The sequence below is a fragment of the Colossoma macropomum genome, unplaced genomic scaffold (genome assembly GCF_904425465.1).
Source record: "Colossoma macropomum unplaced genomic scaffold, Colossoma_macropomum, whole genome shotgun sequence".
NCBI lineage: Eukaryota > Metazoa > Chordata > Actinopteri > Characiformes > Serrasalmidae > Colossoma > Colossoma macropomum.
In genome coordinates this window covers 22017188-22089276 of record NW_023494791.1, presented here as the reverse complement: position 1 = coordinate 22089276, position 72089 = coordinate 22017188, and the positions used below count along the sequence as shown (strand labels likewise).

General features: G+C 38.0%; 1 protein-coding gene and 1 long non-coding RNA gene across 2 annotated transcripts; one reads left to right on the top strand and one right to left on the bottom strand.

The window, feature by feature from the left end:
* The first annotated feature begins 33805 nt into the window (after positions 1 to 33805).
* On the top strand, positions 33806 to 62117 carry oprm1 (opioid receptor, mu 1). Its single transcript, XM_036574422.1, has 3 exons — positions 33806 to 34062; positions 57735 to 58105; positions 60418 to 62117. Exons 1-3 carry the CDS (start codon positions 33806 to 33808, stop codon positions 60954 to 60956), a joined length of 1167 nt encoding a protein of 388 aa, XP_036430315.1. The 3' UTR covers positions 60957 to 62117.
* Positions 62118 to 67847: 5730 nt separating this feature from the next.
* Positions 67848 to 69225, bottom strand: LOC118809951. The gene is made up of 2 exons (XR_005007389.1): positions 68908 to 69225; positions 67848 to 68377 (listed from the first exon to the last, which is right to left on the bottom strand). It is a non-coding gene; the product is annotated as an uncharacterized LOC118809951 (long non-coding RNA).
* Positions 69226 to 72089: the final 2864 nt, after the last annotated feature.

Genomic DNA, 72089 nt, shown 5'->3' with positions numbered 1-72089 from the left:
TTTTACAAATTTTGCTGATTTTTGAATTGAAAAGAAGTAAAGACAACCTCTGCAGCAAACTATTTTAAAAGTATTTTTTGCAAAGATTAATGCACAGGGTATGCACTGTATATTTGATTAACTTTAATAATTAGTAGTAATGGTGGCACGTGCAAACGTTTGGAAAGCTTTCAACTCATTAGGCCTTAACTAACTTGTTAGAACTAACTAAGCAGGTCAGAAATTGTAATTAGGAATTGTCAGCTAATGACAGCTCCAGAGCATAATAGATTCTCTGTGCTAACACTTAACAACATTTGGCTGTAAGATGTTGGCTGAGGATCTGAAAATGAAGCTAATTGATGTCTACAAAGCAGGAGAAGGCAATAAAAAGATATCAAAGTGTTTCCAGCTCACCATTTCCACTGCCCAAAATGTCTTTAAGAAATGGTACTAAAGGGGAGCAGTGAAAGTCAAGATATAGCTGCACATACGCTGATCAGAAAGACAAAGCAAAACCCCCATATGACAGCAAAGGACATGCAGGAAGGTTTAGCTGACACAGAAGTGGTAGTGCACTGTTTTACTGTGCAGTGTTGCTTGCACAAACATGAGCTGTGTGTTAGAGTTATCAGACGGAAACCTTACCTGCAACCTCATCACAAAAGTCAGTATCTAATGTATACAACACAACTTCTAATGTAAGCCAGGGGTGTTTTGGAAACAAGTACTGTGGACTGATGAAGTAAAAATGGAACTCTTTGGTGACACTCACAAAAGCTATGTTTGAAGCAAAAAAGAGCAGCATTTGATGAAAAGAACACTTTGCTGACTGTTAAGCATGAGGTGGAACTATTATGCTTTGGAGTTGTATGGTAGACAGTGGCACAGGAAACATTGCACGGTTAGACGGAAGAATATTTTCCACCATATATCTGCAAATTCTGGAGGCAAATCTGAGCATTTTTAAGCTCATCAAATAGCACATGTCAGTGCATTAACATTTGCAGAAAAATGTTATTTTTAAACAGAGTTTGCTGCAGAAATTGTGTTTACTTTTTGCTTCAAAAATCAACTTGTCTAGGAGTGCCCAAACCTTTGCATACAACTGTATGAGATTGAGGATGTGAAGTTCGGCCCAGCATGTGGATCCTTGCGTTTTTAGAGGTTAACTTAGAAGTTAACAACAAGCAGTTCAGTTGTGGTTTCTGACAGAACAGCGCTTTCAAAGTTTTACAACTCACACTCCCTCATCTGCAGGATCCACAGTGCTGCTGGACATAAAGAGCTGCTCCTGTGATCACAGCTGCCAATGAAAACAAATCCAGAGACTGATCCTTCACCACTCTCTGTACACACTACAAATTGCTTGTGCTGTTGCGTACGACACTGAGCATCAGCCACATGATCGTTTCAAATCCAAAGAGGTGATAAATGGATGTGTTTAAGAGAGGTTATGCGCTGGACGGCTCCTCAGAGCCGCCTCGTCTCCTCTGTAACAAATCAATGTCCCATGCACAAGCAAAAGCCATCCTCTCTCTGGAGATCCGCGAGGAGGAGAGTGTCACAGAGCAGACCAGATGGAGCCAATGGAAAATAAAGCAGTTTATGTTGCAGCAAATCACAAAAGCATCCTGCACTTCTCTTTCTTCTTTAATCTCTTCCCAGTAGTTTGGGAAGACACTAGAGTTGTTCCTAACAAACGCAGCATGCCAAGGTCAGAGTTTAAACAGAAACCTATTGCAATAAACCAAGCATGACCCAAGGTAATTATTTCATGTTTGCCATAACAAACCCAGCTTAAATCATAAAGTCATCTCTGGCCTCCGGTCTGAAGCACTGTACGGTGAGGATGGTGAAATATCTGCCTTATGTATGAAATCCTGACTCTCTGAAGATCCTTATGAGACTCAGCTCATTACAGGGAAATAATTGCTCCAAATAATTTACTGAAATTAATTTTAAGCAAGGCTTTAGGCTTCAGTGATTGTCTAAGTAAGAAGAGCCCTTCCAAGTCTACTTATTTTTTTTATTTAAGTTAATCCTTGTTTGAACAGGGAGCTCCACTGAGACTAGACTCTCATTTTCAAAAACTATAAAAAGACGTAGAAAAGCACCAAATAATGAATTCAGACAACAGGCAGATGAATATTCAAATAAAACAAAACAATAAACAGCTTAGACAAAACAGAGCAGCACTTAGAAATGTCCCTTAGGTTAATAGATGCTGCAGAATCGGCAGACAACTGTTGTCTATAAACCCCTTTTTTTCTTTGCCAAATTCAGAAGAGAAAAACACTCAAATGTACATTATTTTCCACATGAATGGCCACTTACAGACGAAGCAGAAAACATTGATTATCACGTAACAGTGGATGTCAAGATCTGGGATATATAAGACAGTAAGCAAACAGTCTGTTTTCATTTTCAACATGTAGGATCTGGGAGAAATGGGCAGGCTTGAAGACTCGAGCAACTTTGATGAATTATTGTGGCCAGACAACTGGAATGGAGCATCTCCAGAACAGCAAGGCTTGTGGGGTTCTCCTGGGCAGCAGTGGTGGGTACTCTCAGACACTCTCAGACAACTGGCAACAGTGTGTTGGGTGCCCAAGGTTCATTGATGCGCAAGGGGAATGAAGGCGATCTCGTCTGGTCTGAACTGACAGAAGGGCTACTGATGGTTACAAAAAGAATGTTTTACCGCACACTGATGCATATGGGACTGTGTAGCTGCAGACCAGTCAGAGTGTCCATGCTCTGTTCCTCATCAAAAGTGCCTATGATGTGCACAAGAGCATTGGAACTGGATCTTAGAGCAATCGAAGAAGGTTGCCTGAATTGATAATCCGTTTACATCAGGGCAGCTGTATACTTGTGTGCCGTTTACCTGGGGAATGATGACACCAGGATGCACTGTGGGAAGAAGACAAGCCAGTGGAGGGAGTGTGATGCTCCAGGCAATGCTCTGCTGGGAAACCCTGGGTCCGGGCATTCATGTGGACATCAGTTTGACACATGCTGCATATCTAAACATCATTGTGGACGTTACATCCCTTGATGGCCATAGTGTTCCCCGATGACAGTGGCCTCTGTCAGCAGTGCACACTGCACACATTGTTTGGGAATGGTTTGAGGAACACGCTGTAGAGTTCAAGGTGTTGTTCTCTCCCACAACATATCAGGTAAGTGGTCATGATGTTTTGGCTCATCGGTGTATATCACATCAACACAGTTTTATCTTTCGGTTTACTTACTTTTGGCAATAGCTGTGTTGTAATATATTTTATTTGTGTGGAACTGATATACATAAAGGTAATTCTAGGTCATTTCAATGTTGTTGGATTTCCTTCATTTCAAAGAAATCTGGTTTTAGCACAAAGAGGAAATTGAATGGAATGGAATTTCAGCCACCACTGCTGTGCAAAATTATGAAACACCTTGACTGGCAGTGCTACAAAACCTCTCTCACAGAGCCCATTTCATGCAAATGACAGCATGTGGGGTGGCACACTCAGGTGTTCAAACTGTATACAACATCTGCCACGCTGTTTTCCTGTGTAGTAACGCTCTTCTTAGGAGCCCTGAAATGCACTCAGAGTTGACTCCTAAAGGTCAATAACAATCATTTCAACATCATTTATTTTCAGTGTGTCAGTGACATATTCGTTGACAGCAGGGGGGGGAAACAGGCCGGAACACATCTGAACCCTGTTCTGGGGGTAAGCATCAGGACGAAACGCAGTGTATTGTGAATGCACCTTAAGTTCAAACTACAGCCGTTCAGCCAAATAGACCCTTTTCATAAGAAATGGAAATAAGTAAATGCCGGGTGAAACAAATTCCACTGTTGCCTTACAGATGATTATTAACTAGATTAGTATTAGTATTAGAAATACTAGCATTCACATCACTTCAGCTCATTATAGAAAGGTATGTCATGTTATCTTTGTCATAGATGCCATCGAGGATGTGTCCAGAATTGTTGGAGAACACCAAATACACAACAGTGTGGGTCCAAGCTAAATAAAGGATATACGTTCTTTATGGAAGAATTCCCTCACATCTATCAGTGATAACATGGCGGATAGGTGAAAATAACTGACTAAAAAGCTAGATTAGCCATCTTAGCTGGAGATGTTCAAACAATGATCTAGTTGGAAAAAAGGTAAACATGCACACATATTGGTAAGGGGAGCGTGCCATGTCGTCATGGTCCACAGCGCTACTGTAGACGTTCTCCACAACCATGGGCTCCAGTGCTTGCTCTCTTCAATTCAGACAGCTTTTGAGGGGCAATATGAAAACAACAGCACCAACTTTTAAGCACAAACTGCCTTCAGTGTGAAATGCTGACACAAAGGTATTTTCCCTTCTGTATGATAAATGTTATTCCTTTGTTCCTCCTAATTGCAAAAACCCACTTTTTTCTTCTTTTTCAGCTGAGAAGCCATAGAAACTAAGATAAAGTCGTTTTGGCCTTGAACGTTTTTGAACACTTGGTTACACTGCAAAAGCTCTTATTTTTGGCCATTGTTGTTATTGCTGTTGTTTTAGAGGAAGCTTAACCCAGCAATGAGTACTTCCAGCAGAATAAACCCAGAAATGCATAATGGGCCTGTGGGAAATCACGGTGCTGCAGCAGGGTCTGCCCACCTAGTCTAAATGGTAATGCAAGGTAACATATGTGGTGTGTTTAGGATGTGAAAGTAGCCAAGAGTTGGTAGCTTCACAATCCGTAAGGAAAGTTAGCCTCGCTTTCTAATTTCCTCAAAACTTGACAGCATTCGCGTGGATGTCTAAGTTAGCGTACATGGTCTAACTGACATTTTTGTGATTCATGTGTTTTTGTTGAAAATTTCTATCAGTGCGCTCACACACTTTAAATGTCCATGATAAATTAGCATGTTAGCCAAAGCCACTCAAGTAGAAGGTAATAACTGATATTGAGCTAACTGGCCTGTCACTGTCAGTCATCATTACAAGCTATTTAGGTATCTAAATATATAGAGTCTGTGATATTATCTATGGCAAATGAAACTGGATGTTTTTAACAGTCTTGATCGCGTCATGAATCAGGTAGTTTAGTGTTTGGATGTGAGAGTTGTTGTTTTGACAAGAAATTGACATTTTGCTGGTTCTTTGTAGACTCTTTGTATTATTAAAAAGCTTTTTTGGTGTTATATGTCACTAATTAACGGTGGTGAAGATATGTGTTTTCATGTGGTGCTGTTAGTTTTATTTTTAGAAAATATCTAGTCCTCTTAGTTTATGAACCAATTCAGTGATGATTTTAAATGTTCGAAGAGACAGATTTTGTTTCCTTTTCCTGACTGTTCTTTTCCTGCTCTCTATAGAAATGGCAACATCTGCGTTGAAGAAAAATAAAAAAGGTTTAAGGACTGAAGTTTAAGTTGTGATTAAGCTGTTTTGTTGGGATGAATTCCTGGTGTTCAATCAAAGCATTAATGATTATAAGGTCTGTAATGAAAATGTCTAAGCTGGATAAAGAGCATAATTAATTAGCAAAAATCAGATGAAAAACACTGTTGTTGGCAATATGTAGAATTTTAGAGTTTTGTTCTTTTTAGCTTTAACAACAAAGGTCAGAGACCCCTGAAGTAAGACTGTAATGTTTTTTTTAAAGTACAGATTACTGAATTACTGATTACCTGTTAAAAATGTGATCTGTAATGTAATCCAATGGATTTCCATATCACAGCAACATAATCTGATTACTTTCTGCTTCTTTTGGACTACATGTTGAAACAGTTTTATCAAGACCAATTTAAATGACAGTTTGCTGCTGCTAATGATTGGAATATGTTAGAAAACATGAATACATTTATCTCAATTACTGCTCTATTACTGATAAATTTATCTCAATTACTCTTTCGTTTTCGTTATTTGGCTCTTGTGCTGTTACTTCTCTTGGCTAGGCTTATTTTTTTTCCTTCCTTTCCTTTTCTACAAGTGTCTTTTGGCTGTTGCTGGGCTGTCATTGTAAATAATAGTGGGTTCTTACAACCCCATTTCCAAAAAAGTTGGGACGCTGTGAAAAATATAAAAAAAAAACAAAATATAATGATGTGCAAATCATTTAAACCTTAAAATTAATTGAAAATGCTTCAAAGACTGAGAATGTTCAACTGAGAAATTTTATTGTTTTTGGAAAAATATATGCCCATTTTGAATTTGATGCCAACAACACGTTCCAAAAAAGTTGGGACGGGGGCAGCAAAAGGCTGGTAAAGTTGTGTAATGCTTAAAAAACACCTGGTGGTTAATTGGCAACACGTCAGTAACATGATTGGGTATAAAAAAGCATCCCAGAGAGTCTTTCAGAAGTAAAGAAGAGGAGGAATTCACCACTCTGTGAAAGACTGCATGATCAAATACTACAACAATTCAAGAATAACATTTCTCAACATAAAATAGCAAAGAACTTTTGCTTTTCATCATCTACGGCACATAATAACAGTAAAGATTCAGACAATCTGGAGAAATCTCTGTATGCAAGGGACAAGGCCAAAAACCAGTATTTGCTGGCTATGATCTTGTGGCCCTCTGCATTAAAAACAGGTGGCACTGCATTAAAAACATGATTCTGTAGTGGAAATCACTGCATGGGCTCAGAAACATCTCAGAAATACACTGTCTATGAACACAGTTCGTTGCTGCATCCACAAATGCTAATTAAAACTCTTAAATGCAAAGAAGGAACCATATATAAACAGGATCCAGGAATGCTGCCACCTTCTCTGAGCCTGAGCTCATTTAAAATGGACTGAGGGGAAGTGGAAAAGTTTTCTGTGGTCTGATGAATCAACATTTGAAATTCTTTTTGAAAATCATGGACACTGTGTCCTCCGGGCTAAAGACCACTCAGCTTGTTATCAGTGCACAGTTCAAAAGCCAGTATTCATGATGGTACAGGGGTGCATTAGTGAACATGACATGGGTAATGTGCACATCTGTGGAGGCACCATTAATGCTGAATGATATATTCATGTTTTGGCAACATATGCTGCCATCCAGACAACGTCTTTTTCAGGGAAGGCCTTGATTATTTCAGCAAGACAATGTCAAACTACATTCTGCATGTATTACAACAGCATGGCTCCATATTAAAAGAGTCCGGGTGCTAAAATATTTGGCGTATTATAAAATTAAATATATGACAAAGCAGACCCCAAGCTGTTGAGCAGCTAAAATGTTAAGCAAAAATGGGAAAACATTTTACTTTCAAACCACAGCAATCAGTCTCCTCAGTTCCCAAATGCTTACAGAGTGTTGTTAAAAGAAGAGGTGATGAAACACAGTGGTAAACATGCCCCGTCCCAACTTTTTTGGAACGTGTCGTTGGCATCAAATTCAAAATGGGCATATATTTTTCAAAAAACAATAACATTTTTATACTATTTTTAATGAAATATGGGGTTTGCACATTACTGAATTTTGTTTTTATTAACATTTTGCACAGCATCCCAAGTTAGCATTATTGTAATGGTGATGGTCAGATAAACAAAGGATGCTTACAAAGTGAAGGTTAAGGGTTGTGAAGATGACCACAGGAAAGCTAATCACCAGGAGTGCTATGTAAGAGAGCTTGTAATGTAATCTCAATGAGCGGTGTCAGGCAAGCCAAGATTCTTTGGAGGGAACACAACTACAGTGGGGTGCATGGGGTTCCTTGCATAGGAAGCAGCATGAGTACAGACGAGACTGCTCACTGCCTTAAGATCCACACATCTCTCCTTTACCAGTATTAAATAGGATGCTATGGTATCACAAGTCACTAATAATAATAATAATAATAATAATAACAATTTTGATTTATATAGCACTTTTCATGACAGTGGCAGTTTAGAGTGCTTTACAGATGGGTGGTAAAGTTTAACTGTAATAGAAGAACTTAGGAATATTAATTTAAAATCATAAGAAAATGAGACAGATCAAATTAAAAAGATAAATATCAAGAGACATAGAGTTTTGATTAAATGCTAAGTTAAAGGGATACGTTTTTAATTGTTTATTAAAAGTGTGCAGTGAACTTGACTGTCTAATATAAAGTGCAATTGAGTTCCACAGTTTAGAAGAAAGAGGCCTCTCAACTGAAGGAGGTTTTCTGTATTTTACTCTAAGATCTAAGATCATGTGCTGGAACATAAACAGATAGACACTCTGTGATGTAAGCGGGTGCTTTAAGGTCATTTAGAGCCTTAAAACTAGTAGAAGAACTTGATATGAGTGATATGAGGTCTCTGTTCTGTTTTTGTTAGAATCTGTGCTGCTGCATTTTGTACAGGTTGCAGAGGCTGTATTGTTTTCTTAGAAAGCCCAGTAAGAAGAGAATTGCGGTAATCAATTCTGCTTCTAACAAATGCGTGAAAAAGTTTCTCTGCGAGAGAAATTTCCCTCTGAGATAGAAAAGGCCGAACTTTAGCAATATTTTTCGAATAATAAAAGCTACTTTAGTGACTGAGCTCAGAGTCTAAGATCACACCCAGGTTTCATACTTCAGGTTTGGTATATGAAGCTAAAGAGCTGAGCTTATTATAAAGCAGCTTTCTCTGAGTTTTAGTACCAATGACCACTATTTAATTTTTTTGTGATTTAGTTGTAGAAACTTTTATGCCATCCAGTGATAAATATCTGGCACACAGCTGGAGATTGTGTGTCATCAGCATAGCTATGAACATTGATGTTTCCTAATGACATCACCTACAGGTAACATACATACAAGGAAAAAAGCAAGGCCCTAAAGCTGAACCTTGAGGGACACCACAAGGAATGTTAACATGTTTTAATGAATAATTTCCCAGTGAAACCATGATCTATCTATTAATTAAATGTGATTTCAACCATTCTAAAACTGTACGAGAGACTGACCCAGTATTCAAGACAGTGGATTAGAATCTTGTGATCAGTGGTATAAAAAGCAGCACTAAGATCCAATAACACCAGGATAGAAGGATTTTGTGCATCAGCGCTGTGTCTGAGGTCATTGACAACATGAACCAATGCTGTCTCTGTACTATGGTTGGAACAAAACTCTGACTGAAACTTCTAATGCAACCTGTTTGATATTAAATATGCATTTCATTTTTTGAAAACATCTTTTTCTACAAATTTACTTACAAAAGAAGGTTAAAAGTTGTTCTAATATCATTTATTATGGAAGGATCAGTGCTACTCTCAGTGCTATTTAGCTACCAAGGCAGTTTTAAAAGCAGCCGTTGACAGAGAACAGTTTACAGTAGTTAAAACATCACTTTGAACATAATTAAAAAACATCTTAAGGAGAGAAATATGAACAGGGTCAATATAACATGTGGACAAACTTAGTTTGTTTATAACATTTGAAAGCTCCTGTTAAATGGTAACAGAAGGATGTCGTCGCTGACGTAGGTGGCTTATCAGGAACATTATAGGAGCTTGTTTCAGCAGGCTGAGCTATGCTCTATCTTATCAAGGCTTTTATTTTGAAAATGAATTGCAAAATGTTCACAAACTTTAGAATATAAATCACCATGAGACACACCAGAGGAAAAGTTAGAGTTAACTAGTCTTTCGATTTTGGAAAAAAATATTATTATTTTTGAATTTTTTATTTACACTAGAGAGGCATGACTGTCCCTGTCTGTATATTTTAATAGCATTATTGTAGGTGAATATCTGCTCTTTAAGAATATCATAATGTACCTGCAGTTTAGTTTTCCTCCATAAGCGCTCTGATTTGTGACAATTTCTCTTAAGCCGTATTCATCCATGGATTTTTATGAGTACGCAAAGTTTTCTTCCATTTGACTGGAGTGACAATGTTAAAAGTTTCCCTTAATCTAGCATTTGCATCAGAGACCAGATCATTACAGGAGGCAGTCAGAGGTGCATTCGATGAACTATTGTAAATGTTTTTCAAACTTCTTAACTGTTTCTGAGTCAATGTATAGTAACTTTCAGGCCCTTTCATCCTTACTTCTATACTGATTTGAAAGAAAATACAGAAATGATCTGATATAAAAACATCAAAGAAGAGGGACCCGTTTGTGTTTAAAACTTTAGTAATCACTAGATTTTAGTAATCATTTTTACTGTTTAAATTGCATCCACTATGTTTACAGTGACAAATTATTATTACAGCCCTCAAAACTTGTGGCATAGCGATATCTCAGTTCAACAAACTTACATCACTGATTGTTAGGAGTCCACTCTGGCTACGTAATAGGTACATGGTCAAGTACATAAAACAGTGTTATATACTTTGTTTGTGCAACCTAACCAAACAATTACGGAGGTACTGTCAGCTGACCTTGGGGGGAAATAAAACAGTACCACAATGACAAAGTGGGCTCTATTTTAGATATTCTACAGAGGAAACACACTACACTGAAAACCACTTAGTCTTTTGAGTTGGAAATCTCAAGGGTGTCTTCAACTCTCTGTGAGTTCCAGAACAGACATGGAACAATGAAGGACCCCTCAAGTAAACATTCGCCATTATCTAACACTGTATTCTCACATAAAGTGTCTGTAGACTATTCCACTGAAAGTGTGGAATAAAATACATTACAAATCTGTTTATTTGAAACACAAGGCATTACTGTAGCCTGAACTGAAAGAACCTTTAGCTATGTTTAAAAGGATCATGTTGTGGAAAATAGAATTTTCCTCACATTTATGAAATAATAAAGTTTGAGAATAATAGAGTAATATATAAGCATTCACTCTCCAGTCTATACAGTCCATATGCGGAAACTAAGCTGCAAAAATCTGCGATTTACTTTTACAGATGTCACAAAAACCAGTGCATTTACATACATCCAACTATATAGCCTGTAGCAGTTTAGCTCCACCCACTCACCATGGAGCTATAAAGAGTGTTTCAGCACAGACTGCTATTTAAATGATGAGCAACATACGGTAGCCACTCAGAACAGGGTCAAAACCACACAAATTTGATAAATGGATCTCAAAGGGAAAAACTGAAATACAAGGAAAGGTGGGAAATGGGCCCTTTAAGCCTTTACAAACTTAAGTTTAGAAATTCATGCATTTGTTCAATGGATTTGATGTTTTCATTGTACTTCATTACTGGACTTAAATGCCATTTTGAAAAATTCATGCTTTACTCAATAGTATTGAAATTGAATGCTTGCATTTTTTACTCACATTTTGAAGAGAAACATACTTCTTACTTCTTACATTTTCATTTGGATGAAGTTACAGATCTCAAAATTTATGAGATACTTCTTACTTTATTATTTTACTTCTGATTTTATTTCTCTTGCTAATTAGCAGAGTCCCAGTTTCTATTTTTCATTAAAATGTCAAACCAATTTTATATGTTTAATAAAACTCCCCACAACTATGCTTATTTGTCTCAGTGTAAGCATCGGTACTGCTCATTAGTCACTGCACCACACACCACCACACTTTTAGTTGTATCTGTTAAAAAAAGTTACATTTATGTTTAAAGGGAAATTCCACCAATTTTTAAAAATGTTTACATGATTCATCAAACCAGCCTGAATGACTCTGCTTTTATATTAATGATTTAATTACACATACAATTAAAAAAAATTGGAGTTCCCCTTTAAAACAGACGTCTGGTTCCTATCACCACTGCTGGGAACAATTCTGAGTCTGTAATTTTCTCAAGAATAGTGCTTTAAAGTCAAACTACTCTGGATGACTGTTTACATGTGAATGATTTAATTATGAATACATTTTGATAAACTGGTGGCGTCCCCTTTAATTGCAGATACATTTTGAATTTCACTTGAATATATTTTGACTCCACAGTTCTGCTCTGAGTAAGAATTTTGATACAGTACCCATACTTTCCGTTGAGTACAGTTACTTTTTCTACTCCTGGATGTTTAGCTCCTGTGAAATAATGGCTCAAAAGATTTGCCGCAAAACATTGCCAATAAAACAAGAACTCTTTTTCCAACAATATCGCTCCTGCATTCAAACATCTCCCTTTGCAGTATGTTATAGGATGAAGCACTTTCCTCGGAAATAGATCAAACCTGGTCTTAGACTAATAGAGAATTCTGTCTTAGTCTACTCAGGCTGCACAGTCCGCTCTGTGTCCGGGAAAGAAGCCCAAAATTTTTCACTTTAAATAATGTGTCTTTTAGATAAACAGTGGCCTTTTTAAAAAGAATGGTTATGTCTCCCCAAGGGTATAAGCACTGCTTAAAATCGAAGCAAACCATCTGCGTATAAAAAATCATGGAACACAAATCTGTTCTGATGGATGGTGGCAGGAAAAAAAAATGTCCTGTCTTTTGTCATGACCAATTTAATGGCTTCTTTTTTGTTTTAGGGGTGAAAAGGTTATAGACACTGTCTACAGAAACGAGGAAAAGGTCCACAGCACCATGCTCTGTGGCCAAGCTTTTGAATATTCATGGCAGAATGAGAGCTTGACCAGCAGTCACCATCTTTACAATGTTTACAATTACTGCACACTGTCTAGACATGGAACCGCATGTGTTGAAAGATCACATTTTCCTTTGTCTATTGCAGCCATTTGTCATGCTAAATCTAAAGGGCAGCATAAAAGAGCCTCTGAATCCTTCTCCCAAGTACTGGATAAAAAATGACCATGCTGAAATATGTTTCAAGAAGAAAGGAATCATAGATGACGTAGCTTCCAGTACCAATTCACTATAAGACAAACATCATGTGGCAACTTCAAAAGCCCAGAAACACATATTCAACTTGTACTTACTGAGACTTAAAACATTTGTGTTGTGTTGTGTTGAGTCTAGAGATCACAGTGGAAGTGGAGATGACGCTTATTATGTGGTCAGCACTGGGTGATTTGAAGAGAAACTTCAAACATTGAGTGTTTACCAAATTAATTAGGTAAACAATGAGGCATTGATAGAGTATTACCAGAAAGCCATTATACATGTAGGCTAGTAAGGCTATGCTTCCTTCGTAGCATTTATAAATGCATTCAAGACATCCCAACACATTCTGCATCCCTGTTTCATACATCATAGTCAGAGGTTAACACCCTAAATGGCCAGCGCCTGTGGGTGGGCCCAAAATTTTATTACATACTTCTGTGAATAGCTCAGCCAGTTTGCCCTGAAGTCGCTGTAGTTACTGAATAATAAGCCTTAGTATGTGACAAGCCTGGGATTTTAAGGGGTTAAACTGGGGTTTTGGGGGCAGGGAGCCAACCCTGCTGAAAAAGGACCATTAGAAACCATTGGCGTAATGATTTTCAATAGACACCACTAGTTTCCTGTGGAACACCTTTAGATCTCATTAGGAAACCATCAAATGCATTTAGAATCAGCCACTGGTCACATCTTAAACCACATGTGTCAGGCTCCAGTTCTTGTGCGCCAAAACACAGCAGACTTTAGCACATTGAACACTACCTCATTGAAAACCTGATTTAGCTCATCAGCTAATTAGCAAGACCGTCATGAACAGAATTCAGAGCATTAGATGAGGGTAAACACTACTTTCCACAGCACTTTGGCCTGGAAGGTCATCAGTTTGACATGCCTGTCTTAAACCATTAGGAGTTCTTTACATTGTGATTGCAACCCATTAAAAAAGCCAAAACACATAAAAACAATCAGAAACTAACAGAAACACTTAATTGTTTCTATGCTTTTTTCAGCAGGGAATATTTCTTTCTATGGGTGTCATGTCAACAATGCAGGAACATTCATTCATTCATTCTTTCTTTCATTCATTCATTCATTCATTCATTCATTCATTCATCATCTAAATCACTTGTCCTCTTGGGTTGTAGGGGGTGCTGGAGCCTATCCCAGTGCTCATCGAGCAGAAGGCAGGAAACACCCTGGACAGCTTGCCAGTCCATCACAGGACAATGTGGGGACAACATTTATCAACTTATGTTGTTCTCAGCACTGATATCATTAAAAAATGTGATGAACCCTAATATCCTGTCTGTTACTGTCTTAAGTCAATTAAACTTCTTGTTTTTGTTTTCCTAGTTTGTCAGTTTTGGTATCAAAATGATATAAAAAATATCTTCTCATTCTCTTCTGACAAAGATGAAAATTATGCTAAGGCCAAATAAACAATGGTGCCCCCCATCTGACATCAACCCCGACTGCTGACTGCTGGTAGAGGCAATACAGTTTATCCACAAATCTTATGAAATGGTTCCCCTCTATCAAGTATTCATATAACCATTTTAACTCTGTTGAACTGACAGAGCTGATCAGCAACATTAATCTACAAACACTGTTAGCCACTTAGCTAAATTGTACACTGGAAAAACACTAGTGCAATACTAGTGTATATTGTTTATATGTGTATATATTTAGAGTATCATATATATATATATATATATATATTGTATTTAAATTCTAAAATTTTCACTCACCTTGCATCTGTGTAAATGTGATGTGACAGTAAACGTGATGTGATTTGATTTGATTTGAAATGTGAATGGGAGATTTAGAGGTTGGCAAATCAGTAGGTTAAACATAATATGCAAGACTGTCAAATTTGAAAGTGAAAACCCATTTCCATATAACAGGGCTACTGTAAGAGCCAATGTTTGATTTAGCTTCCTCAGTTGTGACAATTATATTTGGCTATGCAAAATCGGCTAGTTAGCAATGTGGCAGAGTGTTTTGGAATTACTTTAAATTTTTTAGGATAAATAATGGAAAATAATCTAGGCCACTTAAAGGCTGAGGCATAACGAACAAATTTATTTAGCAAGTTAAAACATCTTGAAACAGCAGGAACGATTTATTATGTACTTAAATGATTGTGAAAATCAGTAGAATGATTTGAGGATCACATGACAGTTGTCCCTGTTCTGATGAACAGCCAAGAACAGCTAAATTCCATGCTGGTTTATGCTGGTTGTTTTATTGCTGATGGTCACTTAGAAGGGTCATGCTGGTTGACCAGCATACCAGCATCCAAAACACTACATATGGTTTCTGTTGTAGAATTGATGAAAAACTGTGACCACTTAGGGTAGTATTTTCAGGGGTGGGCTGTTTAAATTGTATATAATTGTAAACAAATATATATTTAGCTGTATAAGAAAGCCACATAGCTGTTACTGCTATGTTACTGCTGTTGTAGCTGCATAATTGCAAGAACTGTCTTCAAATCATCATTACAGTGGAGAGAATGGACTACTCAAATGATAGGAATGACTCATTGGATGAGGAGGACATTATGTTAAAAGCTAAAGTTAGCAAGGAAGCTACCTAGTTTGGCTCTTTTTCTCTAACTAAAGGGTAAAAATTTGTCTCTGGCATCCATTTTGTGCTGCATAAAGACAGAATTGACAAACACTGCAAAATTATATTCATTTAATGCTAGCTTTGTTGCATTTGTTAGCCCTATAGCTCAGTGGCTAGGCTTTCCCAATGTTGTGAAATGTATGCTGGGTACTGTAGAGAGAGAACATTGATGAATAAAAAACATTAAAATAATGTAAAATCATAATTTCTGTCAAACCAGTGAGGCTGAGCAGTGCAATGCTGAGCTACAGAAAACTGCAACAAAATGACAAATAACACATTTAACACTAGTTTTTGTTTGGGTGCCTCTTTAAATCTGCAGTGGCAAAAAAGCGAATGAGAAGGTGGGTGTGAATGTGTAACTGTTTGGAGACCATCTGTCAGCGCTGTTTATCACACTGAATAGTTCAACAGGTTTCTTGAAGATTATTGAAAACAATTTTCATTTCCATCAAATTACAAAACCGGAGCTCATCTCCGTTTGCCGAAGGTACTGTTGCTCTCTGGTGTTCTCTGGCTCAGTTTAACTAGCAGAAAATATGCTTTCAAAAGAGCTTGAAAGTAGAATTTTAAGTCTTCAACAAAGAAAATATAATTTCTTTGAATAGTTTTCTTCCCTGCAGTGCTCTGCTGGTTCCCTTAAAACCTCACTGATGATTTATAGTGTTCTCGCTGCCACATTTTCACAATACAGTTGTTCTAACAGTCAAAAGACACAACAAGAAAAGGAGTTTTTATATGTACAAAAGAGTTCTTCTGCACATCAGAGATGACTACATGGCATCAAGCAGAGCTACAGCATTGTCTTTGCACTGTTCTGCAGGCAGATTTCGGGGATGGAGCACAAAAATCTGTGCAGTGAACTGTGTATGAGACAATGTTCCACAGTTTGACTCTGATTCACTGGAGATGATTACACATTTCAAAAGCCCCCAACCCCCCACCCCCAACAGCTGGTATGCAGAGAGAGTGGATAAGATGTGCCTCCATGGCAACAACCCTCCAGATAATGAAGAAAGTGCAGCAGAGCAGCTCTCTGGATTTTGGTCCTCTTGCTCTTAAAAGATATTAATTGCTGAAGTGTTCGAAAAAGCATTCTTTTATTAATATTGAGAGTCTGAGCATGAATTAGAGCAGAGTAGATTAGGATTTTACCTATTCTCAGCCATTACACGATCCATTAGCAGAGAGCTTTCTGACCAGTTACATGGTCCTGTGTCTGAAGCCTAATAGTTTTAGTCAGTTCTGACTCAGAGATGCAGTCCGGATTTTGATCAAATCTTCTCCATTTTAAGGTCCGATCTCATCAATGTACTCCTGATTGGAAATTGATGTTGTGCTCTGTCTAATTATGGTCTTGTTTTTTGGAGAAACGAGCTACTTTGCAATTTTTGGCTTTGTTTATGCATTCACTAATGGAACCCTCTGATTGAAAAGAGGTGATTTGAACAGAACTCGAACCCTGATAGTCCTCCTCAGGGTTGGGAAAAGAAGCAGTGGTGAAATGCAACCCTAACGTCTTTTGTACTTAACAGCCCACTTGAAAAGATTTTCTCTGTTAGCTTTGTTGAAACTCTAATGAAACAAATCTGTACTATGCTATAATAAAGGAGCACTTCATGAGAATGCATGTCTATCATGCACCCATCCTTACTTCCTTCTGGTTTAGCCCATCAGCGCTTGACTTTACTGGCCTACTAACTACCAACTTCACTGTGGCACCTCATCATCACCTTTACTGGAGAACAAAGTGTGAAAGCTAAAATGTGCCACTTCCAGACCACCATCTTTTCTTATGTAATGGCTCAACAAGATGTGGGGATGGAGGAGAAGAAGGCCAAGGCTGTCTCACTGCAGCTAGAACCTCAAACCATAAAAAAGCTACAGCAATTGCTGCGGTCTGCAAACATTCATTGCATTTATGCAAGCTTTCAGTTGTGTGACGGCACCTCTTGTGTAAGAGTAGCTTACACACAACAATTCAAATGTTTAAACATAAAACATACAATTACACCTTCCATATTGACACAGTGGGGGAATTATGTATTCAACTTTATGGACTGGAATGATAAGATTTCTTCTATGAGCTGAATAGTTTTATTTAGTTAATACCAATGTGTCCTCACACAGGAGCTCCTCACAAGATTTCTGACCAGGCAGTCAGAAAGTTAGTCAGAAGAGTAGCCCAAGAGCCAAGGACCACTCAAAAAGAGCTCCAGAAAGACCTGGAAGCACCAGGTACAGTCATCACAGAGAAGACAGTAGGCGATGCACTTCACTGCCACAGTCTCCATGCTCAATCATCCCGGAAGACTCCATTACTGAAGAAAGGCAAGTTGAAGCTTGTTTGAAGTACATTTGAGAAAGCCTGTACATGGCCACATGGATAGCGAAGTGGAGGTGGAAGCATCATGGGATGGGGCTGTTTCTCTTTGCATGGTACAAGCAGAATCCAAATTATGGAAGGGAAGATGAATGGAGCCATATACAGAGAAGAATCTGTTACCACCCACCAGGATGATGCTGATGAGACATGGGTAGATCTTCCAGCAGGACAATGTTCCAAAGCATACTGCAAAGGAAACTCTCAACTGGTTCTATAGGAAGATACTAAAGGTGTTGAAGTGGTCCAGTCAATCACGAGATTTAAACCCAATAGTAAATTTGTTGAAGTCATGCCCATCAGTGCTTGGCTTTACTGGCCTACAAACCACTGGCTTCAGTGTGGCAATTCACCACTTTCTCCTGTACTTACTGTCCATCACCTGGAGAACAGAGTGTGAAAGCTGAAATGTGTCACTTCCAGACCACCATCTCTTGTCTCGTGTGACCCAACAAGAAGTGGGAATGGAGGAGAAGAAGGTCAAGGCTGTCGCACTGCATCTAGAACTGAAACCATGAAAAAGCTACAGCAATTGCTGGGTCTGCAAACATTTGCTGCATTCATGCAAGCTTTCAGTTGTGTGACAGCGCCTCTTACTTATGTAATGCTTTATCATTTTAATTATAGTAATCACATTACAGTTACTGACTTAATAAGAATCACACTACTTGCATTACTCATACATCTTTAAGAGAGCAAAATTAATAATGTGTGATGCCTTTAATCATAAATTATACATATATATATATATATATATATATACACATATATATATATATATATATATATATACACACATATATATATATATATATATATATATATATATATATATATATATATATATATATATATATTGTCCGTGCCTGTCCTTGTATGTAATTAGTGAGTCAGCTGACTGCGGGACTCTGTGAATGATTGCAGTGCATTGTGAGTGTGTTAAGCGCTGTAAACTCAGTGAGCGTTCTGTCAATACATCTAATCCTGGCAGTAGTGCAAATATCCTCTGATCAGTGGGAGTAGGGGGAGGGGGCAATGTTAAAAGAGTGGCTTACACACAGCAAATCAAATGTTTATACGTAAAACATACAATTGCTCTAAGCATTCTGTTGATGCGTTGAGTGTTCTGTAATCAAAAGCAAGCAAATACAATAGGCAATGCATTCCACTGCCACGGTCTCCATTTGCTGTTATCCCAGAAGGCAGGGCAAGACAAGACAAGGCAATTTATTTATGTAGCACCTTTTATACACTGCGGTCAATCAAAGTGCTTTACAAATGAGAAAATACAGAGAAAAAGTAAATGAAAGCACAAATTAAAAACATGATTAAAACAATAGATTAAAAGAAAAAATCATTACATTAAAAATTAAATTGGAAATTAAATTAGGATAGTTCAAAAAATAAGTAAAAGTTAGATTAGGACAAAAAAGTGCCGTTACAGAAGAAAAGGGGCTGGATATGCTAACCGTGTTTAAACTGAGCTGAAAACTGCTCAAATAAGAAAGTTTTGAGCCTGGATTTAACAGTGTCCAGTATCAGGGCTCTTCTTATGCTGTTTGTCAACTGGTTCCATTTAAGAGCAGCAAAGTAGTTAAACACTGCTTCTCCATATCTAGTCTTCACCTTCGGCAGGACTAACTGACTAGTTCCTAATGATCTGAGAGTTCTGCTGAGCTCATAATGCTGCAACATATATATAAATATAAATATGCTGGCCCTGCACCATTGAGCGATTTAAAGACCAGTAATAGTATCTTAAAGTCTATTCTGTAACAGACTGGTAGCCAGTGCAAGGATTCAAGAAGAGGGGTGATGTGTTCCCTTCTTTTACTCCTAGTGAGAACTCCAGCAGCTGCATTCTGAATCACCTGAAGCTGTTTGATTGTCTTTTTTGGGAGTCCAGTTAGGGGACCATTACAATGATCAATGCTGCTAGAAATAAAGGCATGGATGAGTGTCTCCAGGTCTGGTTTAGTCAGAAAATGTCTGATCTTGTTGATGTTCTTAAGGTGATAAAAAGCTGATTTAGTAATTGCTTTGACATGACTGCCAAGTCCATTAGTACACCAAGGTTACTAGTTTTTAGATTTTAGGGCTCTTAATCCAGACAGGCAGCTAGTCTGTGCCTCTCATTGCTATTCCCTAATAAAGTAATCTCTGTTTTATGTTTGTTCAACTGCAAAAAGTCTTGTCCCATCCTGTTAGTGATGCACTCAAGGCACTTACAAGGGAACCATAGTTGTTTGGGGAGAGGGCCAAGTAGATCTGAGTATCATCTGCATAGCTGTGATAAGATATCCCCTAGTCTTGTAGTATTTGGCCAAGGGGCAGCATGAATAAAGTAAATTAGAGTGGCCCAAGAATTGAACCTTGGTGGACACCACAGGTCACTAGCACTCTCTCAGAAACATTATATTCAATTTCCACAAAGTAGACTCCATTATGGAAGAAAAGGCATGTTGAAGCTCATTTGAAGTACATTTGAAGAAGCCTGTAGATTAAGGGGAGAATATTGTGAACAGATGAGACAAAGAAACGTTTCAGCAACAATACGTACCATGTTTGGAGGAGAAATGACTCTGCATATGACCTTAAAATACTAGACCTACAGAGATGTGGATTTGGAAGCATCATGGTATGAGGCTGTTTCTCTTCTCATGATACCAGCAGAATCCATATTATGTAAGGGAAGATGAATGGAGCCATGTACCAAGACGAGCCTGTTACCATCCACCAGGATGATGAGCATGAGACATGGGTGGATCTTCCAGCAGGACAATGATCCAAAATATACTACAAAAGAGACTCTGTACTGGTTTCATAGGAAGAAAGTAAAGGTGTTGGAATGGCCCACTCAATCACAAAAAAGGATCCCCAGAATTCTAAATCACTGTGGTGGTATCAGCACACTTCCGTTGAAGTGTTCACTTAGGTTTTGTAAACATCATTTTTATGCATCTAATCATCCAGCAATGTGATGCAGTATACTGTTAGGAAGCTTGAATTCTCAGGATGTCACAGTGACATCACGTTCCAAAACACGTGGTCTTCATAACACGGCAAGAGTTGGAGAACAGTTTAAAGATCTATGAGTCAAGCGGAAAATAAACTCCTCTATTCTAGCCTCTGTTACTCCATGTCAGTAATTCATACAGTTGGGGAAAAAAAACTTGAGAGTGTTACCTTTCAAAGTCCAAGATCATGACTGTAGCTCAAAGAATGTGGGAACAGTGCTCCTTTTACATTGGTTATGCCATTTCAGGCAAAAATAGGCTGATAGTTGTCAAGTTAAAGACTGTCTGAGTAGAAGTGGGTCAAAATCCCATCTGAACGCTGTGAGAGATTTGTTTCTTCATACAGGAAGCGTCTTAAGACGCATAGCAAACAAAGACTTCTCCGCCAAGTATTAAATAAAATTCAGTTAGTGTGTTCAGTGCTTTTTTCCTGTGTCAGTCCACTTTATTGTGCATCACTTTTTTATGGGCTGGAATTTTTTCAACACTTCTTTCAACAGCCATTCCGCAACCCTCAAAATTGTCTTGCATAAAGCAGAGAGGTCATGCCCCACCCTCCTCTCCACCCCTGAATTTGCACCAATTAATCATATTAATGTGAAATTGGTGGATAACAATGGATAAAGAAAGAGAGTAACACAGAAGTAAAGAAGTGACTAATGAGATAACTTTTTTCAGGAGGTAATAGGTAATGCAATCTCATTACAGTTTCAGAGAAGTAATTAGTAACTCGCAATAGATTACTTTTTTGTGCAACTAGCGCAACACTGCTTGTAAGACTTGCAAGGATTAGGCTGATTCAGTATTTGACCTCATCACTTTGGCTAAACATCCCGACTCTGCAGTTTTCAGTAAAGATAGACACTTTTAAGGTAGGTATGGGGCAGCAGTCCTCTTTCAAAGGAGTGGTAATCCTCCTTTTCCCTGTCATATTCTCTAAGAAGCTACATTGAATACAGTTATACTGTAGGCAATAGAGGAGCTGATACTTGAGGAGCGGAGACATGGTTGAAGGGAGCGTATGAGTCATTCTGCTGACAGACGACCATAACCTGGAATACGTTAGTAAATCAAAAGCAAATCTAATCGAAGGTGATTTGATTTCCCCCTCGCATCAGCCACATTCTACATCAAAGCCAATATCCTTTCCTGGATACACAATGCTAAAAGAACCTCAGGGCAATTCAAGACCATTGTTTCTTTTATTGTGGCACCTATCTTGTGGGATCTACCTGGCTTAGGAGAAGCATCTAACATCTGCTTCAGGTCCTTCTTAGACTTGGGTGCCTGGATCTTACTTGCACAACACAAACACTCTCAGAGAAATCTAGAGATTCAGCTTGGCTCAAAATCTCCACAGGTTTGTTACATCTTGTTCTGTCTTTGTCACTTCTGTGGGTAGATGGAGAAGATAGGTGAAAGAAGTAAGTAGGTTTTCCAAGAGGGCTGGGAAAGTGAGTGTGGCCCTATTCCTTCCCCTATGTCTGGATCTCCCTTCACCACTCACCACCAGCCAGACACAATTTCAGTGGGTCCTGGAATAACATCAGCCCTTGTTTCTAGCCAGACAGAGGTGACTGGTTACTCTGCGCCTAGCATATTTGGGAGGCAGCCCATGTCCATCTTTATAGAGCCATCTACCAACCAAAGTGTTGGCTAATTATCATTGTACAGGTATGGCACATCTCCATTTGGCTTGTCAGAAACACATCGTCTACTTCGTAGGGCCTTTCAAGTTCCCCCATATGCTTAAATGGGTTTCATTCAAAATTTCTCTCCCTTGCACCTTTCATGTGTTACCATTCCTTTACGTGTCCACAGCTGGCACGGTGTCAGGGGGTCATTTAGTGGAGCGGGGCAGCATTTTAGACCGTGCCATCAATGTATGGAGGTAGCATGAGGGGAAAGTGTGTGATAGAGGGGGCTTGAGTTCTGGGCAGCATCTGCTTGAAGCTAGAAGGCCAGACCAACCTTACACACCTCCTTTTTTGGATGATGGTAGGGCTGACAGGTAGAACTGAAGAACAGGAGGGAATGGGGTGGTGATGGATATTGCGCCTGAAAGCTTAACAAAAACAGATGGTAAAGATGGGAATTTATAGGGTGTTGGACTGGAAGGAGGAGAGGTTTCAGGCATGGTCCTCCCCTGAAACATCAATCATTCTGTAACTCCATTTTGTTGTGGGAAGATAAGTCTTCAGATTTCCGAAATGAGTAGGCCTAAATCTGGCTCTAGATCTACGATACATCCGCCATCCTTCTTTTTTTGACACCCCTGCCCCCCCTTTTCCGGCCCCTCCATGGTTTTCAGATTTCCCACTCATGATTTTGTTCTGCCTCCAGCTCTGCTCCACCCTTAGGCCAGCAGTTTCTACTCCTGATACTGTGCCAGTGATGCCCCACTGTTCTCCCTTTCCTACTTTTGCTGAGGCCTGAGAAGCCACATTGCCAATGAAGTAAATTACTCAGTGCATGCAACCCCCTCAAGTATTTTTAACATTTACAGCATCTAATTTTCCCACCACATACATAAGCATATCTAATGCATGCTAGTCCACGAAAGCTGATTGTTTTTTAAGCATTTTGTGGTACAAAATGCTAAAGCGGCCTCTTATAGGACTTCCTCAAGGAGACAGGATAAGTAATCATATGCATTTGAAAATGTACTCTGAATAATGTGCTCTATTGTGTTTGTTTCATGGGCGTTTTAACAAATAATTTCTAATTGACAGGATTGTAACGTATGAGCTTTGCCACTCTAGACCTTGCAGGATGTGCTTGTCACCATGGCAACAGCCAGACTCTTCTGCTGCTCAAAGACAGCAGAGCTTTTCTGTTCCTGCTCATGCCCCTACGTCCCAGGCTTATACAGTATCTCTGCAAATGCAGTAGAACTGAAAATGGTTTCAGTTACACCATGTGAAGATCTCATTTCTCATAACTACTGAAGGTCTCATTCTGCACATATAGATTTAGGTATACAAAAATAATATGAAAACCAAAATCTTTTTTTTTACTGAGTAAACAATATATAGACATGAATATAGGCATATTAATTGTAGCTGTTTGTTGCAGTAATATTTTATTAATTTGTAGAAATATGCCACTAATAATATGTCATATCTTACTAAGACCTATGTTGTTTAGTGCATCTTTAATTTATGTTGGGTGTGTGTTACTGTTGGCACCTTCTAACTATGTAAACAACCTTAAACAGGAAGTGAAAAAAAATTGTCTATTTATGAGGACAGCAAGCTTATTTTCTTGTAATATTTTAACCCTTTACTGCATGAAGTAAGTAATACATATGATAATACACATTATTTACAAGTGAAAAACTGCTAAAATGTCTCATTATTAATTGGTTAAAATGGCATAATTAATAAACATTTTTAAGAAATGATTTTTGGCATGTACTTTTTTTTTGTTGCCATATGGCAACAGCATGCAGCAATGGAACTGTAATGTGCTGTGGATACAGTGAGTACACACCTGTATAGTATCTCTAAAATTTTGGAAAATTTTTGATTATTTTAGTTCAGCACAACTAAATTAGTTATTTTTATAAAAAAAACAAAAACAAAATGATTTAAGGAAAGTAATATAAACAACTGGCTAAACTGTAATGAAATATCTTGCATTAAAAGGAACTACAACAAATGTCAGAGCACCTTTCACTCGAGGGGTTTCATTTGTTTTTCTAAGATTTTATATGTCCACCTTTGCTGTTTAAGCCTCCTGGTCATAGATGATACTAATGTATCATCAACAAATCTAGTCTGCCATTTTCCACAGAGGTAATGCACTCCTCTACTTTCCTCTTCAAGATTCCCCAAAGGTGTTTTATAAGATTCAGTTCGAATACTTGACTAGCTGATGGTTTTCATTTTCTACTTCTTTTGCTGCATGTTTAGGATCATTATCATGTTGGAACATTCCTTTCTACAGTGAGAACTTTTTTTTTCATTCATTATTTTTGTGTACACAGTAGTGTTCATGATGCCATCTATGAAAGTCACTTTTTCTACACCTGTTGAATTCATACAGCCCCATATTAGTACACTACTTCTGCCCTGTTCCACAGTTTGCACTACTGAGGTCATTGTGATAGTCTTGGTCAGGTCCACACCAAACATGCTAAACCCATCTGATCCATCAAGTTAATCTTAGTATTCACTCATTCATTCTGCCAGTATCCATTAGGCTTCTTTTCTTGTTCTTGGGTACATTTTTGCCTTGATTTGTGAGTAATGGTTTTCTTCTTGGATGCTGTCCATAGAGGTTGATTTCATGTCTGGTGCACTGTCTGGACACTTACTGAGAGGCCAGTTACTGAAGATAAATCTTGTGCTAAGCTGTAAACAATGGCCTATCTGTTTTCAGTACAGGATTGCATAAATGGCCGACTGTGCATCTATCGAGAATGGCCACTGCGCCTTTGCTTACTGGTACAGTGACTCTTCCAGTACTTCCTAATAACTGCTACAACTGTGGGACTTATGTTTTGTAACCTTTCCCACCTTTGTACAGTTTTTCTTCTTATTTTCTTACTTTTTGCACAATTCCGTGTCATGTGAAGCCATGAAAGATTTACACCACACCCATAAGAGATTAAATTTAGAACATTCTGGTTTCATTGTTCATTGTTTTTGTCTAGCCATTTTTTTGTCTAGGAATTTGCATCATTATTACTCACTTTTGGTTCACTGACTTTCTGTAATGGATACTGTAATTTCAATATAGTCTGTCTATCCTGATTGTGTATGAATGTACATAGTGATATTGGTGATATTGAACAGGGGTGCACTCACTTTTGTTTTATAATGTAGCTATATTCATCACCCAGGCATGAAAAAAGTACAGTCATGTAAGCATGAACGTTTAAGAATGAAAGAAATATGACAATAATTGTATTTATAAAATTATCACTTTAGAATGCAGACAATGATGTGAAATTATCAGTATCTAGCAATGTGTTCATTTACTCCTGTAATGTGCACGGCAGATTGTTCCATTGTCACATGCTGTTGTCATATGGCAACAATTATATTATTGTTTTATATAAAATCCATAGAATCTAATCTTGTTTTATTTATGAAATAGAAACTGTTACCTCTGACAGATTGTGTTTAATTGTCAGCGTCAGCTTAGTAAATAACTGGCTCATTATATTGATTTATCTGTCTTTGTAAGCTTCAGCTGGAACTTCACCAAATGTTTTGATAATGACAGTTTTAGCTAGTTTGAGCATAAATGGAAAACACTAGTCAGTACATGACTAGCAAACACAACTTTGAATGTTTAAAATCATATTTTTCATTAGAACAGAAAAAAGTATAAATAAAATTTACGTAAAATATGTGTTTCAGTAGTGACAATTCTTAATGTCACAACCATTTTTCAGACTTCGGGACACATTTACTTCAAAACAGTGGGATCTAGCTGCTCACCATGTGGTCAGGGATGCAGTCTAACTTCCTGCTCTAAAAGGCAGAGGCGTGGCTAAAATAAGGCTCTGCTTATAGACTAAAACTCTTTGTGTTTCAGTAGTGAAAATGAAAATGTGGGACTGCATATTTGACTTTGAAGTTTGACTTTGAAGTTTACAAAAAAATAAACTTATGGTAAATCACAATTTTGATTGAAAAAATACAAAAAAAAGTATCATTTTTAGAAGTTGAATTTTAGAGGTTAGGGTTCGGGACAGACACCTCCCAAAAGAAAGTACCCTATAAATGATGAATGTATATATTTAGCTTATGATTATCTCAGTTAATACCTTGGGTTTAAATAGATCATAACATAATTCTTGTAAATATCTGAGGTCTGAATATGTAAATGTTTTTTTGAAAGCCCCTGTCAACATGGTTTTAAATGTTTAATTTTTTGCTTTTATAATAAAGATATGCCATGGGAAAAGTGCTATCCGATGCTATATTTGAGAAATGGTGGCAGTGGCAGTGGTGAGCAGTTCAGTCCCACACGTTTGAACAAGAGGCCCCCTTGCAGTAAGACAGACCACTCCACTCTTCTCAGCTGGTCTCTGAATGGTGAGTAAAATGGTGTGTAATGGTCATTTTGGAGATCTAATTATATTTTGCAGATAATGTTAGAGATCTCAGGCTTTCTCAGGATCTTATGTTGGGAAGATCACAGACATGATCTATCATGTCTGATATTTGAATGCTCTGCACTAATGTCATATTCATAACCTATAGCTAGCTTGCTAACTGCTGGACCGTGCTCCTGAAAATGAGGTCAAAAGCTCAGGTTATTGTTGTCACAGCCATTTTTGTGCACACAGTGGAGAAATTTCCACTGCCTTATTGTGTGCCATGCCTGGTATATACAACTGCAGGGAAATACTGTGAGCCTTGATGTCAGGGTGTTACAAAGCTACAAAGTAATACAAAGCTGACATATGATTTTATGCCTACTGTTAAGGTGCACCGCTATATATCGCGGTCTCCTAAATTGAAAAGTGGGAAGCAGTGAAAGTGGGAAGCAGTGTCTAGCTTCGATTTAAACAACAGTGTAATAAACCTACATAACAAACACAGTTGACAAGTTTAGAAAAGTTTAAATAATGTACTTGCTCAAAGTTTTGGCTGAGACTCAGAGCTGCAGGAGAGCAGTCACTTTATGTGACTGAGGAACGTGAGTATCTGACATAGACATCTGGAAAACAATATGCTTGGCTTAGTCAGTTCTGTTTCAATCAATGGTTTCCCATCAATTGTTTGTACATCAGAGTAAAAAAAACAGTCACAAAAATGCTTTAATGATCCATCACTATGGGGAAAATCAAAGAGCAAACATTTCACACATACATATATATATTCAAAAGATGGATGACACTGACATAAAACACACTTCAGATTCAGGAAAGAAAAGGTGGACTATAAAGAAAAGCAGCAAGGCCATCTTAATCTCCTGAACTGAGACCTATTGTAGAGGCTGGTCCCAGTGAATCATTAAATAATGACTTGTGGTGGAAATATATGTCCTTTTTAATGAATGTAGTCACTTTGTTCAATACTTACATGTTTCTTCTGTTTTGATTCTGGAGTCCATTTTATGCACTGTATATTAGACAGTGCACTGTAGTCTCAGTGTCTGTGCATGAATGTGAGAATTACAATGAAATAACATAGCTTTATTTATTTATTACATTGCTTCGGCGTGCAATCTTGACAGAAATCTCCACAATAGCTGCACCGCTGAGAATGTCACTGGAACATGACTCATTGCAATGAAATGTAGTATCCTGATCCTTATCTGATCTGCATATAGCTATGGGAGCATGGACATTCACTTGGCTTATTTTACAAATATTTGCACATGTTCACAGAAATGTCAATGGAAATCTTCCTTTAGATATTCATGAAATGGTTGTGCATTGCGGCACATTCACAGGTTTCATGACTTGTAAATGACTTTGTCCCAAGGACCGGCATGCCGGGATAACACTAAACATATTTTCCAAAGTAATTCAATCCATTTAACATTTCCCAAAGAAAATAATGACATGGGGCCTTGCATTACCATGATTACAATCAATTACTATTGGATTAACAGTGACTGTGCAGCTAATACCTGACACTCGACACTGATAACGGAATTATAAGATGTCATTCAACATCAAAAGCTTCAGAAAATATGCAGCCAAAAGTGGTTTTGTATGGGCAGAAGTGAAGGAACCTTGTTTATTCATCTGTATGTTTTTTGTTATTGTTGTTATTATTATTCACTGAGCTGACTAATTACAAATCAGAAGGCATTTCATTTTTGAAACAAATATAATTATCTTCGTATTGCATCAGAGCTGTGGAACAATGCTTTGAAGAATATATAAAATCCAAGCAGACAAATGAATTAACATACAAATTGATTTGTAATTATCACTCTGACGTTGCGCTATCACATCGCTTCCGACAGTGAGAAGTTGAAGGAAGGCGAGTCCGAGCTCGAGCAGTCAAGCAGTAAAAAGCTCTGACAGCTGAAACGTAAACCAATCCCTCTCATTTTCAACACAGTGACCGTGAGCGCAAAAACGAGGCTGGATGTGTAAAATTACCCTCATGAAAAAACAAGGACGCTCAGTGTGGTGGATGCAAAGGCCCACCCTTTCCACAGCAGCCCTGGTGCTCTGCCAGTTCATTTCCACCTCCTAGCTCAAGGACACACATTTGGGTTGAATACTGAGAAGCGCTTGAGTCAAACATTTCTGTAAGAGGTAATTTAAGCCTGTCGATTATAACGTGCAGAGGCTGTTCTGGTTTTAACAACAGCGATCTAATGGAGGTGGTTACTGGCCATTTCGCACATTTAATTACGTACCTTACTTTCTCCTGGTCCCGAAAGTGAAATTTTATGTTTTGGCTCTTCTTGAGATTCATAAACAAGAAAGATAGTGAGCCAAGTTCAAACTATTACCTACAAGTTCAAGTGCACAGCTAATAACCCATCTGGATTATATTTTAAAGCATGAAAAGGAAGAGTAAACAGCAAGAGATAAAACAGTTCACAACAAAAAATCTCTCTCTTATTAAAGCCCATTGCAACCATTCTTCATTTCCAGTATCCTAAAACAGCTAGTAGTCCACTAGATCTTTTTTTCTGTCGGTTTTAAATTCGCAAATTATTTGTTGAAACTCAGGTAGGGTTAGGATTAGCACCAGGGTTAGGTCTAGGACCATGGTGAGGGTTCATTTTATTTTGATGATGATTGTTATCGAGATACAGTCACAATATACTTTTCTGAGCATATCGTGGCTATCGTCCGTACGTAAAGAAGGCTTTCTAACTACATGTTTCAGGACATAGTGAGCATATTTGGGCTTGTGGAAAAATTACTCCCCCCCTCAAGACAATCAATTACATCTGGAAAACAACATGCTTGGCTTAGCCAGTTCTGTTTCACAGAACCAATGTTTGTACATCAGTGGCTTCCCATCAATGATTTGTACATCTGTGACAATAAAAATGAGAAAACAGTCAATGAAAATACTTTAATGATCCATCTCTATGGGGAAGATCGAAGAGCTGACAACAGCTATTGTTCATCTTCACAAATCATATAATGGACACTAGGGGTAAAACGCAGACTTACTTCGCTCTGCTTTAAGCTTTAGCTACAGCCGATTTCCTCCCATCTCCGCCAGAAAACATTTCCTCAAAAGTAGATCAGTTTCTTGTAAAATGTCTCTCAGAGTTTGACTGTTTTACAAGGCTGAAGTCGCTTCTTATTCTTCAGCTTCTTGTTCGAATTTTCCCGTTCCACCTTAAATTCTGACTGAGGCGCCGAATGTAAATGCGGCGCCATTTAAGGTGGAACCGGGAAATTCGAAAGAGAAGCCGACATCTTCACAACTTCTTAGTGTTTGACAGTCTCTTGTTGCAGATTTAACTTGCCAGGAAACCAACTACAGTGCTTATAAATGTGAATAACGCATCGTTGCTATGTGACCTGCAGTCTGCACGCCAGTTCTCAGTCGTTGCGAAACAGGGCTTTCTCGCTATGTTGCACACGTCCCGTCTCAAAGATACTTTACTGACACAGCGTTCCCCCCCGTCTCTACAACGAGACCAAAACCGAAGTTATAAAATCACTAAAGAAAACAGGAAGGACGGCTGTAACGCGCTGCGTGGACGTCCATCACCACTGGATCTTATTTCACTGCGCATTTTATCGCAGATGTAGTGGCAGCAGCGTCTCATGTGCTCCAAACAAGAGCAGTGAATGAGAGCCTTCTAGTTCACTTGCCACATCACTTCCATTTGATTTATTAATAAAAGATATTGGAAGTAAATTCATTATGGATCATTACAAATACTTTGCTTTAAAAGTACCAAGTCCTCACACACTGAGAAAATAGAAATCCTGTATAGAAAAAAAAGATGCATCAAGATGCATCGATAATCGTTTTATAATCGCATCGCAGCGCTCTGAATCGTAATCGGATCGAATCGTGAGGTGCCTAAAGATTCCCACCCCTAATGGACACAAAACAAAATAAGTAGTACCTTAAAATTCCAATATTCACTTCAATATTAAAATACAATAATAGAACAAACATTTCACTTTGGATGAGGGTTAATTTGTTGGGAAGAGGATGATGAGAAGGTTGCCCCCCCAAAAATGTATATATATGTATATCGCTGCTGTCAGAAGAAAACCTTGTATCTCCATTTTTGCCGCTTTTCAGTTTTTGACATAATTTGAAAATATCTGCTTCCCTTTACATTGTATGTAAATTTCATGATGAATAGACCAAAAGAAACGGCCCAAAATGACTTGGAAAAATCTCTGGTTCTCACTTGCTCTGGTTCTTGACTTACATTAAAATAAAGATGTTTTTTCCTTCTCCTGCAAAGTTGTCAATTTGGAGAGACAAGGTTTTCTTCCGACAACAGCGATACATTTATATATATATATATATTATATATATATATATGGATCTGGAAAAAAAAACAGATGATATGAGGCTACTTTGCTGCTAGTTGTCCTGGGACATTTGTATAGATCAGTAGAATAACCTGGCTGTCCATATTGGCTTCAAAAGATGGATGACACTGACATAAAACACACTTCAGATTCAGGAAAGAAAAGGTAGACTATGAAGAAAAGCAACAAGGCCATCTTAATCTCCTTATTTGGGTTTAGTGCAGTGAATAAAAATCAATAATAATCGGTTGTTATTAGAGGTTCTATTTTCTCTGTCCTGACTTATTAAATCTCATAAAAATGAAATATTGTGATGCATATTGTGTATCATGAAAATGTCTTATCGTATAGTATTGTATCGTGATGCAATATTTTTGCTGTATCACCCACCCATAAGATTAGAAGTTAAATTCAAGTTAAGCATCTACAGTGGGGTATCCAAATAAAGTGTTACCTTTACTTATAAGCTTGCAGTGTATGTATCATAACTATCCAGGCAGTCTGGAGGAGAATGGTATGTTATATTCAGAACAGTCCATCATCATCCACTAGATCTTTTTTTTAAACTGTATCACACGGTTCATCCCTCATTTGCTGTCTTTCATGGAAACCATGAAGCATGAAAAATGAAACAATATACATTTTGCACATGTTAATTGAGCTTTTGTGACATTTTGATGGTGATAAATGGTACATACGGGCTTGTATGAGACATTTTAGCTTTTTGTCTTGCTTATAGTTCAGTTGTTTATAAGACTGCCGCACAGGGATACCAATAATTGTTTGCTTTGCAATAACATTTGTATTATCTGAGTCAAACATACAATACTGAAAACTGATCTGAATCTTCTCTTCAGGATTAAAAATCATATCAAACCTGAAAACATGTTTTGTAACACTCCTAATTTAGCATCCACTACTAATGAAACCATGTGTGAACCCATTCTACACACATGAGCAGCTACACAGGAGTGAGTGAGTGAATGATTCAGTGAGTGAGTGAGCCTAAGATTCAGTGATTGAGTGAGCGAGTGAATGATTCAGTGAGTGAGTGAGTGATTGATTCAGTAAGTGAGTGTAAGTGAATGATTCAGTGAGGGAGTAAGTGAATGATTCAGTGAGTGAATAAGTGAATGATTCAGTGAATGAATAAGTGAGTGAGTGAGTGAGTTAATGACTCAGTGAGTGAACGATTCAGTGAATGAGTGAATGATTTACTGAGTGAGTGAATAATTAAGTAAATGAATAAGTAAGTGAGTGAGTGAGTGAGTTAATGATTCGGTGAGTGAATGATTTATTGAGTGAGTGAGCAAATGATTCAGTGTATGAGTAAGTGAATGATTCAGTGAGTGAGTGAGTGAATGATTTAGTGAGTGTAAGTGAATGATTCAGTGAGGGAGTGAATGATTCAGTGAGTGGGTGAGCAAATGATTCAGTGTATGAGTAAGTGAATGATTCAGTGAGTGAGTGAAGGATTTACTGAGTGAGTGAATAATTAAGTAAATGACTAAGTAAGTGAGTGAGTGAATGAGTTAATGATTCGGTGAGTGAATGATTTAGTGGGTGAGTGAGCAAATGATTCAGTGTATGAGTGAGTGATTGATTCAGTGAGTGAGTGAGTGAATGATTTAGTGAGTGTAAGTGAATGATTCAGTGAGGGAGTGAATGATTCAGTGAGTGAGTGAGCAAATGATTCAGTGTATGAGTAAGTGAATGATTCAGTGAGTGAGTGAGCGAATGATTCAGTTTATGAGTGTAAGTGAATGATTCAGTGTGGGAGTAAGTGAATGATGCAGTGGGTGAGTGAATGGATAATTCAGTGAGTGAGTGAAGGATTGAATAAGCGAGTAAGTATGTGAGTGCATGAGTGAATGAATTAAATGATTATCAAATGAATGAGTGAGTGAGTGAGTGAGTGAGTCACTGAGTGAGGGACTGAGGGAGTGAGAACATGAGTTAGTGTTGTGGATGTTTAAGTTGAGTGAGTGACGAAGTAAATGAGTGAGTGAGTTAGTGAGTAAGTGAATGATTCAGTGAGTGAATGAATGATTAAGTAAACGAATAAGTGAGTGAGTGAGTTAATGGCTCGGCGAGTGAATGATTCCGTGAGTGAGTGAAGGATTTACTGAGTGAGTGAATAATTAAGTAAATGAATAAGTAAGTGAGTGAGTTAATGACTCGGTGAGTGAACGATTCAGTGAGTGAGTAAGTGAGTGAGTGAGTTAATGACTCGGCAAGTAAATGATTCAGTAAGTGAATGAAGCGAGGCTCGTTAAGTGAACCCAATAGCACCTATAAAGGTATGAACAGCTGACAGGGCAGATAAGCCCTCTGTCCTCTCCACCGTTTCAAGACTTCAGTCGCTTTTCAAAAAACCCAGAGCCTCGGGTCACGTGCTTTCATGCGTGACGTCATTTGGCTGGATAAAACGAGAGAAACCCTGTCGGTCTGTGAGCGCTGTGTGCTGCTGGTGATGATGTGACTGGCCATATAAAGTGCTGGACCCCGCAGTCACAAAGTGAGCAGCCTGCCACACGAGCCCGCTGAGGAGCGAGGAGGGCGCCCGCTTCAGAGGCTCTGCACGACTCGAGGGCTCGGACAGGTTTTCGATAAGAGAGAGAGAGAAAGAGAGAGGGAAGGAGGGAGGGAGAAAGTGACTGATAAACTGCACCGGTTCGGCTGCTCTGTTGAACCTGTGAGCGCTATGGAGAGCGGGGCGAACGTGTCGGATGCTCTCTATCAGTTTGCAGACCTGCTCATGGCGAACAGCAGCAGCGTGCTTTGCCGAAACTTCAGCGGTAACGCGAGCGTTTTGGACCCCGACTCGAGGTGTAACCTGACGACTGATATAAATAAAGGCTCCACTCCCGTGGTCATCGCCATCATCATCACTGCGGTTTACTCCATCGTGTGTGTGGTGGGACTGGTGGGCAACGTCCTGGTGATGTATGTGATTATCAGGTGAGTCGTGTGGAACAGGTCCATTCGCTTGTGGACAGAAAGACAAACCCACAGGTGACCGGCTGAGTTCTGCTGATCCGTGTGGACAGAGACAGCAGGGTACCTGTTGAAAGCACTGTGAGGGTCTGAATAGGCAGTGATGCTGGGAAGTGAGGAGCCTGTTCAGAGAGGCAAACAAGCAGACGCGTGCACTCGAAGTTGTTGTTTTTCATGCTGTCAGATGTGGCTTTGAGATGGCTGAGCGTGTGTGTGTGTGTGTGAGAGAGAGAGAGAGAGAGTGAGGGAGAGACCACTTCGTAAGCTTTGTGTCACATTGATACAGATCACACTTAAATAATGAGGTACATGTAAATATGTAAACAGTAAGTCGTTACATATGCAGTAACATTTGAATCTTACACTGAATGGTAGACATATGATGTTTAATAAGTGAATGCATCCTTTGAGGAGTTACTGAACTGCAGTATAGTAACACAAGAAGTGACCAACCACTGGAACTGGACCTTGAGGGTTGGGAAAGACCACATAAATTAGTGACACTTCTTCTAGACGTCCACCATGCTGTTACAACTACAGAATAACACTGACCGTTTCAGGGCTCTGGTCAGGATTTCCTAAAAGTGAAGCCACTGAATCCACAGAACTTCACACACGATTGCAATGGAGAGCAGGGATCGGCAATATGACAATATGTTATTGTTATTGTGATACATTTTGTCACAATAGGCTTTAATATCATTATTGTTATCATTAAGGAATAATTATTTATCTGCCACTGCTTGGTAGGCAGTATGGCAGCATGTTGTCACTATCATGATAAATTACAAGATGCTTTTCTGAGTATCTCATGAATATTGTCAGTACTTAAAGAACACAGACCAACTGCGTACTTCATAAGAATTGGTACTGTTTTACAGGATTCACTGTAGAACATTATGAGAAACGTTAAATGTTTGAGTATAAACCTTATTCATAGTTGCTGATAGTATTTTTGAAATGTGGCACCTCTGGGGTTTTATTGACTGTACCAACTTATCAGACTTCAGAAACACCTTCAGAAATTCCATCTATCATGAAAATGTCTCCAAGTATTGTGATGTTATATTTTTGTCATATTGCACACCCCTAAAGAAAGAGCATCCCAAACATACAGACTGTAGCACAGGGTCAGTTCCAGTGCTGTCCCAAAGCTTCTGATGTTACTCTACCAAAAACTGGTCTGCTGCTTGTAGCTGTTGTTGCTTGGGGTCTTGAAATGTAGTTATTGTCCACATACAGTAATATGTAAAGGTTTGAACACCCCTGGTTAAATTACATAATTAGATGGTTTTCTAGGTGAAAATATGTTAAAATTAGTGCACAATTTATGTTTATTTGCTGAGATTTAGAAAGTGGAAAAAATAACACAATAAAATGTCATAACTTTTGCACAGGCCACATTTCATGTTTTATTTTTCCTAATTTGAAAGAGGATGTGCTAACTTTTTTTACTTAGAAAATCAACAAAACGTAATTTTGGCACACAAACCTTTGCATACAACTGTACATGTCACTAAAACTAGCCCTGTTAGGATATATATAGAGCCTTTTTAAGCCTAAGTCATGCCAGTCAGTAAGAAGCAGGCTTTTAATCTAATGGACAACAAAAAGCATTTGGTGATTTGATATAAATTTCTGACTTGGTAGACAGGGTCATTTCTGTAAAAAAACAGACATTTAATGGTTTGAGTCTGGTATGTAGGGGTATATGGGTAAGACTTACATAAGGTGGACTAATTTGATTTTTTGTGCTTTGTAAAGCTACAGGGTCCACTGAGAGTTTATCAACCAATTACGTTTTTAGAGGAACGTGCCTCTGGCCTGTAGCCGTGACCTACCTGTGATTAATTATTTGATTGCAGGTTGATATTGGTTTATTGGGCTATATTATCTGCCATTAAAAAAGGCCTCCGGGCTAAGCAAATATGAGCTGATAATACAAGGCCATTTAAAGACATTCTTTCCGTGAGAGTCGTGCCAGAGTCATCGTGTCTAATCCTGAGCATTTCCTCTGCTGCAAATTTGAAGTGAACATCAACCCAGTTTCTAATGCTGTTAGTCTAATAGTGATGTAGTATCATAATTCATATGTTGGAAGCTTTTAATGAAGTCAAAACGCCTTTGTGTCTCCTAATATTTAGGTGGAACTGAATTGTCATAAGCAACAAAGAAACACAAACTGAACCACACCAAGCAAGAATGAGCCCAAGTTTCACATTCATTTCTGAAATGTGGAAAGGAAACATTAAATGCAAGTATGTCTGAAAGAAGCCAGAGTAAGAGGGCAATTATCACGCTGAATGAGGGACCCCCTGAGATGCCAGCTTATAGTGCATGAAAAATGAATGTACAATTTGCAAACATGGAGCAGGAAATGTTTGGCTACTAATAGGTACAGAATGCAAAGAGGGTAGGAACTCGTTCATCGCAAGGTTCAGTTCGTGCACATGTAGAAGCAATCTTATGTATTACCAGAAGCTTTGACCTTTAGAAGCTATGCTGTACAAAGGAAGGCATGACTATGAATGGTGTAAGTGGTAATATCTCTTCTTTTACTCATCTTAAAATATTCAGATACTTCCTTTCAACTCAGTACTCATCAGGGGTCATCAGGGTCATCAGTCAGATTTGACCTGGGGCCACATTCACACAGAGCATGTACTGTTTGGGCTAGAAGCCCACCTATCCTCCCACCATGCCAACCCCACAAACTAAACATCTCATCATCAATTTAGTATAAACACTAAATCATTTATGAGTTCTGAGTTCTGCACACACTCATCCAGTCACCCATTCATTTACATTATACATATCATCACTGTCCAGTGAAAAACATTCACCTCAAAGATGGTAACTTTACAGGAAAAGGCAGAAACTTTCTTAAATTGTAATAGAAATTAATGTAAAGATATTTTATTTCAAGTCATTATGGAGCTTTTCTATTGGTCCATTCATCATGAAATTTTCACACAGTGTAAAGGACAGCCACCTTGTTCAAATGGTATGGAAGAATAAAAATTGACAAAAATGGCGATACGTTTCTTTATGAACAGTGACAATATGTTAACAATGCTAATTACAAGAGTTGAAAATAATAATATATTTACAAGGGTAACAACATTCAGTGGTAGATTACAGTGATCAGTTTTTTTATTACTTTACAATCAGTATTAGACTCAGGGATCAGAGCTAGCCCAGCACTCTGCATTCACTTTTACTCTGGACAGCTAAACTTGCTTGCATTTTAGCAACACGGCCACAAAGCAGTACAATCTGGTGAAATGTAAAAACATCCAAATATGTGTTGTGAGTTACTTAGCAAAACGAATTAGCTAGCAAAAATACCTTTGTTTAAATCCCTCAGTCCATATTCGACATTTTTCTTTTCTTTTCTTTTCTTTTCTTTTCTTGTTTTCTTGTTGTCTACTTATAAGATTTGTGCACGTTTCACAGTCACAATTCATTTTTACATGACCATTTCAAAGCCCAGGCTGTTTTAGTTACTGTCTCTCTGAGAATGACATCTTTTCAGATTGGCTGCCCTGTATTGTGATTCATTCAGAGTCCAGGATGAAGCGCTCCTTATAACGTCTACAAAAAGTGAATGGGCGGGGCTAAACTGCCTACGCTGAGTTGGCAGATTATGTATAAATGCATTGGTTGTGGTGACATCACAACCACAGTTAATTCAAGCAGGACATTTTTGTTGCTTAGTGTCCATGTATGGGGGGGTGAACGTCACAATTTGCAGCTTTACTTTAGTACTGTTTACATACTAAATCAAACTCTTTAATTAAAAGAATTGAAGGAAATTCAGTTTTCCATGATATGGACTCTTTAAGAGAAAAATTGATGCAGCGAATCAATGAATGGATAAAAAATTGACCCAAAGGTATGTTGATATAATGCCACCCCCAAAAATTCCTGAAAGTGGTTTACAATGTTTTGCTATGAAACCCTTCCTTTTCAGAGGACATGGCTCTCTCAGTGAATCTTGTCCACCATCTTATTCACTGTCTACACTCTTAAAGGCCCCCAAAGGTGTTCTTTGTCACAATACCACAGAAGAACCACTTTTGCTTCCCTAAAGAACCTTTCAATAAATAGATATCTAAAAAAAGAGAGAAAAAAACATACATATAAGCCAAAAACCATTTAGGAAGCTTCATTTGGCACAATGCATAAATCATAGGTTACAGCACTAATGTTCAGAAATCTCTGCTAGGAGCCAGTGGCACCCTCAGCGATAGATAATTGCATTTACATTCTCCCAGTTATTAACCCCCACAAAACAACGTCTAGTGTTCAGGAGCGCTTATGGAGCTCAGCACATGACAAACAGGAGTGGCGCGGCACAATCATGTGGAAAATCAATCTTTTAGTGAACAGAGAAGGAAAACAGAGGGGAATTCTAATAATGCCTAGCTTTTTGTTGTCATGGAGAAGCTCAAGAGTTGCACCCAACATCTCTACCTCCACTGGCCACTGTACTTACAGAAGGCTTTTTGCTACATGAAGGGGGAGACATGGAAAAACGAACAGAGGACGCTCAGCTGTGTCAGATCCATATCTGTCTTTAGTACCACAGTATCTGAATAGCAGGGCAGTGAGGTATGTGACTTGAGATTTTCAGTTGAGATTCCCTTTTAATGGGGTTTTTAAAATGCACAGAGGTTACTTACTCTTCATGTTTTTGTTTCCCCAGAACAGCTTATGCAAGGTACAACAGAGAAAACTGGCGCTTTGATATGCCTAATAAATCAAAAGCTGACCTTTCACATTTTAATCCTTCTGCTCCACTCATTACCTGTGACATTTATGTCAGGCACACTTCATAGTTAAAAGACATCAATACCACAATCACTTCAGCTCCTGTGGACAGCCTGAAGTACAACTGATTTATTTGTATTTGTGCTTTAGCTTGATTGATATTCACGTGTAGCCAGTCTAAACAGCCAACTTCCATCGTCCACTTCCTGTGTCCTTTTCTCCCTAAAACACGTCCTTCAAGTAAGCTTAGACAAGCAGTGTTGATTTTGCCTCTCAGGTCTGCCATTGTTGTTTATAATGAAAGGTAAATTTCTTCCGATGTTCTAGTTTGATTAAAGCGATCGTGGCATTTGTGAATGTAAACTCAGCCGCATGTGTTGTGCTCAAATCGAGCATGAGTCTGGACCATACATGGCTGCCAAAAAGGGCTTTAGGAGGCATTACATGAGTCATGGATTTTAGTAATGGATTTTAAATGTTACAATATATTTTGGCACATACCTCCATGGTGTACGTCTCTGATGCAAATTTAAAGAATAATTTCACAGATTTTTCAACATTTCGGTATAATTAAATGGTTGAGACATAAACATAGTCATTCAGGGCAGTTTCATGTGAAATGCGGCATTCTAGATAAACTTACTAGTTCACAGTGGTGGTGATAGAAACCAGACATCTGAAGAGTTCAATGCCTCTAAAAGCTCCCTCACAGAAAGCTATTACACAGTATAGTTATGAATATGTTGACGTCTGGGACATAGTTTTGAGATATGCTTTTGCTCTAAAAGATAATTTTTTAAATTCAAAGGCAAAATAGTCCCAAAATACTTTTTTTACAGATTTAACACTATTTTACCATTTTAAACACTACTTAAGTACTTAATATAAACTACTACTAACTACTAACTACTTATATAAAACTCAGAAGTCACATGTAGGTTCAGAGGTCATTTTTCATTGTAAATATAATACATATATCTGCATTACAGATATTGCAACCCCAGGTTCCCATCACCACCACTGTAAAGAAATCTACATCTGCAAGCTTTACTACAAGGAACTATATATCATCACACCACTGTGAATGATTTGGTTTGTCACCTCAACAATTAACCAACAAAAGGATTTTGTTTAATTTTAAAATGTGGTATTCACTTTTAACACAATTGCTACTGCACCCATAAATTTGAATCCTTCCTCATTCATGTTTGACATTATGATCCACAGTAAATGTGGGTTAATCATTGTTTCGCTGGGGAAGTCATTTGAAGTCGAGGTTCTCATAGACTTAACTAATGTTCAGTCAGTGTTCAAATAATGAAACCCAGAGGAAAAAGGTTCATCTGAACAGATGAGAAACTATATGTTGGTGGTCATTGTTCTAAACATAAATGGTGACATGTTGATTAAAATTGATCTGGCTGATCTTCACTTCATTGACTACATGTCAGCACATGACAAACACATTACAGATGTATGGTTCCATAAAATGGAAACGTCGGTTCAAGTGCATTTTCATCTTTCAGCAGCTTTATGGATCTCTGTGGAATTTGTAATGAACCCCAGTGTGCTGCAGACTCCTGACTGCCCCTCATGCTGGTCTCTACATTAGTCCTGCAGTGCACTGACCCAGTGAGTTCGGTAATGTTTGTAATATAAATAGTGGAACACTGCGACCTCTCTGATTTGTTCATGCTGTTTCGTGTCCAATTGGCAGTGCACATCCCCACAACAAGGAGAAGTTCATTCAGTCCAACTGTCTATCTGTTGCCTTCTGACAGCGTGCAGGAAACATTGATTTCAGGGACTGGAGCTTGATGAACAAAGTATTTATGACTGTAGTGATGGAAAACATCCAAAGTGAAAGAAGGAAATCAGAGCACACTATGTTACGATGAATAAATGTCTGAAAGGCCTGAAGGAACCATATAGAGAGCATCCCATATAGTTACTGGTTTGGGGCTACCAGCTATACATTCAGAGACTTTGGCTTTGGCCCCTTTAACTCATTAAAATCTGCCCTCCAGAGTAGGTGGGACATGCATGTTCAGCATAGTGAACAGTATCAGCTATCTTTTCTGTGTGCTACTGTGAGATACACAGTAGATACTTTATAAAACGCCAAATCAGAAAGAGTTAGGAAAGTATGGAAAACGCAAATTTAAAAAAAGCGCAGTGATTTCTAAAATTTACTTTGACTTGTATTTCACTGCAGACAGTATGAACACAAGATATTTCATGTTTTGTCTGGTCAACTTTATTTTATATGTAAATATACTTCCATTCCTGCCATTCAGGCCTGCAACACATTCCAAAAAAAGTTGAGACGGGGGCAGTTTAGGGCTATTAATGAGGTAAAGGAATTAAATAATGATGTGATTTTAAACAGGTGACGTCAACAGGTGATTGTAATCGTGATTTAGTACAAAAGCAGCATCCAGGAAAGGCCTAGTCCTTTAGGAGGAAATATGGGCAGAGGACCACCAGTATGCCAACAAATGCATGAGAAAATTATTGAAATGTTTAAAAACAATGTTCCTCAAAGATAGACAGGAAGTGATTTGGGTATTTCACCCTCTACAGTGCATTATTAAAAACACATTATTAAAAGACTCAAGGAATCTGGAGGGATTACAGTGCGTAAAGGGCAGAGACGCAAACCTAAGCTGAATAACTGCAATATCACCACATGGGCTCAGGGTTACTTTGGCAAACCTTTATCAAGCACTGCAATATGTAGTTACATCCACAAATGCCAGTTAAAACTGTACTGTGGCAAAAGGAAGCCTAATGTTAACCATGTCCAGAAGTGCCGCCGACTTCTTTGGGCCTGGAGGCATCTGGGATGGACCATCACACAGTGGACACGTGTACTATTGTCCGACGAATCAGTATTTGGGGTCTTTTTTTGGAAGCAATGGATGCTGTTTGCTCTAGACCAAAGTTGAAAAGGACCATGCAGACTGTTACCAGCAGCAAGTCCAAAAGCCAGGGTCTGTCATGGTGTGTCAGTGCTCTTGGCAAAGGTAACTAGCGTTTTTGGAGTAACATGTGCTGCCTTCAAGATGACATCTTTTCCATGGACGCCTTGCATATTTCACCAAGACAATGCAAAACCACATTCTGCACACATCACAATGGCATGGCTGCAGAAGAGGACAAGTAGTCCTGATCTGTCCCCAATAGAGAATGTGTGTGCATTTTAATGCACAAAATGGGCCAAAAATACGACTGAAATGCTTTATCACTTGGTGTTCCTACACAAGTGTTGTGAAAAGGAATGGCAGCATTACAAAGTGGTAAATGTTTTACTGCCTTTTTTTTAAATATGTTGCAAGAATTAAAATGAAATAAAAAAATATTTATTTTGAAATGTTTAAAATGTTTATTTTGAAAAAACAATAAAATACATGCAGTAAAACATCAAACAATGTGCTGTAATGTGCAAAATATGTATTGTTTTCAATGTAATACAGGTCAAAACTAATTTACAAATCACTTCTCAATTTTTATTTAACATAACATCCCAACATTTTCTGATTTGGGGTTGCAGATACTCCCCTCCTCTTTGTCTAGCATTCAAAATAATGTCTTAAGTGCAGCTGAACTTTAAGATGAATTTAATAGTTAAGCAATAGAACAACAGGGAGTGTGTTACACGAATAACAACACAGTTGTGACTGGGTCACAGGAACAAGCTGAAGACTTGATGTTAGTCATGATGTTTTTCATGCCTTTAACAGTTCTGAAAATAAAGAAAAAAATAAAGCAAAGAACATTGAAATCTGCTTCATCATTGGTGATTTCTTACTCCAAAAAAGTATCCATTTGTGTTACGATTAGAACCTTAAAACTGTCACAATATCAGGTTCAGCTCAGCTTTTTCAGTATTTGCCAGATTAACCTCAGTGTTCTTTTGTTCCAGTCAGTCTGTAAAGTTTTTCACAGCCCATCTTGATTGATTGTATTCTGTTTGTTTTGTCTAATTCCAGTTTTTTTTATTGTTCTGATCTTCCCAGCTGCCAATTTAAAAGCTTGCTGGGCAACAAGACGTTTGAAATTTGATGTAGGTCTGCTGTCACACTCTTCTTACAAATCTGACCAAATGGGCTGCAGGTCAAATTTTATCTTATAAAAGTTGTCCATTTTCTGATTTTGTATGTGCTAAAGTTGAAACTTGAAACTTTTCTGCAACATAAAGCGAGTCGTTATTTAGCAATAGGTGTTCAGTTGAATGATGCAGGTATTGTGAGAAAACCTTCATAGCCACTCTTAACAACCCTAAATTTAACCTTCAGTTACCAATACCTTAACAATAATGCTGCATTTGCATTATGATGGTAGATGGATATTCAATGGAGCAGAGACAGAAAACTCTGCCATCTCCTGCAGCAACATGAGTGTACCACAGTGTTAAGTGCTCACTTTGCCCAACTTTTGCTGTTGGTCGTATCTGTAGAATTAAATGGATGTTGCTTTTTCTAGAACCGTGGATGTTGAAGCCAACCATTTTGTGCACTGAGAAACATTTGAGCCCTTGCGATAAAAAAGAGTATATATGATATATTTTTAAAATCATATAAAGCATGAGTCATATAAGCATGGTGCGGCATTGTTTGATGCCCTGTATGTTAAATACAGGGGCCACTAAAATGTAAAAAGCATAGTTTGTCATTTATTGTAAAGGTTATACAAAATAAAAGAGAAAACAAAAGAACTGTTAATCCAAAAACAGGTGCAATGGTTAATATATGTTTATTCATTGAAGGGGCTTATTTGTGTGATCTCAAAACACTTTATAAGGCAGCATAGTGCATAACAGCATCACTCAACATATGATCAGAGCCACAGTTATAGGTTGTGTACCGTTGCTGTTTACAGCAATTCTGCTGTGAGGCACAGAACACTGTTTTCAAGCTTCATTTTCATGACTTCTGAAGTGTTGTGCTTTTTATGCTCGTAATATACTTCTCTGAGCTGGACATTGTCCAGGTGCACATACTTTGACTTGGCTAAAAACAGTAATAAGGGTCATTTCCATTTCTCATCTGAATATTTCAGCCATTGTCTTGAAACACAAGAAAAATGAAGTGGACAGGGGACCGTATGTTTTCTATCACTAAATAAAAAAGCCAATGCTGCCTTTATTGTTGGGTGCACTGTAGTTGTTTCTTAGTGAGCGTTGAACATACACGTTTACCGCAGGTTTATTATTGATTTTTTGAATGAAGTATGAAGTATATTCCTGTTCATCTGTTTCATTGCTCATAATGGTGATTTGTGACACAAAAACTACAAAGTTTTGCCCATGTTAGATTATGTTGTTTACATATTAGCTGGCTTTAAAGGGTTACAGTGGAGCAGAACTCTACTGGGTATGTGCTGCAGATTGACTATAAGCCCTACTCTCTCTGACACTTCAATGCATCGAGGAACCTGTAAACCATGATCCGTCAGCCTTCAATCACACCTGAGCTTGACAAATAACAGCACGCTCTGAATCGGTGCCAGACTCTGGCATGGACAGATAGGTGCAGACAGAGCGTCTGGATGAGCTTTAATGGATTGGCTCCAGGTGCTAGGACGGGAACTGCACTGTCTGATTTAGCCACAGGCAGAGTGGTTGACGTCCTGCGCGTTAACGTCTCTTGCATAAGCTTTAATTTGGCTTTTTATGCTTGACTCACCCAGATTATTTTGTCTTGATCCATTGTAGCTACTTTATTTTTCCTCCACTCTGTCTGATGACTTTCATTTAAATGGGGCCAAGCACTGTCATGTAAGAGAAAAGAAGCTTTTGAGGGAGTTTTGATGGCCCTTTTTGCCTCTTGTTCCACCAAACAATGGTTTATGTTGACTTCACGAGTGTGTCACTCTCAGAGCTCGCCTTTGTGGAACTGACAGTTGCTTTTTAAACAGTGTTGTGTTTCTTGCAGTAGAATTTATTTAAAATTAGTCATGAACATGGGCCTTTCAAGTGTTTGTCAGACTCTTTCTCTTTTAACAATGTCCTATTGTGTGGACGTGACGTGTCGCTCAAGGACACTTATGGACATTCGTGATCTGTGGCTAATTCTCAAACTCCGCAAAGCGTCCTTGGTTATCGCGTTTGCTAATCCATATTTGGAATGTAGAGAACTCAGTTGGAAAAAAACACAATAACAAGGCTGCATCAATGAGCAGATTGCACAGAAGTAGATGACACAAAAAGACAGAACATGTTCTGGTGTTCCCTAGCAACAAGCTAATCCTGGGGTTTTGTAATAGTAATGAAAGCTGGTTCGCCACTGATAGCAATAAAACCTGCTCTACCTGATTATTAGATTTGGCTCATATTGTTCTGTGGCAAAAGCGCTTTTATTATGATTTTCAATGATACTGTTTCTAATTGGAAAAAAGAAGGGAAGTTAACCCCTTAATGGGCCAGGACAGTCAAATGGCCTCAAGTTTTGATGTGGTCCTCTTGCTTTCATAGTAGCTGCAATTGATTGTTAGTTTCATATAAGTTTTATACCTTCCTATTAAAAACCCATTTTCAGTGACAAACCAGTTATTAGAACTTACAGCCATGACAGACGATTTTATTAGCTCATAAATAGTGCTATCACAATGCAGAAAGGGAGCAGTAAAATGGCCTGTTATTTCTGTCTCTATTGTCAGCTGCTACACAATTCTGGCTATTGCTGCATGCCAAAGCCTTAGGGCTGGTTGTCATCTCTTAGCATGCTAAATCTTCTTCAGTGCCACTTCACTTCACATGTATCTAAAATGTCAAACCCCTGAACTCAAACCACCCTACACCAGACCAGGTTCCATGTCTTTTTATGGCTGTTGGCTCAGATAAAGCCTTTCCATCACTTTCAGTATAAATTTGGACCATAGAACAGAGCGTACAACAGTTGAAGCACCTGGCCAAAAGTATGTGGACCTGACAACTTGTTGAAGGTCTCATTCCAAAACCATGGGCATTAATATGGAGTTGACATTTGCCCCCTAAGATTTTGAAGTATGTCAGAATTTGTGCCCCTTTAGTCAAAAGAGCATTTGTAAGGTCAGGCACTGATGTTGGACAAGAAGGCCTGGCTCACAATCAACATTCCAATTCATCCCAGTTCAGTGTGGTTTAGGTCAGGGCTCTGTGTAGACCACTGGAGCTCCCCCACACCAAACTCATCAAACTATGTCTTAGTGGACCTCACTTTGTACACAGGGGCACAGTTATGCTGGACCAGGAAAAGGACTTTCCTAAACTGTTGCCACAAAGTTGGAAGCATATCATTTCTAAAATGTCTTTGTATGTAGCATTAACATTACCCTGCACTAGAAATAAGGGACTGAACCCAAACCCTGAAAAACAGCCCCAGCATGATTCACCACTCCAGAGAACACATTTCCACTGCTCCAGAGTGCTTTACACCACTCCAGCCAACACTTGGCATTGCGAACAGTGGTCTTAGGCTTGTGTGTGGCTGCTCAGCTCTCAACGCACAGTGCTTGTGCTGATGTTGCTCCCAGAGGTAGTTTGGAACGCTGTAGTGAGGAGTGCAACAGAGGTTAGGTGATTTTATGTGTTACATACTTCGGCACTTATCAGCCGAGAGTTTGGGTGGTTTTCCACTTTGTGGCTGAGCCCTTTAGCATTTCACAATAATAGCACTTATTATTTACTGATTTTTTTTATCACATTTGAGAAGCTTCTTTTCGTCGTTTTTGAGTCCAAAACCCTGATATCTCAAAAACTCAACAATGCTTGGGTTATACTGTTTCTTCCACTTTCACAGTCAAGGTTTGGTCTTGGATACTCTTTATATTATAAATATCACTAAGCTACTGAGCTTGAGAGGAGAAGATTCTACATTCTGGTTAGATTATCAAACGCTGTGAAACATGCTTTTACATCATCAGTTCTATTGGTGATACACTCTTTAAAAAATGGTTCTTCAAGGGTTCTTCAGTAAAGGCAGTAGTTCTATATAGAACCATGAACACTCAATAAACCATCTGAATGTAGAAATGGTTCTTCGGAAAAAAATATATATATTTGGTTTAAAAAAAAGTCGTTCTATATAGCACCAGAAAGGGTTCCACTATTGTTTTGAGTTAAAGAATATGGTATAGTTACCCATATGGAAGAAAAATGTATTAGATTAGATTCTTTATTATCCTAAAAGGATAATAAAGGATATTTCCAAAGAGGAAACTGTATGTACGTATCCTGGCTATCGTATCAAAACCTCATAACTACATTTTGTTCTGTTTTTTCATACAAGGTTTTGTCACAACAGAAATAATATATTTAAAGCCAAAATATATGTGCAATATGCATTCTTAAATAAGGAATATGAATATGATGCTATAAAACAGTGGTCACCAACCCTGGACCTGGAAATGTACCTTCCTGAGGAATCTAGTTCCAACCACAGTCTGCCACACCTATTCCAGCTAATTCACTTCTTCAGAAGTCTTTGATTGGCTGGATCAGATGTGTTAGTGTTAGCTGTGAGGAGGGGCAGAATGTTGGATGCAGGTTGGAACCAAACATTATAGGAGATTTCTAGGAGGAGGGTTTGTGAGCGCTACCATAGAAGAACCCTTTTTGGTTCCCTAAAGCAGGGGTTCTCAAGCAAGTCCTCAGGGCCTCCTAGACAGGCACAGTCCACATTTTCATTCCAATCTAGCTCACAACACATAGGAATAGAGCAAAAATGTGGACTGTCTGGGGGGCCCTGAGACATGGTTTGAGAACCACTAGAGCCTTTTAATGGATGGTTCTGTAGAGAACCATTTTAGTAAATGACATGTAAAAAAAAGCTTAAAGTTTACAGAAGTTCTGCATATATAAAGGTTCTGGGAAGAACCCTAAAATGGGCATAAAACCTTTTATGTGAAGATTCTTTAAACCTTCAAAAGGTTCTTCACACTCACATCTCTTTTTCAAACATAGTTCTTTAGGGAACCAAGAATGGTTATTCTGCAGCATTGCTCAAAAACCCCTTAGCGGTACCTCTTTTCCAAAATTCCAAAAGCTGACTGCTTTCACATCTCATATTTCTCCCTACACAAGACTGGCTCTGCAGAATCCCGCTGCAGCTTAATGAGAGGTCTTGCTTGCAAGACAGCATCCTCCATGTTGAATGTGACACTGTAGGAAAGCAAAGCCATAGATTTTTGGATTCTGTTACCAAACAGTGACCATGGAGCTTCAGAGAATAACAGCTGTTACGAGTTCTAACAGAGAAATCTCAGAGCTAATACGACAATAATGAGCAATCCGTTTTTAACATGTTTCCAGCAAGCATCTAAAGCGCTGAGGACTACACTCCCAATTGGTGATTAGAAACTGAGTTCAGTGCCTTTGAAGACTGATGTGCCATATAGTGTGCGAGGTAATGGATCCCTGGCACATCCGCACAATTAGAGACAAACCCTAGTGAGGAAAAATAAGTGCTGTGATCATTTGTCTGGTGCAAAGAGGCTTTGATGACTCTGTAATCATCAGAAATGGCTGCCAGTCCGTAGTTTCACACTGCTTTGCAAGACAACAGTGTATGAACAAATGCTTAAGAACATGGAAACTAAGCACTTTGTATTATTTTTGCTGGTTATTTTGAACTTCATTTAAAGCCAAAATGATTATGTGCAATCCAGGTTACAAATGCTTTAGATTCTATACAGTTCTGAGGAAGAGATGAGAGGTAGTGCAGAGGAACTGATGACCGATGCTTCCCTGCATTATATTAATATATCACAGCTCCAGATGCTTCTTTATAAAAATAAAAACATACAGTCACTGTAATATCAAAAACTTGTATCTTTATTTTACTCTATTTATATTACGTTATGTCACATAATTGTATTGTTTATCATAAGAAAATGCTGTCCTTTATATTATGTGAACATTTCATGGCGAATGGACCAATAAAAATAGTCCAATGTTACTTGCAATAAGATATTGTTACATTAACTTACTTTAAAAGTGAAGTTTTTCCTTCTGTTTTAAAGTACCATTGTGGAGATGAGAGATCTTGTTATGAGAGTGATGATATAAAGTATCATGACAGTCAAAGAGCTATTTTATACTTATAGCCATATACAAAATTTTAGGCACCCTATTGACTTCGGTTGTTGTTGTTGATTTTTTTTTTTTATTGAGTTTTGTTGATTTTCTCAGTGAAAATAAGTTCCGCTTCTGCACATTAATGTACAATGAGTGTCTATTTGCTGAATTTAATTAATTTTGGGAAAAAATAAAACATAAAATGTGGCCTACACAAAACTTATGACACACTTCATATTTTTTATTTATTTTTATTCCAATATGCTAAATTCAGCAAATCAATAGAAATTTTGCATTATAATTTGCAGAAAAATGTCATATGTAAGTATGTTCTCTGTAGAGGATGTGTTAACTTATTTTCACTTAGAAAATCAACGAAACATGTTGTTTGACTGGGGGTTTTCAAACCTTTACATATGACTCTAGATTAAGCATGAGCGGCAGGTGAAGAAACACTGGACGAGTAGTCAGAAACAATCCAGATGAACTGATGAATAAGAATAATAATAATATTGCTTGAATTCATTATTTTACTCTCACATATGAAGATTTTGGAGGTGTGAGAAGTCAGCCTTGCTGAAGTGATCAGAAGCAGTGGTCTTCTGATCATTTAGTCACTACATCTGATGAAGCATGCCATTCCAGACTCTACTTGTCAATCAGAGAAATGAAAAGTAGGTTGTGGTATAATTAGTTTAAACTCCTATTTGTAGATGCTCTCCTTACTCAGGATTCGTGACTAGCAAGGCATTTTCACAGTCTTGTAGCCTAGATAGAAATAACTTGTTGGGCTGCATTTCCCACATAGACATTTAAACAGTCATGCATTTGTGTTTCATTGGAAATGCCATATGCTTATTGGTTAAAATGTCATTTTCTTTTGCATTTGTAAAATAGGGTGCTCCCTCCAAGGCCACGTACAGCATTTTTATCACATTTCAGAAGCTGTCCTTAAATACTCCTCAACACTTCTACCTTACTTTCTTTGGAGCCAGTCAGAAGAGCTCTATTTAAAGAGTTTCATCCTGAAATGCTGTATATCCATTTCTAACCAGTTTGAATATAAAGAGATTCAAAAAGAATAGCAGTTGACAAATAATGCATTTTGTCAAAAAACACATTTCTCTAATAAAGGTGAGCTTGAGCAGAAAACGTTCTACATTCTGATTAGGTTACCAAACTCATGCCTTACATCATCTGTGGACATTCTTTTGTTAGACTAAAACCAAGTTAAATCACTGGTAGGCTGGGAGCAGCCTGTGCCCTGCTGTAAATGGATTTAGAAGTTTGAGGTGTTTTTCAGGGAATTCTGAGCCTGAGGCTTGTTTGTGTTTGCGGATGAAGAAGAAAACATCAGGGTTGTGTCCTCAGCTCTGGCATAAACTGCCTAGTGCTGCTGCAGAATTTTGTGCTGTATTGCACTCCTTTATATGTTCTCAGTATACTGAGGTTTTTAAATGTATATAGTCCTGCCTTTTTTTTATAGTACCAACCTTTTTAAAATTGCTGTCAGTATTGAAAAATGAAATTATATACATTTACGAATATACCTTCACACTCCTGCTTTGATTTGTAAACTCACCAAAGAAACAATATATTAGTTTTTCCTATTCAAATGCTCAGTTGGCAAAATTATAAAGTCAGCAAATCAGAAGCTGCTTTTAAATGAAACTCCATGATTTTTCAAAACCATATAATTCATTGGTTGAAATGTAAACAGGGTCATTCAGAGTGGTTTGGTGTGAAGTGGTTATTTTAGAGAAACTTACTGACTGATTTCTTTGCAGTGCTGCTGATAGGAAACAGGGGTTGCCATGTCTACAACAAAAATATAGCCATTTTATTTACTATCCAAAACCACTAATCAACCTGTAGACCTATACGTGTCATCTGAGTTTTATATGTAAAGTTGATGATGGTAAAATAGTGGTAAATTTGGAAAAAATATGTTTTAGGCCAAAATCTTTAGACACTTCAGACATCTGGTTCCTATTTATCCTGTTGTGAGAAACTCTGACTTGGTAAATTTCTCTGGAATAGCACACTCTGAATTACTTATTTAAGCAAAAAATTGAAAATTAGTGGAATTCCCCTTTATATTTATAGACTTTGGGTTGTGTAGTAGAAGGAGGTTGATGCTGTGATAAACATATCTTTTCACGAACAAATTCATGGAAAAATGGCTGACCATCCAAAACACAACTTTAAAACCATTTAAGTTATTATATTTGCTTCAATCACAATGTATCAGTCAGCAGTACTGTTTTTCTACACAATTAAACAAAAAATAGTTTCACCATCAAAGTACTGTAAAATTTGATGGTAAATGCTATATATAATTAGGTGTTCTCAGACTGCTGTTAATGTAGAGAACTAGAATGTTAATTCACAAAAACAAATTATCACCTTTATTTCACAGATATTTGCATTTACTTTAGTGGTTGTTACTGTTATTATGACTGTTACTGTCAGAGATGGGAACAAGTCACTCAGTTGCAAGTCACATGTAAGTCTTGACACTCAAGTCAAGCCCCAGATCAAGACAGTCAAGTCTTGATTTAAGTCCCGAGTCAGTACAGGCGAGTCTCAAGTCAAGTCCCTAGTTCTAATCTTCGTAAACAAGTCAGTTTGCATTTTTCACCAAATTTAAGGTCAGTGCAACACTGAACACCAAAAAGTGATCAGTAATACAGCCTTTTAATGACAGCATGTTAGTAGTGTATGGCTGTATATTAATTTTTTTTAACTAATTAATTTTTTTCATTATTCACCTTCCAAATAAAATACAAAATCCATGGTATACAGATAACCCCGACAGACATAAAGGTCCAGCACACCTGTCTCTATTATCCAGATCCCCCTGAAGTATCAGTTGTGATAGGCTATTATTGGAGCTAATTTCTGCAGGGTGGTAGATCTCCATGACCAGGATTGGGCACCCCTCGTATACACAAAGAGTAGTGAACTACTCTTAGATGGAAAAAATTATATTTGAAGGCAAATATTTTTGATGATTTTTGGGAACATTGGGCAGCTGCTAGTTTGAATTGAATTTAGACAACAGAAACTGACCAAGCTGAACCAAGTTTACAGAAAAGACAGCAAAATGATGGTGAATGTACGAAGCTGAAGCTGACTTTTTATTCGCAAACTTCTTATTTGAATTTTCCATTGCACCTTAAATGGTGCAGCGGTTACATTCCGGCACCTAAATGCTGCACCATTTAAGGTGCAATGGCAAATTCGAATATGAAGCTGGAGAACAAAAAGTCAGCTTCAGCTTTGTGGGGAATGTTATGTTTGTTTTAACTGCAGAAGCTGTTAAAATCGGTCAAATAGAGAAAATTCTGTTTCTAAATGGTCACCTGGAAGTTTCTCCAGTAAGAGCGCTGAACAGGGTCTTATTGATGCTTTGCTTGTTTCTAGCTAATGGAGGCGAACTTAAATGCTAATGCTTCACTTGTCTTCTGTAATAAAATAAGCAGAGTGTAAGCACAGTAACAGAGATTTGACGATGTTGCTGTTTATCAAATTTACAGCAGGACACATTCATTCACATGGCAAGTAACCAGTGGTGTAGAGTCTCGTCTGCATTTAGACGCCTTTCACTTCAGGTCTCAAGTTTTTCCAAGTCATGAGGCTCAAGTCCGAGTTAAAGTCTGAGTCATTGGTTTTCAAGTCAAAGTCAAGTTGCAAGTCTTTCTCGATTTTGTCAGGTCAGGTCTCGAGTCAGACTTGAATCCACACCTCTGGTTATTGTACGTCAAAATAACTACTTGAACAAGTGAAATGTTTGAATTACAGTAAAAGGCAGTATTTCTAAGAAATGAAAAGACTTTAATTTTACAGATTTTTACTGTCATTGACAAAACATACTATAACTAGTAAAGTGCAGTTTTTCCTGGGACCCCTGCTGCTGGACTGGAGTAAACAGTGTAGTCTAACGGTCCTATGAGTGGAAATAATGGAATGGCATTGAAGACATTTCAGCACTTTTACAGAAATCAAAGGTGTTGTATCTTGCTCTTTCAAGGACCCCAATTCATCAAGGAGTTAATCCACCCTCTCCATTTCTGAATTGGATGAACGAGCACTCAATCTCAGCACGTTCTTGACTGTATAGTGGCCCATTGGGATTCAAGTGGCCAGCAAGCCCACACAGATTACATCTTAGCAAATGGAATCTGCAGCTACTTCTGCATCTAACTTGCTGTGGGTCAGTGACCTTCAGGCATTTGGTAAAACCTGCGTGTGCTCAGAGGCTCAGTGTCTTTCTGCATTACTTCTTTAGTGACAGCAACCTAAACAATATAGCCTCATTCATCAGGCATTACGCATGCATCTGCAGACATTGTTATACTTGAAACACACACCAGACAAATCTCTGTTTACATCCAGTTGGTGTGTCTGGAGGAGCTAGAGGTTATTCTTTATCTCCGCTTATGTGTTCGAGTCAAAATAGAGCAGTTGCAATCCAGTCTCCTTTTTCACAGTAATAGTTTATGCAGTGAAAATGCCTCTTAATCTGTCATAATCTCTGTAGCAATTACAATAAATTAGGTGTTTTGTATGATCATGGTACAGATGGCTCAGGATTATTATCCTTTTTGGCTGTTTTGCCAGGAAACAAATGGAAAAAAAACAGAGGATAAAGTATCTTTTTTGCATCAAGCTTTCAAAGATGAAGTCTAGCAGTTTAGCATTCCTAAAAAATGGTCATAAAAATATGCATTCTGTTCGTAACTGTCTGACTCCCTTTTTAATAAGCAATTTATCGGTCATCTTAACTCGGCATTGTGTTAACTGCACGTGAATTGAAATGCATTTTACGCAGTTGACAGTCTTCTTTTGAAAATCCCTCATTAGCATGAAAAGCTTTCAGATTGACAATACAGACAGACAGCAAATGATTATCCTGCATAGGAATGAGGCATTCTTATGAATTATGCATTATACTCATGAAGTGTCAATTGTGATGGACACTGGAGTCCACTTAAAATCTCATTTTAGTTGTCTGGACATAACTGCTCTTTGAAAGCGTCGTCTAACTCTCTTTATTATGGGAAGTCTTTTAGATGAAGAAGAATTTATGCATAATCATTTCCTTTCATTTAAAATTCAAAGGTTTTCCCATTTGAAATACACAGTGGATGCCACTCTCAATAAATTATAAAGGCACTGAAATATGGTGGAGTGAATGGCTGAGGGACAAGCATACTTTACCTCTGTTACATGCCTGCTTATTAAAATTAGCTCGTCATTAGCTGAAATGAGGGAGGCGAATTTTGGTGACACAGTGAAAGTGACTGAATCAGATATAAAGTGACGGTTATTTCTATGCCTGTCTGTGCATAACGGAATATCTCCCGTTAAAGCGACCGCTATTCCATGCCTCAGGTTTTTTTGCTGGCTGTGATCTCTATACTATCAAATTACTTTAAAGACTTCACTGATTATCTACATTTACTTGAAGGCAGGCAAGTGTTCTCGTACTCATCTGTCCACTTCTCTGAGGCCTGAGGAACGAGGTGATTTGCTATAGCAGGTTTTGAATTATGACTGCAGTTATGCAAGGCAGGGAGATGAAATGAATCTTTGACCGCCTTGAGAAATGCCGAGGCAATATTGTGTGAACTACTACTGCCTCAGGATAACCACCTTTCCCAGTAATGTTAGCTCTCTTCTTTTAAATGTGCCTTTTTTTGAACTACTTTCTTGCACTACTGAAAAATCATTAGACTATGGAAAACCTTCATCATTCATCAGCTTACATATGGCACAGCAGCGTACTGAGATTCAGCCAGAGTGGAGCTAACCAGTAACCTTCATACTAAAAATGTTTTTCTTTGTACTCAAATTTCATGTTGTTTTTGGTTATTCAGCTCTTTTTTATTTTTACTTCAGATACAGTGCAGTGACCGTAAGTAACTGGGCAGTGATTTTTATTGTTTTGGCTCTGTATTCCAGCACATTATTTTGAAATGAAAGGTTGACCAAGCTTTAGTTTTAGGGTACTTTCATCTAGAGTCGTGTGCAAAAGTTTGGGTGCCCCCAAAGTTAACTGCAGAGTTAACATACACTCTGCAGAGGACACACTTGTGCACATTTTAATGCACAGTTACTGTTTATTTGCTGCATTTAACATATTGAAAACAAAAAAAACATAAAAAGTGACTTGTGCAAAAGTTATGGCACCTGTTATATTTTCTGGTTATATTTTTTAATGTTACACTTAGCAGTACAACAGTGGTCTTAAGGTCCAATTGTGTACTGTAGATACGATTTCCTAGTGGAAAAGAATATATTTGTACCTTTTCAGAACCTAATGTTTTAAAATAGAACAATAAAATAAGAAGCCTGGAGACGAGACGAGGTGTGTGGAGTCGATACAACTTGGAAAATATAATTTCAATGGATTATGGTACAATTATGTTCCCTGACTAAAGGGAACCTATGAGGGTACCACCCCAGTGACAAGAGAGGTACTGCCCCAGTGACATTTTCGTACCTTTTTTTTTGTTTGTCCCCTGTAGAGGATGCGTTATTTCCACTTAAAACACATGTTCAGACTTTTGTATACGACTGTATATTGAATGACCCATATAGGCATTCCAGCATTTTTTACATGTCCCTGCTTTTAAGGAGGCCAAAAGTAATTGGACAGATTTGCATAATCATAAAAAAATTGTCATGCCCGGTGCTTGGTTAAAAAATTACTTCCAGATTGCTTTGTATGTGATGGATAGCTGTAAGTTTCCGCAGGAACCTGTGGTACGTCTGAGACTTTTTCCCTTTGTTGTACCCTTTACTGTTTGCTCTTTCCAAAGACAAAAACAAAATAAACTCTGCCTTAATGCCAGTTAAGGTTGTGCAGAGCCAGTCAATTAGCCAAATATATTATTTAGACAAGAAAGAAGCAAAAGCAGAAAAGTAAAACTAACAAAATGACCGACCTGACAAAACCTGAAATGACTGTCTACAGCAGTGCAGGATGTTGGCTTACAAACAGCTGTTTGAATAATAAAAACAATCACATTGCCAGGATGACCAATGAAGCCTAACCTTCTGAGGGAACAGAACATATTTGCATTCAGGCTCGCCGATCACTGCTGCACAATATCCGTGCTGTAAAAGACGAGCATGATATGGAAATACACCAACAAGTAACAGATGGTCAGTTTAATTCACGGGGTGAAGTGATCAGTAGTGCTGCAGGGCAAACAACTGCTGAGATGTGGTGAGGCCCCAATAGTTTCAAGTTCAAGTGCACATTGCAGTGACTGCTTTGATCTCTGCCTCACTATAAGACAGTGGCTGTTAGTATGTGTTGGGTGTCTGATCATTGTAGCAGCTTCACATTTCTGGGACGCAGACTCTTAAGTCTAATCTTGGCTTGTTTTCTAATGTTTATTCATCATTGAAAAATCCATTTTAGTCAAGGCTAAAACTGGCTCTTAACAGCCCCCATAGATGAACTGATTTAAATTAGTTGTTTTGTCATTTAACAAAAGATAGCTTCAACTTGATAGAGTTGTAAATGGCACTCTGGATAACAGTAATGGTCTAAACAAGATATAAGACAAAGCATTAAAGTCTAATATGTAGTGTCACAATCCATCTGTTTTAACATTATCTTGAGAAAGTCTATAATGCAGCTTTTGGGGCAAATGTTTCTGTGTTTTGGTTCATTATGTTTACTAACATGTTTAAAAGTATTATTTTCTAGTTTTCATAATGTTCAGCTTACTGTTCAGTGGCACCACTGTTGGATTTCTAGTACTGTGCTAGTGCTACACTCTTAAAAAGATGGTTCTTTAAGAGGTTTTTATTAAAGGGAATGGTTTGTTCAGAATCATAAGTTCTTTATAGAACTATTTCATGCTTAAATGGTTCTACATAGCACCAGAAAAAGGGTTCGGCTATTGTTACAGTGTCAAGTTGGTAATAATAGAAGAACACTTTTTGGTGCCATATAGAACTACTTTAAAAAAGGTTCTATATAGAACCATATACAACACATATACAACACAAAATCATGAAATGATTTTATATAGAACTCATGGTTTTATATAGAACCACTGCCTTTACTAAAGAAGTCTTGAAGAGCCATCTTTTTAAAAGGTGCAAGCTCATGAGCATTTGTAAACCATTCTAGGTTGAACATGGATATTTTAAGCCTGTTAAAGACGTCTTATGGTTTATTTGTTATGGTTTATTATATATGTTTATAAGCATTTATTGTACTTTATGCATTTTAGAGTGACTCCTTCAGTAAAGAGCCCTAACATGGTGCTGCTGTCGCAGTCAGTTACAGTGATGTATGTAGGACTAGACAGAAGCTGTTTTTTTGTCACAAAATTGGTCCAACTCATTGTAAATCAAAGCATGATTGGTTGATTCCACTGTCAGTTCTTGATCATGCTGGGGCTGTATCTCATACATTAGGCTTCAGGAGTTCAGCTTCTAAAGTCCTGACCAATGGGAGAGCTTACTTGGCTGCATCCTCCTAGATACTACAGAGAATAAAACATTATTGGATAATTTTCCATTTGACATTTCAAGATTTTTGTTTCCTTTCATTTCTAACCAATGATATGAGTATTGCTTACATAGTACAACATGCATGATGTTTACAGACATGTATTTTTAGTTCCTAGAGAACTAAACATGATAACGTTTTGCAGATATGAGGTTTTGTTTCCCCCTGCATTCTAAGAATTTAAAAGTTCAACATAAAATAATTATTACTATTGGATCTGTTAATATTAATGCAGTGCCTCTGCCCTCTCTGCTTTCATCCATACAGATACACAAAAATGAAAACTGCAACCAACATCTACATCTTCAACCTTGCACTGGCAGACGCCTTGGCCACAAGTACTCTACCATTCCAAAGTGTGAACTACCTGATGGGCACCTGGCCTTTTGGAGATATGTTGTGCAAGATTGTGATGTCCATTGATTATTACAACATGTTTACGAGTATCTTTACTCTGACCACTATGAGTGTTGACCGCTACATCGCCGTGTGCCACCCGGTTAAAGCTTTGGACTTCAGGACCCCCCGCAATGCCAAGATTGTAAACGTCTGCAATTGGATCCTGTCGTCAGCTATTGGTCTGCCTGTCATGATCATGGCCTCCACAATTATGACGAGACTTGACTTCCACGGCAGCTGTATGTATCTGTTTTTCTCGCATGCTTCTATAAAACTGTATAAAACATAGATTTGCTTTGCAGTACATTTGTAGAACATCTAATCTAGTTAATAATGCAAAATGTGATTGACTCCAATTGATGCAATAGATCTACTTGCTATTTCGAATGAATTTTCATTACCAGAAACTGTTCATAAAGACAAAAATGAGTACAGAGCCATGAGTCATTTCACTGTATAAATTCTAATGAATGTGTGTAATCAAATCAAGTACTCGATAAACATCTCATTTGAAATGTTTCATTCTGCTGTTAAGAAGCGCCATGCTTTATGGCTGTAGATTCATTCTTGAGTGATTCCAGATTATGTCTGTTTGAGGCCAGCAAACAATGTGAATAACTGTGAGGTGTACAGATCACTGCACATACATGATTAGAAGTCAGAAACTCTAGAAGCAATATATTTGGTATCTTTTTGATACTAACACTCTTGAAAAGTTCCTAAATGGCTCTTCACATGGATCTGTGGTCCTAAGTCTTTAAAGGAGGCATAGAGTTAATTTTTTCAGTATTTTAAATTATTCTCTGATAAGGGTATGTGACTTTGGTTAGGGTGAAAAATGCCTAGATATGGCTTTACATGCCCATTTACGACCCTGTGATTTGGCCCTAGAATGATACAAGCTGCTTCCCTCTTTTTTGGTGGGCTCATGAATAATTTCATGAGCTCTGCCTCGATTTGCTTGTTTATAGTGAGGCACAGCAATGGCTCACACAGAAGGAACATGTCGAAATAGACACAGACAAGAAAATAAAATGAGCCTCTGTGTAAATAAGCTAGATCGTGTTTAGTTGCTAGTTACTAGTTGCTAGAGCTTGCTACTAGCTAATGTTACCTATACTAGCTACTTGCTTTCAATATCGAAGTAAAAACAACACAAAGTTTATTGAAGTTGTTAGCTCACTATGAAAATTTCAACTAAAGATGTTCTGGCTTTAGCCATCAAAGAGTGGATAAAATCACACAGCATGGCTACTTAGTGGTTGCTATCGAGTTGTAATGCTAATAAAGTTGGAACTGTCACTCTCAAACCTGAACTCAAACTCTGAATTAAAGTTGTCCAGGATCCTGCTAAAGATGTGGGAGCTGTAATTTTCTGTTCCATCTTAAACGGTGCTGTAGTTGCATTTTGGCACTGTACATTCTGGCACGTGTACAAGCTGTAGCATTTAAGGCAGAAAACAACATTTGATTATAAAGCTGGCCAACAGGAAGCCAACTTCAGCCTTGTTTATAGATGAACGTTAGCCATGCTCGTTGACAGTTTGGTTCCTTGGGAAGGGTATAAAAAGAGCCGTCATCCCCTTCTCTGCCCAGTATGGTACATTTCTGCACATAGTTTGCCATTTTCATTGCTGCTGCTCTCTTGTTGTCACAATATCACAATGCCTGCTGGGCTAGAACGTGGGCTGGTGTATGTGAATTTTGGGGGGTGTAAGTTTTAATGAGTCAAAACTGTTATGTAAGAGTTTAGGATTTTGGAATTGGCCTGTTTTGCTGCCCTCTTTCGCAAATGCAAGATTTGTATTTGAAGGAGGAGATGTATTTGAGGTTCACTGTCATTTTCATGTACTAAGCTCTCCTTATTCAACTATGCCAATATAAATACAGTTTTCCATTTTATGGCATTTTTAATTGGTGTACAACTTTTATATTATGCAGAAGTTCTTTAAACTTTAAAGGTTCCAAACACTCACACATCTCGGACCATCCATTGACAGGTTCTTTAGGTCACCAATAGCAATTCTTTTATGGCATCACTTGAAATAAATGTTTTGGTACCTTTATTTTTAAGAGTATAATGTGAAAGTTCCTTAACCTTTCACTGTAAAAAATGAAAGTCAGCTGAACTCCAGCTGGGATCCCACCTGGTGTTTTCTCCTTTTGGGCTCCCAGTTATGGATGGCTGTGGCAGTGCTGGGGCTGGAGCTCACAATCTCCTAATGTTGGATTGAACACTTAGATGGTTGCACCACTCAGGGGCCCATTGGTTTACTCATATTTCTGTGTACATACATGTTAAAAAGTAACATGTGGTAACATGGTGCAAAGTGTTAACCCCAGCACCAGGAGAGTGAATCTAAACCCCAATGATGCCAGAGCCTCCATATTTGGTAGCCCAAGAGGAAAAAATTGTCTCATAGAAAGTGTGAGATCTTTCGACTAAATTATGAAGTTAAAGTCGGGTGAACTTTAGTAACCTCAAGTTAAGATAACTTGAGAAAAGCTGTTCAATAAGTTCTATTTTTTTCTTGCATTTTTCTTTCTGCAGCATCAGGCATCATTGACTGCACCCTGGTGTTCCCCCACCCATCCTGGTATTGGGAGAACCTTTTGAAGATCTGCGTCTTCATCTTCGCCTTCATCATGCCTGTGCTCATCATCACCGTGTGTTACGGCCTGATGATCCTTCGTCTGAGGAGCGTCCGCATGCTCTCGGGTTCCAAGGAGAAGGACCGCAACCTGCGGCGCATCACCCGCATGGTCCTAGTGGTCGTGGCTGTCTTCATTGTCTGCTGGACCCCCATCCACATCTTCGTCATCATCAAGGCTCTGGTCACCATTCCAAACTCCCTCTTGCAGACCATCACCTGGCACTTCTGCATCGCGCTGGGCTACACCAACAGCTGCCTCAACCCCGTGCTCTACGCATTCCTGGACGAAAACTTCAAGCGCTGTTTCCGCGAGTTCTGTGTGCCCAGCCCCTCCGTGCTGGACCTGCAGAACTCCATGCGTTCCACTCGGACCCGCAACCCCCAGCGCGAGGCCCACTCTAGTCCAACGGTGGACCGAATCAACCGGCAGGTATGACTAGCATTGGAGATGTCATCACTGGATTCTCGCTGCCAGGCCAGTGTTGACATGAACTCAGAACTGACGCAAGTCACCACAGGTCTCTGACCACTGTGGTGGAGATGTAAGCCAATGGTCGCTTGCCTGGGCCGTGCCAGGCCCTTCTGAGAATCGCATTTCAAAAGTTAGGAACGTAAAATGACTGTTGGGTTTACTATGGAATTGAAATATGTACCACAGAATGAATTCATTCAACTTCACAAACTCGACGTTAGCTGTGTATGCTACATTCATCTGTTATGAACTGTCATAATATAACTGTTTCCGATATATTAGTGTTCCATGAACTGTGACAATGAGTAGCTTGTCATTCTAGAACACTGATATTACAAACTGTGGCATGTTGTCCATTTCATCTATTTTTTTAAAGCTTTATAGGCCCACATAGGCTGTGTATTAAATGCTGTTATTCTGCTTTGCCTTTTCTCAGACAGTTTCAGCTTTCTATGTACAATTGGAATAGGCCTGAAAGAATTTCTTTCATTTAGACACTACGAATATGTATTAATGATGTATTGTGAATAATCTTTTTATAAACCAAACCAGTGCTTTATATTTGCCAAAATGTGCCATTATAAACTGTGGCTGATTTATATGTTGCAAAAAAATGATGTTTAAAAAAACATTAAATGTTAAAGACATCATTTTCAGCTGATCCACTTAGCATTGTAATGTTCAGTGTTTTGTTACATTCAAGAACTTTTGCATTTGTTCAGCTAATATTTTTAGACTGGACTGTTAGATTCTGTGCCTGTGTTTCTTGGGAGCGGTAGCACAACTATATATCAACAATTTATTGTTTGGAAATCACACCCAATTCCGATGAGAATGAAGACTAAAACTTGATGTTTCTTGCTACAGTGTATAGCTATCATGCTTCATGTGGTGACAAATGATGTATTGTGCTTGCTAATGCAGATCTGTTATTCTTCTGTACATTCTAATGTGATTATGTGAGTATCAGTCAAACTGAAGATACTTCAACATAAAGAACATTTTATGCTATGAACAATCTTTGCCAGAATTCAGAATCCGCATGATGGCATTTTCTTTTACCTGACAAACAGAACAGGCTGTTCTATATTTCTGAAAAAAGGAATATGTACTTAAAAAGATGTATTATTGTTTTTTTTTCTATATTCAGTATCGAAATAAATTATTTGCTGTGAAACATGCTCTCTTTTGCTTCGCTGGACACCGACAAAAAATTCTATAGAGTTATATAGCATATATAGCTCATATTACATAACAATCTGGAATACTTTCAACAAGGGTTTTAATTAAAGAACAGGCATTGTGGTGGGAGGGGGGGTTGGGTAAAGGGTCTGATTGTGACCTGTAATGAATCTGGCATAAATAAATTTCAGTAAATTTAGTATAAAATCTGTTACATAATGTAAACAACAGGCGTAGCTAACTTATTTCTAAATAAATCTTAAATATACTGATGAACTTTCACAGTTTATATGGATCCAAACCTTTTTCAGAACTATTCTGATTCATTGTAATAATAATAAAGAGAACACTTCATAATACAGAGAGCTCCAAAAACATTGTAAATTGAGACTATGTTCAGGTTTGCTTGCAATAATGCTAAAAATAATCGCATATTAACAGCGAGATGTTGCTGCTCTTCAATCTAATGCTGAAATGGCATTTAATTTAGTTTAATTTTGTCTTTCTCATGGAGGGTCCTTTTGCTCTTATGGAAGGTCTGGAACCCCCAAGCCCACCCCCCCCCAAAAGTGGACCCTACTTTCACCTCCATATAACATATGTTAGCACTGTTTCATAGTAACATGCAAAGGTGTCTGGTAACCAATTACATGTACTTAGTTATATGTGCTCAAGTACAGTTTTGAAGGATTTATACTTTTACTTGTATTTTAAGAATATTTGTGAGGAAAGTTTTGCATTTTATTCACATTTAAGTCATTAACATTCAGTTACTAATCCATTTTTGTTACACTGGTGGCAGCATCTGTACTGCTTCGCGATCAATCACACTTCTGACTCTTTACAATTTTATACTGTATTAAACCACAAAGAGAAGAATATAGCAATTTGCTGACATGCTGGATGTACTTTGTTGTTCAATTGCAAATCTATAAGTTACTCAGTATTTACAGGCGTTTGTAAAAATTTGATCGCCTCTGGTCAAATGACATGGTTTGTCAATTTTCTAAGTGAAGATATGTACACATCCACTACAGGGAACATACTTGGCCAAATATGGCATTTTTCTGCAAATGTTGGTGTATTTTCTACTAGAAATTGAAATGTATTTGCTGTTAATATATTGTAAAACAAAGAAACATTAAATATAAAAACTTTTGTCAAACTGAAAGAAGTAGTATTACTGGGTTAGGAGTTTTTGGACCACGTCATATGTCTTTATATATTAACATCACAAAAAGTTTTGGCTTGATGTTTAGGTCTCAAATGCATAGTAAACATTATGATGAAGATCTTACAAAGGTAGATAATTGCCTTAGATCCTTATAAGACACATCCTTTACCAAGTTTTGACTGAGTTCTCTTTGAATACTCTTCTGACCACCAGAGAGGTCTGCAAGTTTTCAAAACCTACAGCTAAATTCTACATATCTACAGTAATTGTGTCTTGAAATGTGCAGACATATGTTCTCTGCAGACGATGTGTTAACTATTTTAACTTAGAAAAACAACGAAACATCTCATTCGATCAGAGGTGCTCAAACTTTTTGCATACGACTCTGTAGTTTTTTTGAAGAGATACTTTTAGTTGTACGTGAGAAATGACCAAACTTACTTGAGTGTGAGTTCAAGCTCTACTATATGAATCCTGTAGAAGTTCCCGCAGGATTACTACAGCTCTTTTTCATAAAGGCACACAGTGCTGTCATATCCAATGCTTCTGTTATTTAAACAGCTCTGAGATTCATGTTTTGCTTGGTTTTGTCTGTTTAGGTCTGTTCATGCTCATAATCACATGCATTCTCTGGCTTGCATGCCTTGCCTGCCAGTGACAAATAGCAATAAGACAGTGGGATGCAGTTTCACAGGCAAGTGTTCAGTCATTTTCCTCCAGTAATGAATCATGCACGGAGACGTGACGAGGTGGGATCTGTTGTGTTTTCTTCATGTGGTGAATACAAGCACATTTCAGACTCACTGCAGAAAAACACACTTAAATTCCTCCAGTTTTAGATGCCATGACAACTGGGTCTGTCAAAGCAACTGACTGTATATTAGTACTTTATAGCAGCTTTATAAAGTCATTCACAGCTAATCTTTTTCAGTGTACTTAAACCTTTTAAATACAGTACTGTGCAAATCTTAGATAATGATATGTAAAGCCACTTATCTGAGCAGTGAACATTTATTTGTTAAAAAAAAATAAAGCAACAAAAATGTTCACAGTAGAATAAATAAACAAATAAACACAGTGCATTGTGATTTGATGTGTGTGAGAGTGTCAGCTAAACCATTTACAAACTTGGAAGTCCAGTATTTACAGTTACCATCCAATACCTGCTTCAGCTAATTAATCCTTCATTAAAGTAAATCAATGCTGCTGATAGAACTGAACAAACCCACACAATGACTGGAGTGCAGGAAGACGTCAGGGGCTAATCCTGTAATCCTCTGTATTCTATTGACCAAGATATTAATAACTTTTTAAAAACTGTACTTCTGTATTTATGTTTGTCTGTATTTATTCTATTTAAATATAGTGTTTTTACTGGCATAACACACTTCTCGCCAAGATAAAGAACTGTAAACAGCTCCCACAGCTGCCTAAGACTTTTGTGCAGTACCAAAAAGCAGTGTTTCCACCAAAACTCTAAAGCATTACCGTACAAAGATGTACATGTATATATGTGTGTGTATATATATGTGTATATATATATATATATACACATGCACACACACATACATATGCAAAAGTTTGGGCGGCCTACTTTCACACCCTCTACGTATATGATTACTGTTTGCCTGCTGAATTAAACACATTGGGGAAAAAACGAAAACATAAAATGGCCTGTGCAAAAGTTATGACACATTTTATATTGTAACCATGGGGGCAGGATGCAAGTACATGCTTCTTTTCTTAAAGTCCAGGCTAGAGGTGGCGAACAAGAAACAAAACCAAAGACCAATAAAGAATGATAAACAAACCAAGAAACTAAACTGGTTGATAAACAGAGTCAAATAACTTTTCCAGAAAAGAAATGAAACAATGACACACACAACACACAGCAAGGACAAGGCAGGCAGAGCGTAGAAATACACACAACAGAACAAGACACACCTGGGACTAATGATTACAGGACACAATTACAGATACAACACAGGAGAGAGGCATAACACAAGGGCTGGATCCAGGGAGGAGCAAGAAAACAAAAACAGATGAGAGAAGGTAAACAAAAGGGGAGAAACAGACAAAGACAAGAGCAGGGAAAGACAGGATGTTACATATATTTTATGTTTTATTTTTCCAATATGTTAAACTCAGCAAACAAATAGAAATTGTGCATTAAACTTTGCTTAAGTTACCATGTTTAAGTGTGTTTGCTGTAGAGCATGTGTTAACTTTCACTTAGAAAACAGTGCAACATGTAATTTGACTAGGGTTGTTCAAACTTTCATGTACATTTATGGCATTTGGCAGACACTCTTATCCAGAGCGACTTACAGTTTGATCATTTTACGCAGGTAGGTGAAGGTAGTGTTAGGAGTCTTGCCCAAGGACTCTTATTGGTATAGTGTAGGGTGCTTGCCCAGGTAAGGGATTGAATCCCTAGTCTGCAGCGTGGAAGGCAGAGGTGTTAACCACTACACTACACCAACCACTTCGTGTACGACTGTAAATCTTCCAAAATACAAGGGGTCCAAAAGTCTGAGACCACATCGAAATTCTAGGATTCTTTTCATTTCAATCTAAAAGTAATCAACAAAAAAGTTTCAGAATTCTGAAAAATGTCTGATTTCTCTGCATACTTTGTTTTTAGTCGTATCCCTTCCTTTAAAGCACATTTTCAGACGACTCTCAGGTGGATATGATCTATTTATCAGAGGCTTTTGCATGTGAATGCTGTCATTAAAACAAAAAGAGAAACATATATCGACAGTTCTACTTTTTCACTCAAATTGTTACGCTGATAATATAATTTGAAATGGAAGAAAAAGCATTCAGTTATAAAAGAATGCAAAGTAGAAGCATTTTCACTAGTGGTCTCAAAACATTTTAGGGAAAAAGTCTAATTCTAATTATTTTGGGAATGTGTGAACTCTATCATCATGCCCTATGCAACTGTGTTTCAAGGGCACTTGAGTAAAATGGAGCTGATATGTAATGTGAGCCTATTAAGGTTGTTGATGCCGCTGTGAGATTACTGAACGTGTTCATAAAAAGGTTCATTCACATTCTGAATGTTCAATTGGTGTAGGCTTAAATTTGTCCTAACTGTAGTGGCACATGACTAATGAAACCTAATTACTGAGACCCTTCTTTATGCAGGAAGCGGCCAAGGACTTTTACAGTAGCTTGCACAAAGACTCACACAACTCAGCTGAAGGACACTCTTCTTTTCTTTCTTACTTTATTCCCACCACTGTTTCTCAGGCCCTGGATATTTCAAACAGGGGGTACCTTTTTATTTTTGTTAAAACCTCATAGTGAGACACCAGAAATTTCCAGAATCCATTACTAATGTTTCAAAAGCAACAGCTCCACTTAAATCATAGGTCCACTTTGCAGTTCTACAATTACAGACTGTAGTCCATCTGTTTCTCTGCTTACTTTGTTAGCCCCCTTTTACCCTGTTCTTCAGGACCCCCACAGCCCCACCACAGAACAGGTAATATTTGGGTGGTGGATCATTCTCAGCACTGCAGTAACACTGATATGGGTTTGGTGTGTTAATGTGTGTTGTGCTGGTCTGAGTAGATCAGACACAGTGGTGCTGCTGGAGTTTTTAAAACACCTCAGTGTCACTGCTGGACTGAGAATAGTCCACCAACCAAAAATATCCAGCCAACAGCATCCCGTGACCACTGATGAAGGACTAGAGGGTGACCAACACAAATTGTGCAGCACTGTGGGGGTCCTGACCATTGGTGAGAAACAGATGGACTACAGTCTGTAATTGTAGAACTGCAAAGTGCACCTATATGATAAGTAGTGCTGGTAAACTAGACAGTGGGTGTAGAAACAAGGAGGTGGTTTTAATGTTATGGCTGCTCAGTGCAGCTTAAATAAAACTTTCTTTCTTCGCCTAATAAGTCCATGTAACCTCCAACACCTGTTATGATTTTTGTTGAAACACAGATGGGTGGAAAAATGCAGACCTGGGAGGTTAAAGCAGTAAATTTTGAGCAAATGTTCACACGATGAACACAAAGTCTGGCTCATGGTGAGTATTTCCAACACAGTGCAGAAACTGTGTAGCGTCCGGAGATATTTCACCCACTGATAATTCACAGGGTTGTTTACTGGTACTCTGAGACACTGTCCTTTAGAAGGAGGGGTCAGGCCTTTGCTGTTAGACATTTCTGACATTTCAAAACAGATTAGTTTGTTTACATCCCTTTTCCCATTAAAACATCTTTTTAAACATTTTTTTCCCAGCTTTGGTTAGCTTAAAGCTATACAGTATGCAACAAGTCTAGAAACATTAAGTAATTTCACATCACTGTTATTACACAGTGACACATTACACTTAACTGCATGTTAGTCCATTTTATCTGTATTTTTTTATGCTACAGTTGTGTTTGGAATCACTTCACATTGTAAGTAGTGCTGTTATTTTATCCAAGTTGATTGAAAATCTGCAAGACAGACACAAGAAGGTACAGTACAGGATACAAGTCAGACCCTTCGTTTATTTCATTTCCAGTCAAAACTGCCATTAAGAACAAGTTATTACTTTTTTAGGAGATATTTCTGAGGAAATTATATATAAGTTCATTTATTTGCATAAGGAAGGGAAAAGTCAAAGGAAACAAATTAGGAGAAAATGTAGGAGTTTCCCAAAAAAGGAGTTAAAAAAAAACTATTAAAAGACACAGAGAAAGCAGGACTTCTAACAACTATGCAAGACCTGCCCTTACAGAAATTGAATTGTGATTTTTGGACACTGCACATATTAAAGGAAAAAACATATGATTACTTCTAAACATGTGGTTTGCACATTTCACATGTGAAATATATGTGGCTTTTCTGCAAGGGCTGGAGCATCAAAACCTCCACCATCAGACAAAAAGTACTTAAAGCTTTCATCTTTGAGAGAAAATCGAGCTCCACTCTTGCTTCAGATCTGAAAACATCCACAGGTGTTTCTGTCCATCTCAATGCTATGGGGCTGACAGGATGTGTAGATGTCAAGAAGCTGTTACTGAGAAAAGACAAAAAAGAAGAAGAATTACAAATCAAACAAAGAAGCTGCTGGTGTTCTCAGAGCAATGGTCTGACCACCCCAGAGTCCAGAGCTCAACATCACTGAATGTGTTTGGGATTATTTGGATTGTGAGAAGCAGAAAATGCAGCCAACTTTTAAGACTGAACTTTGGAGATGTGTAAAATATCCCCGCAGAGTTCTTTGAACAGCTGAAAGCAAGTCTCCTCAAAAGAATGAAAGCTGTAATAAAGGCAAAGTATGGATAAACTAAATACTGAACAATATTTACATTATATTTAATTATTTTAAATTGCAGTTTTGTAGGTTGAGGTCTTTTTCTGTTAATTAATTAATTTTTTCACCCTTTTTTCTATTTCTTATTGGCTGTTAATTAAAATAAAATAATAAAGAATGCTCTCTGAATTAACTTTAAATTATAATAAATTGTAAGTATAACGTAGTCAGCAAACAGGCATGGGTCAGTTCCAATATAAACAGTAGTAGAGAAATGGCTTAACATAACAGACCAGGGGAAAACAGAGCGAAGTCCAAAAAACAGGCGATGGGTCAAAACCATAAATCCAATAAACCAGGCAAAAGTACACAGGGGCAAATCCAAAAACACAGTCAGAGAAAACGGAAAGCAGAAGGTCATACACACGATGGATAACAGGAAGACTGCTCAGTAGTTTCTCTAAGGAAAGCAATACCTCGCAATGATTCTAGCTATAGCCCGGGCTAAAATACGATCTATCTGAGTCATGTGACACAAATACACAGGTGCACAGTATTAGTATTCAGGTGATCTTGAACGGTGATAGGATGATGAGGATCTCTGCGGAGTCATGTGAGCTGGCTGAAGATTCTGGGAAATGGAGTCTGAGTCATTACTGGCCAGCGAAGGAAATAGCTCCGTCTCCTGATTCCCCAGTGTATTCTGGGGAATGTAGTTCGTTGGCTGACTAGCCGAATGTGTGACATATTGAAAACAGTAAATTGAACTTTTGAGCGATAGTGTAACTTGTATATTTTTATGCAAATCACTTTTATGCACAAGATTAGCATAAAGACTAGGATCAGTGGTGTCACTAGGCCAGTTTTCAATTCCCAAATACATGTACATGACTTATTCTCATTCATTCTTTATTATTCAGCTGAGCCATCATGTCTCCAAATTCACAATATACTGTGTACAGGCTTAAACTTCCATCCATAACCACTAGTGACACCCCTGGCTAGAATGTTCTTGCCAGGTGGACTCAGAACGCCCAATTTCCAGAGCTGTTCACTGTTGAGAGGATACGGTTCAGGAAAGTGTTCAAAATGTGTATAACACGTCACATCAAAGCAGCTGAGAAAGACTGACTTATGTATTTATCAAATGAATTTTCTTCTTTTGATTTGGGTGATTTGGGAAATTAGATTATTTGCAGCCAGCTTGACTTTAGCTGCGTCTTTTCTGTTGGAAAGTCTAAATTAAGAGTCCAGTGACAATTTAGTGCCGCATGAGAATCATTAAAAAGTCCAAAGTTCAAAGCAGCCAGCTGAGAAAGGGCACTCTGCATACGGCAGCCTATTTACTCTAATTTTCATTCATGCGTTTCAAATTCTGTAAATGTGAAAAGCATTTGGAGCTAAATGATTCACATAAGAACACATTCTCTGCTTTGTGGACATCTTGAGAGAAGTAATGTGTTTTACAGCAGAAATGTGGCTGAATCACTGTTAACCCTCACACATTCTGACATGTTTTACATTCCCAACGACTTTCTGCAAAAACGGTAAGCAACAAAATTAAAATGTGTAAATGTTTTGTGCTTTGTCTCTATCAATTTGGAAACAAATTGCAAAAATTAGCAATGAATATAATTTACGTAAAGACATAATTTCCTGCAAAATAATGCTGTCATAACGTTGTGCTCCCCATAAGCTGCTGATAAGGAAAAAATATATATCCATATTTTCATCTAAACTATTGCATAAACAATCATGTTTGTCTACCATATAGGGCTGTTTGAGCACCTTCCATTGAGGGAGGGTGCAGCTTTTTGAACACATCTCTCTCTGTAAGAGCTGAAAAGTAGCAGAATCCTTTTAAAAAAGCTCCTGTCTCCTTACTAAAACTATACAGTGCTGTGAAAAAGTATTTTCCCCTTCCTAATTTCCTCTATTTATGCATATATTCACCATGCACTTTATTAGGAACACAATACTAATAGTGGGTAGGGCCTCTCTTTGCTCTCAAAAAAGCTTCTATTTTTCACAAGATATTGGAAACATTCTTTTGAAATTCTGGTCCATATTGATGCAACTGCATCATGTAATTCCTGCACATTTTTCAGGTGCACCTCCATGCTGTGAATCTTCTGTTCTACCACATCCCAAAGGTGTTCTATTGGATTCAGATCCAGTAGCTGGAAAGACCACTGAATCATGCTATCACGCTGGAAGCAGCCAGAAGATGGTAAATTGTGGTCATGAAGAGGGCCACATGGCTTTTCCAGTCTTCAACTGTGCAGTTTTGGCTGACAGAAGTGGAACCTGACATGGTCTTCTGCTGTTGTAGCCCATCCACTTCAAGGTTCACTGTGTTGTGCATTCTGAGATGTTTCTGAGGTTTTCTTCTCACCGTAATTGTACAGAGTAGTTATCTGAGTTACCGTAGCCTTTCTGTCAGTTTGAGTGAGTTTCTGAGTAAACTCTAGAGACTGTTGTTCTCCCTGTCTTAGAAAAAGTTTCACTTTCAACAGAACGTTATTCCAAAAGACTTGGGTGACAAGATGATTTTTGGGGAATGTGAGATGAGCCTTCATGTTTTCTGGTTAGTAGGGGTTTTCACCTTGCAACTCTCTCATGGACATCGATAAATGAAAAGAAGGAATCAGGAGGAAACAAATACTTTTTCTCAGCACTGTTTGTTGCAACATGCATGTGAGGGAAATCTGCCAAATGAGACTAAATCTATATATCTATTTATATCAATGTCTAAGTGTGTTATTAAAAAAATGTTAATTTTATGTATCAACAAACTAAAGTTTTATCAACATTCATAAAATAGTACCAACAATTTCCAATTCCCCAGCCTACAACGACAAACTTTTTGGAGTGTTAAAATATTTTTTTGTACAAAAAACAAACAAAACTTTGGATGTAAATAATAAAAACACAATAAAAATGTAAAGTACATTTTTCTTTATGCAAAGCAAGACTACATGCACAAAACTGGAACTAACTGAATGTTCAAAATCTGCAATTTTGCAGAATTTCTTGTATCAGTGCATGAGAAATAATTTGTTTAAAATTACATGCATTTGTAATTGGCACTAATTTCTGCTACAGCAAGGGGCGACAAGCTTTTAGAAGGTGAATTATGTTCAGGAAATGCTTCAATCAATAAAAATCTACAATGTATTCAGTCAAACTCCTGTCTCATGCTTCCACTTCACGGAGAGGTGCTGAAAACGAGCACACACACAGAGCCACGCCAGCTGTTTGCAGTTATTACCAACCCATTCACTTTCTCCACTTGGGACCCCAGGCAGCTGTAGAGAGGGCAATAATTTGATTCTTAATACTTTGAAATCAAATAATCGTGGCCTTTTGATGCCATTTCGGCCCGTCCTTTTATTGCAGAGTTTCCCCACACGCAGGCCTGTTTCAGAGCCCAGGGCAAATAAACACACAGAGAAGTTCTGTGCTCATAGCAACG

Bases quoted from the DNA above. Each gene is read 5' to 3' on its own strand.
- oprm1 (XM_036574422.1), top strand. From the start codon at position 33,806: ATGGAGAGCGGGGCGAACGTGTCGGATGCTCTCTATCAGTTTGCAGAC. The intron at 34,063-57,734 runs GTGAGTCGTGTG...TCATCCATACAG, and splicing joins GTGATGTATGTGATTATCAG to ATACACAAAAATGAAAACTG. The intron at 58,106-60,417 runs GTATGTATCTGT...TTCTTTCTGCAG, and splicing joins ACTTGACTTCCACGGCAGCT to CATCAGGCATCATTGACTGC.